The 72,089-nt window shown below is 43.4% G+C and overlaps 3 protein-coding genes across 3 annotated transcripts; 1 reads left to right on the top strand and 2 right to left on the bottom strand.

Annotated features, from left to right (window-relative positions):
- Positions 1 to 49,216: 49,216 nt before the first annotated feature.
- Positions 49,217 to 50,437, bottom strand: LOC110706084 (serine/threonine-protein phosphatase 7 long form homolog). Its single transcript, XM_021884001.1, has 3 exons — positions 49,542 to 50,437; positions 49,381 to 49,468; positions 49,217 to 49,291 (listed from the first exon to the last, which is right to left on the bottom strand). The coding sequence occupies exons 1-3, from the start codon at positions 50,435 to 50,437 to the stop codon at positions 49,217 to 49,219; spliced, it is 1,059 nt and encodes a 352-aa protein (XP_021739693.1).
- Positions 50,438 to 54,281: 3,844 nt separating this feature from the next.
- On the bottom strand, positions 54,282 to 66,357 carry LOC110706083. The gene is made up of 5 exons (XM_021884000.1): positions 66,234 to 66,357; positions 65,906 to 66,029; positions 65,515 to 65,803; positions 65,320 to 65,409; positions 54,282 to 54,725 (listed from the first exon to the last, which is right to left on the bottom strand). The coding sequence occupies exons 1-5, from the start codon at positions 66,355 to 66,357 to the stop codon at positions 54,282 to 54,284; spliced, it is 1,071 nt and encodes a 356-aa protein (XP_021739692.1).
- A 3,645-nt stretch (positions 66,358 to 70,002) lies between these two features.
- LOC110706082 lies at positions 70,003 to 71,661 on the top strand. Its single transcript, XM_021883999.1, has one exon. It carries the CDS (start codon positions 70,003 to 70,005, stop codon positions 71,659 to 71,661), a length of 1,659 nt encoding a protein of 552 aa, XP_021739691.1.
- Positions 71,662 to 72,089: the final 428 nt, after the last annotated feature.

The following is a 72,089-nucleotide window of genomic DNA, read 5'->3' as shown; positions in this document are numbered from 1 at the left end:
AAGAATTGCAAAAATTGAAGCAAATATATCAAAGGTAAGTATAGAAAAACCGACCCAGTCGATTAATTCATTAAGAGCACCCGACATAAATATCGGGAGCTGGAGATTGTCATACCGGACCCATGTTCGGGAAAATTAAAAATTGTTGAAGTACATAGGAATTCTCGGCACGCAGGCCGGAAATAAAAATAAGTTCACTACTGCTGAGGAGGGGGAGACGTCTGGCCCTGGCCGGATGGAGGAGCGTCTTCAGGTTTCCGCGGTTGAGCTTGATCAGCATCAACTAGCACTCGCGCTTCTGGCTCCTCCTGCTCTTCATTAGAGGCCTCAATGTCGGCCCATTCTTCAAAAGGAGCCAGCTTTTCAAGGCCGAGAGCCTGGGCATCGTAAACCTCTATGGCATACTTATACCTTAGGTTGAAGAACTCCCATTCATAGTCCGGGTAAACAAGAGACCAGGCCATCCTCATGTGAGCTTCGCAGTCTTGCTCGTTCTCGGCCATCAACCGCTCCTGGGCTAGCTCGTCCTTCAACCAAGAGACGTCTGCCCTCAGTTGGGGGATCTCTTTATCAGCATCCTCAAGTGCCTTAAGATTGGACTGGAGGTTTTTTACTTGCAGCTCAAAGTCAGACGCCTTCTTGTTTGTCGTCTCCGCAACCGTAGTGAGCTCCTTGACCAGCTCCTCCTGTTTCATCTCCCGGGCTTTAGTTTTTATTTCATACATAAGGGTATTGTATTAAGCAACATCAAGTGTGTCAGGCAATCTTAAAGAGGCATCTTCACCAATAGAGCGATTTTGTGAGAAACCAGCATAGGCGACACCTATGTTTTGCCGGTTGCTGGAGGAATCCCCTAATTGTGTAGCTTGGGACTTGACTCGCATAGGCCCAAGCGGCCAGAGGGGATCAACGCTGAAAGCATTACCTTAGTGTTCAGACTGTGGGGTCACCCTACCCCCAGCCGCATTGGAACCGGTTGCATCAGCAAGTGGCCGGCTCGAGGGCGTCTCAGGTATGCCCGTTTCAAGGTCCATCGTCTCGGTGTTCAAACCAAGATCCTTCAGGATTTTTCCTGTTGAGGTTAGCCGGTCAGCCACAAGCGGCCTTGTGGAAGTAGTTTGGGCAAGCGGAACCTTCCTTGCTTTAGAAAGGGCCTAGGAGGGTTCCTCAACCCTCCGTTTTAGCATCTTAGAGAGAGAGCGAGGAACATTCTTGTTTCCAGCATGAAAAAGAAACAAAATAACTACAACCGGGTAATAGCTGTATATTAACATCAAATCTTTGCAAAGATTTAGACACAGCCGGAGCTTACCCCATCATCCTTGGCCGCCAGCTGGGCCTCTTTCTTCTTCACCTGATCCTTCCGGATCTGGGCTGCAGACTTAGACGGCGTCTTCTCAGGCAGCACCATTTCTTAGCCTTTTTCTGCAATTAGAAAATTGACAAGTCAAATACAACTCAAAACCATAAAGACGGCATAAAAGTGCCGGTTAATTGTTCTACATACGTCTGCTAAAAAAGGGTGCTAAGGCCGCAAGCGGAGAGGAAAGCCTTATCCTTGAGCTAGTCCGGATGGGGTACCCAATTCTTGGGTACAATTATTTCTGACCCATCATCTAAGGGCATAGTGGTTCTTTTGAAGAAGCACGCCTCTAATATTTGCATCCAGGCCAACTCTGGGAAACGGGGAAGGGAGCACTTTTTCCTTAGGAGAGCCGGCTGTTTATTATAATGACGGAGCTGACGGTTCAGACGAAGGGAATGAGAGGAGACTAAGTAAAACTTGCTCTTCCAGTTGCTCCATTTTGACGGCTTGTCAAGCGTCATCCTATATTCCGGGTGCGTGGTAAACGTGTACCAAGCCTTCCAGTTTCCTGGGGCACGGCTGAGGTAATGCATATGTGCAAACGCCTCCCAGCTAGGCGTTATATCCTGCATCTCACAGGCGTCGACGTAACCTATTATGTTCACCTAAGAGTTGGGTGTTAATTGCCAGATGCCAAGGTCGTAACCTCTTAGAACGGCCTTTATTGCATTGTGGAGAGGGAACCGGAGGCCAACCTTAAACACCGCCTCATAATAGCCAAAATAGTTGTCGGCGTGATCAATGTCGTCATCCCAGATGACGGTTGCCTCTGCAGGCGGCATTAGAATCTCCCACCTATCCCCAACTAGGCATTTCTTTATGAAGGCTAAAAAGGTGGCGTTTAAGGTAACAATGTCTCTGGCGGACATGTGCGCTTCCGTAGGGTTGGTTATGGATGGACATTTGTACGCCTCCTTATCCACCTGGAAGGCATCCGCTTGTAACGAAGTTGACTCTGAGTCAGATTGTTGGACGGTCTCATCGCCGTCTACATCCTCAGACTCCTGCAATATGTTGTCACTGGGTGTGCTGGGTGCACCCGGAGGATCGTAATATTCTATGTCAGCCAGCGCTTCAGCTTCGTCTGATCTGTAGTCGGGGTCAACAGTCGTCCGCTTCGTCAGAGCCATCCGGTCCTGCACATGCACAGAGACGGTCGGATTCGTGGAAGAGAAAGGGTGGTCCAAAAACCTCTAGACGGCATCCCCAGTCCCAAACTCAGCCGTATCAGGAGACCGGTTGACAATTGTCCTAGGTCGTGCCGTGTGTGTGTTGGGTGAGCCCATTATTATGTACAAAGTATACAACTGGAAAAGCTCAAAAGAGTTGCAAAGGGTAAAGACGGTACCTTGAAGATGCTTTAAAAAATGAAGGAAGGCGTAGACCGGCTGAATCAGGAGGCAGAAACAGTCAAATTGCTTGCAAGATACCCAGACGGTTGCCCGGATGTACCCACTTTAAAAGCAAGAGAAATTGCTAAAGATGTTCCCAAGCGGTTCCCTGCAGCTTTGCTTGTTGATACCCCAGACGGTTGACCGGCTGTGGGTAGTCTGAAATCAAGGGAATGTGTTAAGTACGCTCAGACGATTTTGATGTGCCTTGAGTGATGATAGCACAGGAGGAATCCGGTTGACTCAGGCAGAAGTAACAAAGTTATGGAAGCAAAAGCAGCCGGTGTTAGAGCTCTTCTCTTTCTCTCTCTCAAAAATTTTCTCAAAAATGTAAAGTGAGGAAAGGGAGGGGGGGAATCTTACTTATAACAGGGAAATTCCCCGGGAACGCGAACCGTCGCCTCGAATTCAAATTCCAAAAAAAAATTAAAAAAAAAAATTCTTTGAACCGTCACTTAACCATCATGTGACGCCTGTCACAGGTGCCATGAGGCCTGCCACGTCACACCTATGAGGGGCAAATGTTCAGGGTAAAAATATCCCGGTCCACGTGGACCAATTGCATGGTGACACGTGTCATCCTCAGAGAGGTTCTGAAAGAACCAATCTTCTGTTGACACGTGGCAGCCCAAGTCATAAAAGGGGAAGATGGCCTTCTTGGCCCAATCCAAGACATCAGCCCACTTATCTTTGGCATTCCTAACCCAAGAAGGGGAGCTGATCCCTAGACCCTATAAATAGGGAGATATCCCCATTAAATGATTATTCATAAATACCCACCAATAAGAGCAATATTAATTGCAGATACTCTCTCTCGGAATCCGAGAAGACTCTTTACTTTCCGCACTCTTAACTTCATCCGTACACATACTAACTTGATCGTCGGAAGGGGAACTCCACCCAACCGAAGTCTCCGTTGTTTTGCAGGTACAGACGGTCGGCATCCAGTTTTGGAATTGTAACTCTCCCGAGGGACTTCAAAAACCCCAAAACGGAAATCGTTCCTTTTTTTTTTGAATAGTTCTACAATCCTTCCTTTTCCATCTCACACCTCTGTATAAAAAAGAAAAAAAAAAATGTTTTAATAATCCAACCTTTTCGCGGTCCAATTTTATTAATCCGACCTTTCGTTTATTCCACAATAATCCAAGCTTTAGGGAGTGTTCTATTTGAAAGGAATGGTGTTCTTCCAACAAGTGTATTATTCTGATAGAGGGTTCAGAATTATTACTGAGCTAATTCTTCAGTAAGGTCAAGTGATCGGAATGCCTAGGTGGAGGCCGCTTCCGATCAGTAATATTAAGGTATAATTAATATTACAGCTTAATCTTAACTGAACCCTTCGGGTCGAACCCAATCGAACTACCGATCCGAGACGACGAATTTATCCGAAGGATTTAATGAGTCGACGGAGTTATACGAATACATACTACGAATATCGAGCCTAGGGCGTCGAGACCGAGCGTCGCGAAATCACAAGCAACAAGCACGAGCATAGCCGTAGCTAGGCTAGGCTAGCTCATCGCAAGCCTAGGTGCACCATGGTGTGCTAGGCGCAAGCCTAGGCACTGTCGCAGCCCATCGCACCATCGCAGCACAAGCACAGCACCATCGCATGGCTAGGCCTGTGCGTGTGTGCGTGTGCTTGTGCCTTAGCCTATCGCACCATCACAGCAGCATGGTTGTGCACATGCGTGCCTTCGCATGGCACTGCATCGCAGCATGCGTGCCTGGGTGCTAGGCACCATCGCAGGCCCCTTGCACAAGCACAGCACCATGCTAGGCCTTGTGTGCGTGTGCGTATGCATGGAGGGCATCGCAGCAGCAGCAGCATGCGAGTGTATGCGAGGAAGAGCTAGCAAGCAGCACCAAGCCCAGCATGTGTGGCTCGCTAGCAGCACGCATGCTAGGCCTTGCGCGCGTGAGTGCGCTGGCTGGGCTATGCGTATGTTGGCCTGGCTGTGCTGGCTATGCGAGAGGGTGTGTGCGTGTGAGATGGCGAGAGAGGCAAGGGCCAGCACCAGCGCCTAGCACTGGCACGCAGCAGCGGCACAAGCATCGCCCAGCGCCAGCACGCATTGCCTGGCTGGGGATGCGAGGCTGCTAGCTGGGCTGGTGCTAGCTGGCTGGGCTAGCTGGCACTGCTAGCTGGCGTGCTAGCTGGTAGCAGCCGAACAACCCTTTGCTTAAGGCGGTTTGTGGTGAGTAGGGACCAAGGCTTGGACAAAGCCTTGGGGAGCAAGGCAATGGTCCCCCCCCCACCTCTCTTGGTCCTTACCTAACCCTCTCTCTCACCTTGACACTTGTTGCATTGTGATTGATTTAATTATTAATTTATTTTGGAAATAAATTAATTATCAAAATTATTCATTCTCCCACATTGGTTGGGAAATGAAGTTCAAGGGTGCATTTCCCTATAAATACCAAAGGCATGGGTATTGGGAAATACACAACCTTGAGTGGAATTAAAAGGCAACTCTTGATTTTAGTAAACCTTGATTCGTAAAACTCATAGTTTTATTTGTCCAGGTCTCGACTAACCTTCGAGACTTAAGACGCTCGGGTCGGGTTCGAGGGTACGATCCCGTTGGAGACCTCGTATTTTCGGGGTTCAAGTAAGAGCTCATAGTTGAGCGAAGCACGCGTCAAAGGTATAATCTTTTATCCTTTCTTGTGTTTTAATTATGTTTTGCTTGTTAATTGCATTTGTTATGGGGGCGGGTCTTGGCGGGTTTCTTTCCGCGTAGTGAAGGTCACTACGAAATCCAGCACTATTCTATTAGGTCAAAGTGACCTACTACCTGTTATTTAGGTAAATATTTTTTTTATTATTATTTTCAATTTATTTAACAAAAAAATAAGGTTAAAAATAAAAATTCTCGGCCAAACAGCTTCCCCCCTTCCATGGCCACCCTTCCTTTCTCTCCTACCATGGCCACTAAAGGTGGGCATGGGCCGTGCCGGGACGGCCCACGTGCCAAGCCCACGGACCTCATGCCTAGGCGGGCTATGCCTATACGGGCCAAGGGTAATGTCGTGCCGTGCTGGTCTTGTGCCAAGTTTCCAAAAATGAGGCCCGTGTCCAGCCCACGTGTTGTGTCGTGCTGGGCCGTGCCAGCTCACGTGCCTTACTTATAATTCTTTATATTTAATATATTTCTCTCTAAAAAAAGCCTGCCCACGTGCTCGTGTCGGACTCGTGCCAATTTTTAAAAATGTTGTCGGCGTGCCTCTCGTGTCATGCCGTGCCGACAGCGGGCTCGTGCTGGGCCGTTCTCAGCTTGTGCCGTGTCGTGCTGTCCCTCGTGCCGGCCCGGCCCGTGCCCAGCTCTAATGGCCACCCACGAGGGCCACGACCAAGCGCCGGACCTGCTGCCCCTCCCCCTCCCTTTTTCGATTATCGACCACCCTCTTGCCACCCCTCCTTTCATGCAACCACCCCCCGAAACCCACCTCGTAAAATTAAAGCTTTAGAAACCCAGAACCTTAATTCAGATCCTTTAGTTCAAAAATTGAAAGAAAATACTTTGAATTCAGTTTGGAGGGTGGGGTTTGGGAAGAAGAAGGGATTTGGGCTTTCTGGATTTGGGTTTTAAGGTGGAGGAAAGACGGTGGGGTGGGGTATTTGGGTAGAGGGGTGACGGTGGGGTGGAATTTCAGGAGGAGGAATGGCAGCGCGGTCAGGATTTCAGGCAGAGGGGTGGTGAACTGGGGATCAGCAACTTTGTAAGTGATTCTTCCTTGATTTTTATTTTAATTTTTTTTTAAATTCATGTTTATGTTAATTTTTAGGGGTTTGAAAATGGGTTCATCTTGAATTTGAGTTTTTTTTGCAAGGTTAATTCTATTTACTAGCATTGTTCATGTTTTGTAGAAAATTAGATGCAAAATGTTGAATGTTTTGAGGGATAATTTCAAGAACATTTCTTTTTTTTCTTGCAATTTTTTCTTTTCTGGGAAAATTGTACTTTTCACTTTTTTCCCATTAAATTATCCAATTGCTTTGTACTTTTGTCTAGCTTTTTTCCACTTTTAATGTACTTCTTCCACTTCTCCTTCTATTTCATAAATACTATGAAAAAAAACACAATAGGAATATGTTATGGGAAAGAGGGAGTATAAGAATTTGTCAGATCGCAAAGAAATGTGATTGACATGTATGTAGATCTCAAGAGAATTTTATCCATTTGAATTATTGGGGTCCCTTAGGGTGGCATACTGATTTTGGGTTGTCTCTGTCATTTCAACAACATTCAAAGACTTTTAATTGTATGTTAGAAAATACCTTGTACAACACGAAACATCATCACCAACTTCCCTCGTTCTATCAATAGTCCCATCGCATGTTTAAATGTATGTTGGTAAGCCTTATTTGCGATGTCCTCACTCGTTGTATTAGCTTAAAGGTAAATGTCATTAGTGACCTTAATTGGTATTTTGTAAGGGCTTCTTATGCCATTAGTAACTTATGTTACTTTACTGTCCTTTCGTTTGTTGTAAACTCAGTTTAATTAATGTAATTTCAGCTTTTTTTTAAAAAAAAAAAATCTAAAAAACTTACAAAGAATTGATACAAGCTTTGGTGTGTGAAAATATTTAAAAAATTTTAAAATAGGTGTACTTAAAACCCTTATAAAGCCCACCTGTCCCATAATTAGACGATTATATAAAGACTCGCCTATGGGTGTAAATGAGCTGATACGTTCGTGAACTACTCGCGAACAAGCTCGGTCAAAACTCGATCAAAACTCGTTTGTTAAGCTAACAAACAAGCTTGAACAAAAGTTTTAAGCTCGTCAATTAGATGAACAAAGCTCGAATAATATCAAGTTCGACTCGATAATGTTCATGAACAACTTGTTTAAGTTAATTTATAAGTTTTTTCACAACTAAATAAAACTCAGTCAATTTATACATCTTTTACTGATACATATTTGTAAAAAGTATTAATGATTTCATCATATATAGGCATGAAAACTTTGTCATTACCTTTTTCTATAGAAAGAAGAAAAACATCTTGTATAAAATTAAATGGATGCATTAAAACTTGAAAGAAATCAATTTTTTGATGATAAATTAGGCCTCGTTTATTAAATCAAGTGTGATTTAAACCCGTTTAAGTTCGAATTTATACTCGAAATGCAAATGAGTGTGTTCATGAACAAACCTTGAAATTGTTCGAACACGAATAATTCTTATCAGACCGAAACTCGGATCGTTTGCAGGCAATTGCAGCCCTAGACCCGCCCCATTTATTTATGAGACGGATCTAACCCATATTATAACTATGGCAGATCATGCTTTTAAAAGGCCTTCATTCCTCTCTGGGGCGTTTGGCAAATGGGAATGGGAATTTGGGGAATATAAGGTGGGAGTGGGAATGAGAATTAATAGGTGGGAATTCATGAAATAATCTCAATCCCTTGTTTGGCATATTTTGGAAATAAGTTTGAGAAATTTTAAATCCTATGTTTGGTATGTGGGAATAATAGAGAGATTAAAATCATAATTTACAAGATTACCCTTTACATATTAAAAAAGTGTAAATTTATGTCACAAAAGAGGGGGTAGTATTGTCTTTTTAACAATTCAGCGAATTCCCCCCAAAATATTACCTGCCCCCCAAGTAATAAAATGTAGGGAATACAAGCTAATTATTCCCAAGCTCATTCCCATTTTATATCATAATTCCCACCAACCAAACATGGGTTTATAAAGATTAGGGATTATTATTCCCATTCCCGAACCCATAATCCCACTTACCAGCCCGTCTCAGTTATTTCATTGAAGCGCACTCAACGTTCTCCATTGTTGTCGTTCTCCATTGTTGACGTTCTCCGACGAATCTAGTAACCCTCAATCCCCCATTGAAGCAGCTTCTAAGGTAAGTTGTTTGTTGTTGTTATCATGATATCAATTTCACAATCTAGGGTTTATATTAATTTAATTATCAGTGCTTTAAGTTTAGGGTTGGTAAATTCTTAGATAAAGAAAAGAAAATTATGAGATTATTGAATCAAATATCCCTAAAATTATGAGATAATTGAATATGAAATTAGATCTCTTTGATTCAATTAAATCTGCCTCAGGGACTGGTTTAGGTTTAGGGGCATGGAGCAGCAGGCACCGATAATGTACTTGCTGGTGAACCATGCGTTACCAGAGGTGGCGCATGCACTATACAAGATTGAGCTGCCACTTAATTTATCACACTACGACCAGATGATAGATTCTGATGGCTTCATGACTGATTCTAAAAACAATTCTCCTGTCGTAACCTTCAAAGAGCCAGACCTTATGCCTGCCTGCGCCTCGGTCACTCTTGGCTCCAAAATCTACTTTTTTGGGGGCGTCTATAACCACTTCTTTGGGGGCGTCCATAACCATGTTAAAGATACAAGACGGCAACGTAAGGTTCAGTTTTTCGATACTCAACACCCAAAACTAGGAATGCACACTGTGTCACCCTTGAATGTTCCCAAGTTTTGTCCTTGCGTCTTTGTTGCTGATGGCATGATCTATGCCCTTGGTGCTTATCTAGCTTCGATTTGGGCTGAGAGGACGCCCCTTCCCGGTTGTAAGGGTACTGGTTATTTCGAACGCTACGATCCTACTTTGGACCAGTGGCAAGTCATGTCTGACCCTTCGCTCCCAAATTTTGCGTGGACAAATGCTTTGTTTTCAGATCGTACCACCGTGGTGGGTCGTCGGGTTTTCATAGGTAGTCCATAGGTTTTCATAGGTAGTCAATTATTCATTATAACATTAAAACTCCACAATTGATCTTAGATCTAAATTATAACCTTCATTAGGTTGAAATTTTAGGCATAGTACCAAATTATAACCTTCATTATGTTGGGTTGTAAAATTACAACCTAGTGTACGCATGGGAATCTTTGATTTCTAACCCTAATTAAATCTCCTAACTTGGTTGAACTCTTTCAATAACTGCAACAAGATACCAATGCTATCATATTTGCTAATACTGACATGTGGTCCACTTCAAATGAAAAAGATAGACTAATGAAGAATTGAAGATACAAAAATCCTACTCATGGCTCCACGTAGAATTAAAGATACAAATTGTCCGGAAAACTATGCATCCAAATATATCATTCATATAAGAGGAGACACGTGGAAGGGCCTCCACGATTACTGGACGGGGGAGAAAAAGTTCCACTGAATTCTTCTCTAATGCCAACTTCTCGACACAATATTCAAACATTCCACATTACTTGCTAAAATTTCAACGAGAAAAAGGTTAAATTTGCAAAGCAAGCACTTAAAGGACAAATTCAAAGCTATTGACTTTTCTACAGTAGGGGAATCAGATCTTTCTCCAACAAATTGTTGGTTTAGTGAACAGAACTTTATTTCCGGCTAAGGGCGTCCACTTCAAACTAAGGATACCTCTTTCAGCTTACCTAGGCAACACTTAACACTTCCTGAAACTCTGAAATAGAAAAGAAAGTATGAGGCCCACTGCACACAAGCTTGATTTCATCATTTAACCCATACTTTCAGCAGAACTATGAAGTATACCTCATGTGTATCATCAATGTCTGGCAGCAAGACAGTCCACTCTTCAGACATCCTCTTATCATTTGAATGGGGTCCAATAATCTGTCAGAAAAATCACCTCCTCAATAATTGGTATAGGTTTTAAGTAACAAAAGGTTAAAGTAAGGACATGTTCAGAAAGACATCTCATCATTCCACATGCACCAAGATTTATTGTGGTAGCTAAGCAAAGCAATAGAAAAGGTTAAAGTGAGGGTGTGGTGGTTGAAGAGGGTGTGGGTGTGGAGGTTGAGGAGGGTGCGGCCGAAGTGGGTGAGGAGGGTCTAATTTGGGAAGGGGATAATTTCTTTACTTGTCGTGGTTATAACCCGTTTTCTGGCGTGTTTGATTCCGCTGTGATTGATAATCGTACTGTTTTGAATGACTATCCAAAGTTTATCAATGGTGATGAAATTGATTTTTACGAGGGAGTTTTTTCTTTAGCTTCTTGGTATGAAAATCACAAGTCAGTAGAACTGAAATATCTGCCGAATTATAGGTATTGAAATGCATACAAATTAACTAGAGAATTGTTAGCAATTATACAAGCACTTTTTAATTCTATTCTGGATCATATAATTGGTGGTGATCCTCATGGAGGGTTGAATGATTTAAAAAATTATAAAAATTCTCAGTTTGTAGAGAACCACGTCGGTTCCAAAAAAATAAAATTTCGGGTGGAATTGATAAATCCAAGGGAGAGTGCAGTTGGATTAAGCCAAGACATGGACCAATTTATTACTGTTTTGGACAAGTTATTTGAAGGAGGTACTCCTGATGTTGAGTTGCTAGTGTTGCCTAATATGTTACGATCTTCCCTAATCAATGCTAAAGTTTGGGTAGCGTTAGTTTTACGCAATTATCCGGCGTTTTGGGATGCGGAGGAAAGAGTTGCATTTTATGTCAACCTTTATAATCATTATGTTAATGATGCCTTGATGAAGGAAGAGTTGAATAGTTGTTTCAAAGTTGTTGCCGAAATCTGTTTAGGCTTTCCGTTATCTTGGCAAGCCAAGATATCCCGGGTTCTGTGTTTGATCACATTTTGAGATATCCAACTGACCAAGACGCTAGCGATTCCATCAAGTATAGCGATGCCGATGTGGTAGACATGCTGAGATTTATTCAAAATGTCTTTCATCACTTTCGTCATTCCCCGGGAGGATATTATCCGGAACTCCGACGTGTCGAACAGATGTTATCTAAGATATTTAGTGAAGTCCTACTGAACATATATTATGGGATGTGCATTTTCAACACGTTCTTAAACTCTTAGTTGACATGTACTTTCTAATTTATCCTAATATTTAGTGAAAGTGATACTTTTGGACCTGTTTGTTTGTTTTTCTGACAAATGTGTAGATATTTTATAGCTATTTCCGACAAATGTGTGGATATTTTATAGCTATCACAAGTCCCTCATTTAACCAAATCTCCAATTGCTTAGAAATACAATTTTTCTTAATAGCATGCTTAGAAATATCTCAATGCTTACTTCTGCACATTGTGCTCTTGCCCTATGTTTTGGCTTGTGTTTGCCCCGTCGGCCTCCTGCTTGTCTTTTGCTTGATTTATCAATCTACTCGACCATTTTGAACGTAAATTCAATCTACAATCATAATCTAAATCTTGTTCACTATGATCGACTGTGATGAAACTTTGTGATAGATAGTTAGATACCATGTTGTGAATAGAGTTTGCTTGTAAGGGAAATTTCTATATACTGATGTCCAAGTTTGCTTTGGGTTTGTTTTTCTTGCATTAACCTTTATGTTTGAATTTTACAATCTTCTGATTATATCAGAAGCAATCAAAACTCAATTTTAGTTGTAGTACTTTTTTTCTGTTTGTTATATGTAAACAGAAAACCTACCTATCTCTGTCACACAACATCAACACAACACTATCTGTGTTGATGCTTCATTCGGGGAAAATTCATTGTCCGCAGGTATTGCTTGCATCTGTAAGCATCCTAGTGGTACCCGGATAGAGGGAATTGCTAATCACTATGCAGCTAATAGCCCTTTAATTGCTAAATCTTTAGCTATCCTAGCTGCCTTGTATCTGATAAAGATTAGGGGCTGGTTGAATGTTTGCATTTAGTCTGATTGTGCAAGAGCTGTCTTGGGTGTTAATGATTCTAAGACCCCAACTGATGAAGATGTTCACTTGTATATAACATGTAGGGAGCTCCTTCAAGAGCTACAGGGATGCAAATTGATCAAGGTTGAAGGTGATGGATACTCAGGCCAATGCAGCAACAACGACTCTATCTAAGTCAGCTTCTACCAAGCACCCAAAGAATTTTAAAATACAATGAATATCAAAGTTTTGTAGCGGAAAGAAACTATCAACATCAAGTTGAGAGGGGGACTTTCTCTCTTACCCACCTATTCAACAAGGGCCGGTTCCGAGTTGGTCTAATGGCTAACCCACCTACCCTTTTTGGCAAGGCACGCGTAGCTTGATTGGGGAGCTTCGCTCCTATCCCCCTTATGACTACACACAACCCGGGGGTAGTGATTATAGGGGTGACCCTAGCTATTTCTACGTCCCCGAGTTTGGTAGTATTAGTTCATCTACGGAGGTACTTGATCCCCCCCCCTAAGGGGGCATTACGGGTTTCCACCCGGTTATGATGGTGGTTGGGGTGAGCAAGGTGTGCCGGATTTTGGCCACTACCGTACTTGTCCCAACTACGATCTACCTCCTTATGTAGATGCCTCGGCTGCCCCTAGTGATGTAGATATTAACTACAACTTTCATTATTCACCGGGGCGCCGGCAAGATTAGATGATCTAGACATGTTACTTACCGTTTCATTGCCCCTTTTGACCCTTGGGACACCGAGGACGGTGCCTATCCCAAGCTTGGGGGTGGTATTGTCATTGCCTATTTTCTTTCATTGAAACGGTAATTAAATGTCTAGCTTGGGGGGAACATTTAGGCCTTGTATAGAGTTGGGATTCGGTGTTAGTTTTGTGCTTAATTTGATTATGCTCCGCTTATCTTGTTGGGTTAATTAATGGTTGAATGTTTGCATTTTAATGAACTTGGCTTGGTTTACATGCTTCCCATTGATGATGATGTTTGTTGATGAGCCTCCTCTCTTTCCCAAAATTCCAAAACCCAAAAATCTAAAGCCCTTAATCCAAATTCTTTAGTTAGTTCCTCTTCTCCCCTCCTAATCCTCTAAAAAAAATGTGTTTTCTTTTAGAATAGACTTTGTATATATTGTTTTTCTTTGTAGTAATTTGGCTTGGTATATATTGTTTTTCTTTGTAGTCTTTGATGGTAAAATGAATTCAAGTGTGCATGTGATATGATTGTCTTAGTTTTGCAAGTGATAGTTTATCAATGAATTGTGGAATGACTTTTCGCCTCTTATATGTATGATCCACTCATGATATTCTTTATTTGCTTTGCTACTAATCACTGTTTTTTTTATCATCTTGTATATATGAAAGATACTAGTACATCAAGATCAATGGTAACTCCTCCTTCCCTTTTATTCTTGTAAAAAAAAAAAAAAAGACCCTTTTTGCTCTTAGAATAGTCCTCAATGATGATATTGGATTGCATGTGATGGATATTTGCTTTCTTTCGGTAATAAAATTTCGAGCATGGTTTAGATGCCCTTGGTTGAACATAGAATTGGCTAGTTTAGGCTAGTGTGAGAATAACCTTACCGAATGTACGAGACCTAAAGTCTAGGATTGTGGTAAGAAGGTGTCGCCCATATCAAAGGAATTTGAACCTCGAAAGGTAGTAATTGATCCCACATTGTTCCCAAAAGTGAGGTTTTAATATCTTTCAAGCCTACTACATTTTGAATGAGTGGCAAGGATCCTCTTTGATTTAGTACCTAGATCAAGAACTTGAATCCCAACTCCCAAGATCGCGGCTTAAACTACTCTTAGTGTTGATAAAGGTTGTTATGTATTGTTTATTCACAAAAAGTTAAGGCATCTCATCCTTGTTTCTTTAGTTCTTTCCTTTGTTTATCATGATTAGTAGTTGTAATGTAAATGTTCAAGTTTGAAAAAAAAAAAAAAAAAAAAAGTGATGAATAGCCACCACCCTAGCAATTAAACAAGCTTGGGGGTGCGGTTTTGTTTCGAATTTATTCATGATTTGTAATTTAGGTCAAAGTTAGAAACCTCTTTAGGTTTGCTCTTAATGTATACATCTTAGCTTGACTTTAATTTCAAAACACTTCTAGCTTCCTCTATGCCTTAACTTTGTGTCGTAATCTTCAAATTTTGTGTAATGTTAGTAAGAGTAGTTGAAGCCATTGTCGGTGGAGGGAGTTGGTTCACAAGCCTATGGAGAGGGTACTTATCATTGAGATGTCGAGTGTTCTAAAACCTTCTTTGATTTATTTTCCTTCCAGCTCCTTCGAGGAGTCATGAGACACTACCATTAGGGGGAATTTGAACTTTGTGTTGGGGACGCGGTAAGAATGGTTGAATGGACCAAAGTTGAGTACATTCGGGAAGGTTAGCTAGGCCTTTGCTAGTCATGACCGTGGTTGATCTTAGGCATATACCTCATGCTCGAGTTTTATTGCTTAAGGATTCTTTTATCTTTACATGTGCTTTTCTTTGAGTGACTAATCTATCGGTTTCTTTTGCGCCAAGTTAATTGCTTGGGGACAAGCAATTGACTAGCTTGGGGGAATTTGAAAAGTTTTTTATTTTTCCACTTATCATGGTATTTTTAACACGATTTTCTAGTCTTTTCCCCCTCTTTAACCGCTTCTCTAACCCCTTTATGCATACAATTGTAGTTCTTGGTGTTCCCGTACCTCTTTGTGTGTGTTCATGCTTGTAGGTGTAAGAGAAGACTTGACAAACTTACTAAAGCATTGAAGATTAATATTGGAAGCAAAGGACAAGAGGAGAGGGCGCTCCTACCCAAAGCTCCACAATCTGCCTTCTTCTATTCCCAGCCAGGAGCGGGCGTGCACTAGTCAAGGAGCGGGCGCTCCTAATCGAGCTCCAACAATTTGCCTTCTCTGATGTAGTGATGAGCGGGCGCGCACCTAAGAAGGGGCGGGCGCTCCTCACCGAGCTTCTAGAATCTGCCTTTTGCTGCAGCCATGAGAGGGCGTGCAAGAGAGCTAGGAGCGGGAGCTCCTACCTGAGTAGCGGGCGCTCTTATTTAAAGGAGCGGGCGCTCCTACATGCGGACCCGGTTTTCTTGCAAAATTTTCTATGTGACTTTGGGGAGTATAAAAGTGGTTTTCCATTTTGGCTTCTTCTTCCTTTTGTGTCTTCTTAAGCCCTTAGTTAACTCTCAAAACTCTCGTTAATTAGCTTAGTTTCTCTCAATTTCAATCATTGAAGTAGCTTAATTGAAGTTTGTATTCTCAATTTCAACACTTTCTACTCTTTGAAGCTTCATTAGTAATTTCTTCCTCTATCTCTTGATCTTTATTTTCAGTTTTTAATTGCTTTGAATTGTTAATTTCCTTTTTAATCTTGCTTAATTGTTGTTGCATGTTCAATCTACCTTGTTCTTACTACTTTTCTCAATTTGTAAGATTTATGTTGAACTTATATATTGTTGTTAGATTGTTTTTCACCATGAATTGTGAGTAGTCTACTTTCTAGGGGTTGGGTAAAACCCTCAATGTAGTCACAAAGATTTTGTTGCATGTGCTAATTTGGTAATTATTGGGTGTTAATTAGTTGAGCTTAAGTGGTTTAATTGCTTAGTTCTTGTATATGGCCATTGCTAGAACTATTTATCCAAGCTTTCTCAACGAAGGATCGAGAGATGAACTTGAGTTAGCTCCCTTATGCTTAATTGACTTGAAATGCCATGAGAATAGGAATTTTCGGTCAAGGGAATGTTTATGTCATCGTGATTATGCTTTAACATTTGTTTTATGCTTTGTAACCACGAGAATAGGTTGTATTCATGATTCAAGTAATCCCTCTAGCTTGAGAGAGTAGTTGGGTGCCTTAGATGACTTCCCCTAATTTATCCCCTTAATTTACCTTGATTGTTGCATGCTAATCGTGATTTGTGATGAAGTTGAGTGGTATAATTCGAGCCCTAGATTCCTCTAAATATTGTTAATCTCCTCTTAACTTTAGTTGAATTGAACTAGTAGAAGTTACTCAAGACCAAACCAATTTCGACTTAATTTAGCTTATTTAAACGGTAGTACTCGGTGGTTGATTCAACACCTCTCTTGGGTTCGACCCTTTCTTACCCTTGTTATTAGTAAGTGAGACCAAGATAGGATTTTATATTTTGGTAGGCTCGACGACGGCTTATCAAATGATGAGATGTCTTTCTGAACATGTCCTTACTTTAGCCTTTTGTTACTCAAAACCTATACCTATTATTGTGGAGGTGATTTTTCTGACAGATTATGGGACCCCATTCAAATCATAAGAGGATGTCTGAAGAGTGGACTGTCCCGTTGCCAGAAATTGATGATACACATGAGGTATACTTTATAGTTATGCTGAAAGTATGGGTTGAATGATGAAATCAAGCTTGTGTGTAGTGGACCTCATACTTTCTTTGCTATTTCAGAGTTTCAGGAAGTGTTGCCTAGGTAAGCTGAAAGAGGTGTCCTTAGTTTGAAGTGGACACCCTTAGCCGGAAACAAAGTTCACATTGACCACTGAACCAGCAATTTGTTGGAGAAAGATCTGATTCCCCTACTGTAGAAAAGTCAATAGCTTTGAATTTGTCCTTCAAGTGCTTGCTTTATAAATTTAACCTTATTCTCGTTGAAATTTTAACAAGTAATGTGGAACAAGTAATGTGGAATGTTTGAATATTGTGTCGAGAAGTTGGCATTAGAGAAGAATTCAGTGAAACTTTTTGTCCGCCGTCTGGTAATCGCGGAGGCCCTTCCACGTGTCTCCTCTGATATGAATGATATATTTGAATGCATAGTTTTCCGGATTGCAGTGGTTTTTGTTAGTTGTATAACTTTTTTATAATAAATTTGTTGTCTTGATTGTTATTTTGTAATTTTAATGTTCTTGTTAGTTAAGAAACTTATGTGTACTAGTTGAATTTGTGAATAGGATGTTTCTTTTGATGTATTTGGTTATGTAATTTAGGGTTATCCGCTGAATTTAGCGAATTAGGGTTTCGTTTGTAGTTCATGATGTTTAATTGGAAAGAGTTTGATTGCTGTACGTAAAACCCGTAAATTGGTAAAATGTATGGCGAAGGGTCGAGTTGTTGCATGTGTCTAGAACTCCTAATGTAAAAACCCCTTCCCCTGCTATATATCATGACATTTTGGTTGAGCATAGCCTTTCTGGTGTAATATGGGAGGTTTGTTGCTCTCCCACAGATTATGATCACTGCATTTCTTGGTGCAGAGGATGGGGGCAGAGAGAGTTCGATGAGGGAAGGAGAGGATGCATGCGATTGTATAGATCCGCTTGACTTTAAGATCAGAGAATTTCTCTGAGTATGATTGTTCAGATAGCATCTACTATTACAGAAATATCTATTAAATTGAACCCGATAACTGAATTGTTTCGAGTACCCGTCTTTAGCTTTAAGTGCCTCTTTGGTTTCTTCTGTATTAATATTTGAAGCGAATGCCACTTTTAGCTTTCAGTTAGATAGGGTCTTTCTTTACTTATACATAATGGTGCCTTCTTTTATGGGGCTTGCTACTGCTTCACCCTTTTGATTGATATCTGCCATTTACTAGGAATTTTGATTGTTGTAAAATGATAGAGGCGGCTTTATTTAATATCTGTGAGATTGTTTGATTTTTTTTTATGTGTGATCTTTAGTGTACTGATCATCAGGAGCGCGTTCCCAAAATATTGTCCAGAAAAACCGCAATTCCTAAATTACAGCCCCTGTTTATGTTTTTCCCAATCTACCGTCCACGTAAGCAGGGATTCAAAAACTGGTATTTTTTTTTTCCGGACCAGCAGAAACCGCTACTTGAAGTAGCAGTTTTCTTCTAAGAAACCGCCACTTCAAGTTGCGGTTTTTGCTGTGAATTTTTTTTTCAGACTTATTTAATCTATCTCCAAAAAAAACCTGCAAGTGTACCTGTAAAACATATATATACCATATCTTCAACACAACCACCACAAATAACCAGTTTATGAACACAAATAACCACAATAAAGTCGAATTTCTTTCAATTGATTAAATATAACAAAATCCAATTTTAAGCATTTACAAAAAAGCATATGAGTTCAGTTCCAAAATATACATCTATCTCGGGCGTTGCTTCTTCCCATGAAGTGACGAAGAAGCTGATGTAGCTGTCTCCTCCTCTAGAATGTAATCCAAGCCAACTCCAACCTGAGACCTAGTGTTGCTACGCCGTCGAACTATCTGATACTGGCGGTGCACTACTAGGGGAGATGTGACGATAGTATGCTGAGGAGTAGGAGAAGGGGGTGGGAGAGGGGGAACTGTAGTAGAGAGAGTCGGTGGACGGAAGGCACGTGATGAATGGCCTCCACGATGAGGTGGTGGTCTGATCGGCCTAGTGTGCACAGTAGAAGATGAAGAAGTGGACGCTCGAGGCTGCTGAATAAGGTGTGAATGCCCCACCCTAGACAAGGTTTGCCCACAGAATGATGTAAGACCCTGCATAGTCTGTATGGAAAATGGTAGAGCCGCCTCTGGTGGCAAATGAGAGATGGTCTCAGTAGCTCCCGATAGCTGCACGTGCAAATCAGCAAATGCATGTGCCTACATTGAAGTGTAGTTTTAATGTTAGTGATTAGGGGATTTTTATCCACCAATCACCGTCTGACAAGTGGACCAACCAGGTTCCGCCACGTGTTCTTCACGAAGGCCAACAGGAACCTGCCACGTGTCAATCACAGATACGTCCTCCACGGACCACTTAAGACACGCCACGTGTCCGCCCATGCCAAATGGGAAAACCGGCCATCAAGGCCCAGTCCAGTCTAGAGGCCCGGTCAGCCCTAGGTTTACCTTAAACCTAGAGAGTTGCACGATTCCCAAGGCTATAAATACTTGATTAATCCTCATTAATCAGGGCATCAAATAATTAAGAGATCAAGCAGAGAAGAACAGAGTTATTAACAACCGGCTAATCTCGCTAACAACGCAGATTACCAACACTAAGCACTCTCACCTAGAGAGATCTAATTACTTTAATTTCTGTATTGATTACTCCTTAATCAGGTACTAACTTGACCGTTGGAGGCGGAGCTCTCAGGAGTCTCCGTTATTTTGCAGGTACAGGCGTCCGGTTCCAGTCTCGGAATTGTAACTCTCCCGCATGACATCAGAAAACCCCGAAACATTTGGCGCCGTCTGTGGGGAGAGTACTTCAGAGATGGCATCCAAGTCTGTACCGACTCCAGAAGAGAGGCGTCCCCTAGACGACCCTCAAGTTCAGTCGGACCATGATACCGAAAGTGAATTTGAAGTTGAAACTCATACAGCTCCAGACGGGACCCTAAGGGCCCGACGTACCCGTCATACCGAAATGAGGGAACGGGAGTGTCCTCAAACAGGAAGCGAGCCAGCAGGCGCATCGCTTGCTCGGCAACAGCCGACTGATGGGTCTGCTCCCATCACAAGGAACGAACTCATGACCTTCATGAGGGACTTCAAGGGAGAGATCCAAGAGTTGATCAACAAAAAACCGCCTGCTTCAGTCAAAGAACAGTCGGCCAAGAAACCTTCCACTTCACTGAAGGGGAAGCCAGTTCAAGGGCGAGAGGCGACTCCCCATCCTAAATTCAAGAAGCGGGAGCCGTCTGCTCTTGATTTCACAAAACTCCGTTATCCTACGGGAAATAGGAAACCGGTTCGTCATATTCAGGCGGACGGGTCAAAGCAAACGTTCACAGATGCTCGGCACCTGCTAGAGCAGAAGAAGAGTGATCGATTATCAGAGTCGGCTTCTACTTCAAATTTTCAGGACAGTTTGCGAAATGCCTCGATGAGGCATACTCAGTCGTACCATGAGAGTCAGTCAGGCGGCACCTCCCGTCAGTCCGGCTTTCATAGTGCCCAGGCGGTACCGAACTTACCATTTGTGCCGCAACAACAGTATTTTATGCAGCCGCCTCCATTTGGTGGACCTGCAGCAAAAAACGTCCAACCTATGGACTGGCAGCTACGGCTGCTTAGACTTGGTGAACAGCCGTCGGCCTTCTCCAAGGAAATTACTGAAGCCGCTCAGCCGGCCAAAGTAAAAAATGTTCTAGTAGGCGCCTATGACGGCACTACTAACCCAGAAGACCATCTGATGGCATTCACCAATCTGATGTACCTTCAAGGGTTGGATGATCCCACTTGGTGCAAGTGTTTCCCAGCGACTCTCAAGGGAATTGCACAGCAATGGTTCGGCAACCTGCCGACTGGTTGTGTAAACAGCTTCAGGACGCTTGCTTACTTATTTGCCTCCAACTTCGCAATGAACATCCCTGCGAAGAAAACGACCCTTGATTTGGGAACAATTCAGCAGGGCGAGAAAGAGGGGCTTCGTTCCTACATCAGGCGGTTCAACCTGATGAGAATACAGATTCAGGGGTTACCGGATGAGGTAGCTTATACTGACTTTTTTAGAGGTCTCAAAGACGGGTCTACCTTCAAATTTGATTTAGTTCGAAAAAGGGTGGCGACTCTTCAAGAGGCCTTGATTGAAGCAGAAGCCTATATACAGGCGACTGATCTGTGTACGATGAAACAGTCGGACGGGAAGAGGTTCGACAAAAGAGAGGGACAACAGAAACAGTCGTCCAACAAAGCTGAAAAAAGAAAAGAGGTTTGGGCGGCTGATTCCTCTAAACAGCCGGCCCAGAAAAAGAAAAAAGAATTCAAACCATACTCCCCAAAGTATGTGTTTAACAAGGATAACCAGTTTATCCTAAAAGAAATAAAGGGACGGCTCTCCATTGAGAAGCCGCTCCCCATGAAGGGTTCTGCGAGCAACCGGAACCAAGACAAAATCTGTGCTTATCATGATGACATTGGTCATCACACCAATGACTGCATCAGTCTCATGCGGTACCTAGACCGCTTGGCTGATCAAGGTGATCTTGACACTTATGTCAAGAAATCTACGGGGAATACTTCCTCAAAAAGGCAGTCGGCCAAAAAGAATCAACAGGCCGACAGTTCCGATACAGATGATGCAGTCGTCTACACCATTGCAGGCGGCTTCTCAGGAGGCGGCCCCACTATTAGGGGCAACAAAGATAATATAAGGCGGTTAGATGTAAATTCCGTTCACCAAGAACGGCCGTCCAAATATACATTTCCTGGGATTGTCATCACTGAAGAGGATCTAGGAGGAATAAGGGGACCGCATGACGACCCTCTCGTTATTGAATGTAAAGTGGCCAACCAGAGAGTTGGCCGAATCCTCATAGATACCGGGAGCTCTTCAGATCTCATCAGCAGCAAATGTCTGTCAAAACTGAAATATCAGACGGACTGCATACATCCGGCCTCCCACCCTTTAATTGGTTTTGGAGGAGGAGTCGTCCACCCACTGGGACGAGTGGATCTACCCATTCGCCTGGGCGAAAAAGGGGAAGGACGCCACATGGTAGTCCGGTTCCTAGTGGTAGAGGAACTCTCGGCCTACAACATGATTCTGGGTCGACCAACCCTGAATAATTCCAAAGCTGTTATAATCCCGTCACTTATGCTGCTTAAGTTTGAAAGGGATAATGGAACAGTCGGCTCCCTAAGGGGAGATCAGAGGATGGCCCGAGAGTGCTATCTCTCGGATGTCAAGCCCACTGTTATGGCCACTGGGTCAAGTGGAGTAAAAACAGACCTTGACAATGTCAAGGAAAGTGCGCCTGTTCAAGAAACAGGCGACAGAAAAAGAAAGGCGTCCCAGACAGAGTCCGCAAGAAAGGCAAGAAAATAGCAATCATTGGCAGAGGACCGGCCGGATGAGTTCCGCCCTCAGCCGGCTGGTGAGCATGCGGACCTGATATTAGACAACTCCCATCCTGACCGAACAGTCAAAGTAGGGACGACTGCTCTGAGAAACCTTGGTGACGACTTTCACAACCTGTTGAAAGAATACAAGGACATCTTTGCATTTGAAGTCCATGAAATGCCAGGCATTAGTCCTGATCTGGCAGTACACAAACTCGCTGTGGATCCGAAAAAGAAGCCGGTACGACAAAAGAAGCGGAACCATGGTGAAGAAAGGGGTCAGGCGGCAGCCGCCGAAGTCAAAAAATTACTTGATGCAGGGTTCATTCGGCAATGTTACTTCCCAGATTGGGTTGCAAATGTGGTGCTTGTTAAAAAGCCGAATGGCACCTGGCGAATGTGTGTAGACTACACAGACTTGAACAAGGCGTGCCCCAAAGACAGTTACCCTCTGCCTAAAATTGATAACCTGGTCGACTCAACAGCCGGCCATGCCTTGATGAGTTTTATGGACGCCTATTCTGGTTTTCATCAAATTCCTTTATGGAAGAAAGATCAGGAGAAGACGGCCTTCGTCACTGATCAGGGATTATACTGTTACACGGTCATGCCGTTTGGTCTTAAGAATGCCCCGGCTACCTTCCAACGAATGATAAACACAGTGTTCTTTGATCAGATTGGGAGAAACGTCGAGGCATACATTGATGATATGATTGTCAAGACTAAACTTCAGGAAGATCATCTGACGGACCTCCGAGAAACTTTCGCCACACTCAGGCGGCACCATGTCATGCTCAATCCCAAGAAATGTGTATTTGGAGTTGAGTCTGGGAAATTTCTCGGATTCCTTATCAACCAGAGAGGAATAGAGGCGAACCCTGAGAAGGTACAGGCGGTCATTGACATGCAGTCGCCTCGTACCGTCCGAGAGGTTCAGAAGTTAACAGGTTGTCTGGCGGCCTTGGGAAGATTCCTAAGCCGATCAGGCGACAAATGCCTATACTTTTTCCAGGCAATTAAGAAAAAGGCAAGGTTTGAATGGGGGCCGGATGCTGAGGCCGCCTTCCAGAAATTAAAGGTTCACTTGCATTCCTTGCCGAGGCTGGTCAGCCCTTTGCCCAAAGAAAATCTCTACATGTACCTGGCCGTCTCTGATCATGCGTTAAGCGCGGTGCTCCTTGCTGAAAGGGACGGCTGTCAACTTCCGGTCTACTTTGTCAGTCACGTACTGAAAAATGCCGAGTTGAGGTATCCCCTAGTGGAGAAATTTGGTCTTGCACTCTTCATGGCTGTTAAAAAATTGAAGCCCTACTTTTTGGCACATGCAGTCGTCGTGTATACCGACCAACCGATCAAGCGGCCCCTTACCACCATGGAGTCCTCCGGACGAATGATCAAATGGGCCATAGAAATGCAGAGTCTCGAAGTTACTTTCGAGCCTAGAAAAGCAGTGAAGGGGCAAGCCTTTGCTGACTTTATTGTAGAGATGACTCGTCCTCCTGACTCTCAAGTTCCAGACCAAGTCTGGAAGGTATATGTGGACGGAAGCTCTACTTCAAACGGTTGTGGAGCAGGCGTCGTATGTCAATCTCCAGAGGGCGACAGATTCGAGTATGCTCTACGCTTCAGTTTCCAGGCTTCAAACAATGAGGCAGAATATGAAGCTTTACTAGCCGGGATCCGCATGTGTAAGGCGGCAGGGGCAAGGAAAATAGACGCCTGTTCTGATTCACAACTGATAGTGAGTCAGTACAATGGTGAATACGAAGCAACACATCCGGCCATGATCAAGTATTTACAGGCGGTCCGACAAGCAGTCGGCTCCCTTGAGGATTTCCATCTGATCCAAGTGCCGAGATCAGAAAACAACCAGGCAGATGCACTTTCAAAATTAGCATCATCCGCCTCCTCCGATACTCCTCGAACTGTGTTTTGGGAAGTAATGGAGAAGAGAAGCATCGAGGAAAATCCTATTGGAATTCTAGACAGAAGCTCAACCTGGATGGATTCAATCAGGGCATATCTGACAAACGGTACACTGCCGGATGATCCTCAACAGGCGGCAGCACTGAAAAAACGAGCCTCCTGTTTTGAAATGATACAGGGAGAACTTCACAAGAGGGGGCACCTTCAACCCTTCTTAAAGTGTGTTACTCCTGAAAAGGGACGAGAGATACTAGATGATCTTCACTCTGGTTACTGTGCTTCCCATATAGGTGGTAGGATGCTTGCTCAAAGGGCAAGGCGGCAGGGCTACTTTTGGCCTACTTTGGAAGCAGATGCAATGGAGATGGTGAAAAAATGTGACAAGTGCCAAAGGTTTGGCAAATTAATTCACCGTCCGGCTACTGACCTCACTACCATTCACAGCCCACTACCGTTTGCTAAGTGGGGCATGGACATTCTGGGTCCATATACGCCTGCTACAGGCGGCAGAAGGTATATACTTGTTGCCGTTGACTACTTCACTAAATGGGTAGAGGCGGAGGCTGTAAAGGGAATCAAGACGAAAGATGTAATTTCATTCATTTGGAAAAACGTCATCACTCGGTTCGGGGTTCCCATGTCTATGGTTTTTGATAATGGTCCCCAATTTGAGACGCCTGTTCTCAAAAGCTGGTTGGGAGACCAAGGAATTGCACATTACTTTGCATCTGTCGGCCGTCCACAAGCAAACGGCCAGGTAGAAGCCTTTAATAAAATCATCTCAGACGGTCTCAAGAAAAAGATTGAACGAGCAAGCGGCCTATGGGCAGATGAACTACCACATGTTCTTTGGGCCATTAGGACGACTGAAAAAGGGGCGACTGGAGAAACTCCCTTCCTCCTAACTTATGGTGCAGAAGCTGTTCTTCCAATAGAACACTACGAGCCGACTCTTCGAGTAATGCTATATGACGAAGGGGCAAACTGGGAAGCTATGCGCCTGGCATTAGACTCACTTCCTGAAAAGAGGGGCAATGCTGTTTTGCGCCATGAGATCTATCGCCTGAGAATGACTAGATCATACAATAAAAAAGTACACAGGCGTCCACTCAAAGTAGGGGACTTTGTACTTAGACAAATGGAAGCAGTTGGTAGGGCTAATGAGTCTGGCAAACTAACTCCCAACTGGGAAGGACCCTACCGAATCTATGCGGAAGTCAGGGACGGTACCTACCGTCTGGAAACACCAGATGGACAACCGTTGCCTCGAACCTGGAATGTAGATAACCTTAAAAAATATTTTTTCTGAATGATGTAATTTAAAGAGCTACTTAATAAAGTTTGCACTTACTATTCAATTTTGTATTACGAGGGGCATGCCGTCTGTACCTTTACAGTCGGCTACTCTCCATTGAGTTTTTCACTCTATCTTCAGAGGGGCATGCCGTCTGTACCTTTACAGTCGGCTACTCTCCATTGAGTATTTTACTCTATCTCCAGAGGGGCATGTCGTCTGTACCTTTACAGTCGGCTACTCTCCATTGAGTTTCACTCTTTATCTTTAGAGGGGCATGCCGTCTGTTCCTTTACAGTCGGCTACTCTCCATCGAGTATTTTACTCACAATACTTAGCTAAAAAGATTAGGGCCTGGCCGATCCTGTAACTAACAGGCGGCTACCCTTCTTTTACTTAGCACCTACGTTCACCAAGAACTTACCAAGGCCACCGGCCGAATGATCAGACCAGGCGCCAAGCCACCTGATCAAAACTACAAAACTAATTCGACCTGTCCCAACATCATAGCAGGCGTCCGACGGCATCCCTCCGGATGAAATTCGTCGCAGAGAGCAGCTCCCTTTTGGGTGGAACATTGTTCTATAAACTAATTACACGGCACCTATACGACTGTCCCCAAGGGCAACCACGTAGCCGTTTTTGAGACAAGGATAACTCTATCACTAACCAAACCAGTGGTAGCAGTTGACATCTGAGTCAGATGACCGCCTGTATTACTTGGGATAAATGCAGGGGGTACCTATTGAGTTAATAGCCAACAAACATTGGCGAATCAAGGGGTCTAGCCGGCCTACGCCGCCTGGTACCTCTACTTCTCAAACAAAAGTGATGGCGACTGAGTAACTCCAAAGTTAACTCATAGTCACTCCTTCAAATTTGGTATGGAATCTAAAAAGTTTGAGTCGTCCGCCTGTTTTAAACAAACAAGGGCACTTGAACCCCTATTCCTACTGGATAACCTATTGAGTTAATAGCCAACAAACATTGGTGAATCAAGGGGTCTAGCCGGCCTACGCCGCCTGATACCTCTACTACTCAATCAAGATTGTGACAAAGACTAAGTAACTCCTATGTTAACTTAATAGTCACTCAAACTTAGTATGGAGCCTAAAAGGTATGAGTCGTCCACTTGTTTTTAATAAACAAAGGCCCTCAACCAATACTCTTGCTAGGTTAACAAATAACGAATTAAAAGCCAACATTGGCAATAAAGGGAAACAACCGGTACCCACCGCTTGTTTTCCTACTTAATTCCTTGGCTACTAGGTAACTCTATTTACTTGGTCAAATTGAATAAAGAGTTCGAATACCGATTGATTAAATGGCCGACTGATCATCTATCCTGGAAACAGACAACCAGTCGTCCAGGGGCATAGGCGGCATACTTACTATTTGTACCTGTCTTAACGTTCGGCCATACACAACAGTCGGTCTAGTGAGCAAATTTCAAATACTTAGACAAATTTGAACCAAAACAAAAAATTTGATTAAAAATGAGCCGGCCACAAAAGACCAGCAGAATATTCAAAACCCCGGCCCCCTGGCCGGGTAATTACAAAGCAAACGGCACGCAGGCCGTGAAAAGAAAAAATACTTAAAGCTTAAGAAGGGGGCAGTTCAGTATCAGCAGCAGCCGCCTTGTCAGCACTCTTCTTGCTGGACTCGGCCTTAGCTGCACCATCTTTTGATGCCTTACCCCAAGTGGCACAAGCGCCACAACCGGCTCTTCCTCCTCCAACGCACCGTCCAACGCCTCTTCTTCAGCAGCCGCCAGGATCTGTTGATTATATATTTCCGAACACTGGCGGTACGTTCTTTCCCACGAGGCAAAGTCGGCACTAGGGAACAGTCGTTCCCAGGTCATGCGTTGGATTTGAGCGGAGTCTTCCACCATCTCCCGGACGAGCTCTTGTTTCTCTTGCTCGGCCTTATCCGAGAGTTCTTGGGTAAGACTCTTCTCCTGGTTCACCAGGTGTTCTTTTACGTTAGCCAAAGATTTCTCCATGGCTTCGTAAGAGTGCATTTTTTGGCGAAGGGGTTTTAGCTCGGCTTTAAGGTTGGTGACGGTCCCCTCCAGCTCGTCAACCTTCTTTTGGGCCGCCTCTAGCTGAGCCCGAACAGCGGCGGTCGCCTGCGCCTGATAATAAAGAAGATCAATGGTCAGTACTTCATTTTGGGCAATTTGAAACATTGCCTTATCACAGCTGGAGGCGGCCATAGCCTTTGCGGCCTTTACCTCTTTGTTTTTCCGATCAATCGGCTTGCGAAGGCTGTTGACTCGGAGCAGGGCCTAAGTACAAAGAAAAACAGGCGTCAGTTTCCAATCAAAAGAGTTAACAGGCGTCCTGGAACTCAAAAGCTCAAAAAGGTGCTAAGTATACCTCAGCTAGGACCCCTGAAATTCCATCAAGGTCAAGGGTGCCGGCACCCTTGACCGCCTCCCTGTCAGATGGAGGAACTACTTTAACCATAGACTTGGCTACCTCAACCAAGTCTAGTCCCTGGGGGTCGGCTGCATTAAGCGAAAGGAAAAAACAAGTTAGACCTAATCAAGAAGGAAGCAAGGGTGAGTTTTAACAAGCAAGTGTCCATACATCTAGGCGGCCCCACCTGGGTTTTTGAAGAAGTGGCCGGCTGCTTCTCAGCCGCCACTGTTTTCCTGGAAGATCCAGGAGAGCTTGCAACAGTCGTCCTCCGGGCCTTGGGGTCCGGCTGTTGCGAGGAAGAAGCCCTTGGAGTGCCAGACTGAAAACAAAAAGAGTTAGTATATGCATAAGACAACTAAAAGGAGAAGTGTTTTCAAAGCTTACCAAGGGTGCCTCCTTGTTGGGGGAGTCGGCATACGACTGCTTCATTAGCGAGACCCGCAGCATGGCCGCCGCAGTCTTAGATGCTGTTATTTTACTCATGGCGTCGGCTGAAAGAAATAAACAGCAAAGTTAGTAAAAATCCCAAGTAAACAAGGCGTGAAAAAACAGAGTATTCGTCAGGCCGGCTACCTCTAGAGCACCGACTGCTGAGGCCACAGGCGGCCAAGAAGTACTCGTCATAGAGCCACTTGAAGCTCGGGACGCAGTTTAGGGGTACTTGCTCTCGTACCCCTGAAGTAGAGTTCACCCTAGTCTCTACTTTGAAGAGTCCTTTGTCTAGGATCTCTTTTTTAGCCTTTGGGGGAACAGGCGGCATGCTGCGGCCGCCTGCGAGAAGAGGCGGATCCCTATTCCACTTGTTAAAGCGTTTGTTCAGCTCCGTGTCTGAACCCTCGATAATAAGAAAGGTGTTCCGCCAATCCTTCCATTTGTTTGCCTTACCTCTCGTCATGAGGTAACCCCTATGGCTTGTTAATTGATACCAGCCGGTACCTCCCGACTTAGGGGTCCGGCTGAGATAGTTCATGTGGGCGAAAGCCTCAAAACTTGGCTCCACCCCGTTCAGTTCGCACCCGGCCACATAGCCGAGTACGTTTACCCAAGAGTTGGGGGCTAACTGCCATAACCCCAGATCATACCCATCTAAAATCCGCTGAACAGCCGGATGTAATGGGAAGCGCAGTCCAGCTTTGATGGCCGCCACATAGCAGCCAAAGCAGCCGTCACCATAGCTGGTACCAGCCGGCCAGACGACAGTATCTTCTGGATCCGGCACAAACAGTAAAAACTCCGGGCCCATTTTGTGGTTAGCAATAAAGCTCGCCACGTTGTCTCGCATAGTTGCAATCCGGCCCCGGGGTACCCTGCAGTAGTAGGGGGCGTTTTCCTCTCTGTAAGAGGCGGACGGCTCTGCCCAATTATCCCCCTTCTCAACTGCATGAGAACGTCTCGCCTCTTGTAGGCGGCTATGTTTTTCTTCTGAGCCAGAAGAACTGTGGCCAGAAGAGCTGGATTCGGACTCGTCCCCTGACGAGTCCGAAGAGGACGACTCCTCCCCTCTCCTAGAGGGGCCCGCCTCCTCTCCCTTAGAAGGAGCAGAAGGAAAATTAGACATGTCCACGGTAAGATGGGAAGGGAACACCTTGGTCCCTCTCTCAGAACTGTCAGCTTGACAGTCGCCTCGTTCTACATCTGGCGCCTGGTCAGATGTTTCACTAAGGAGCACCCTTTGGGAGGAGCCGTCTGAGTTTGATATCATAGCAGTCTTTTTTGTTCTGGCCATCACGTTCTGCATAGACACAGATACAGTCGGACTTTGTATAAAGGGCAAAGATGGGTCCAGAAAAGGGCAGGCGGCACTCCTAGTCCTAGATTCAGCCGTCCCCGGTGACCGGCTGATCACTAACTTAGGGCGTGTCGTGTGCTTCCATGGTGCCATTTCAAAAAATAAAAAGAAAATTAAGAGTAAGAGAACTGAGTTACCTGAACGAGTGACGGTTGATGAAGTCCTGAAAGTTCGGATCAGTCGGCTTGTCAGAACAGGCGGTAGGCAGAAAAAGTCCGAAATGTCAGAGCAAGTTCAGGGGTCCGAATGTTCTCGCAAAAGTTCTCAAATGTGAAAATGACCGAAGTCAGCACTTCCTTTTATAGGCAAAGTGAGAAGGCGAAGGGTCGCTTCCAAATTCAAAATTTGGGCGGGAAAATCTCTCGGCCGTCTGCAAGGTGACACCTGTAACAGGCCGTCGCCTGTCACCGTGCGACACCTGTCACAGGCGACACGTGACCAGTCGCGTGCCACCTGTGAGGGGCAAATGATTAGGGGATTTTTATCCACCAATCACCGTCTGACAAGTGGACCAACCAGGTTCCGCCACGTGTTCTTCACGAAGGCCAACAGGAACCTGCCACGTGTCAATCACAGATACGTCCTCCACGGACCACTTAAGACACGCCACGTGTCCGCCCATGCCAAATGGGAAAACCGGCCATCAAGGCCCAGTCCAGTCTAGAGGCCCGGTCAGCCCTAGGTTTACCTTAAACCTAGAGTGTTGCACGCTTCCCAAGGCTATAAATACTTGATTAATCCTCATTAATCAGGGCATCAAATAATTAAGAGATCAAGCAGAGAAGAACAGAGTTATTAACAACCGGCTAATCTCGCTAACAACGCAGATTACCAACACTAAGCACTCTCACCTAGAGAGATCTAATTACTTTAATTTCTGTATTGATTACTCCTTAATCAGGTACTAACTTGACCGTTGGAGGCGGAGCTCTCAGGAGTCTCCGTTATTTTGCAGGTACAGGCGTCCGGTTCAAGTCTCGGAATTGTAACTCTCCCGCAGGACATCAGAAAACCCCGAAACAGTTAGTAAAATGAAATCAAAAACGAAAGAACTAGATTGAAATGAAATGAAGTTCATACAAGTAGTAGGCAGAGGTAGCTGGCTGGTAATGACTCGGGTGAAAGGAATGGTGTCCTTCCAACAAGTGTATTATTCCGATAGAGGGTTCAGAATTATTACAGAGGTAATTCTTCAGTAAGGTCAAGTGATCGGAATGCCTAGGTGGAGGCCGCTTCCGATCAGTAATATCAAGGTACAATTGATATTACAGCTTAATCTTAACTGAACCCTTCGGGTCGAACCCAATCGAATCTCCGATCCGAGACGTCGAATTAATCCGAAAGGATTTAATGAGTCGACAGAGTTTTACGAATACAGACGTCGGAAATCGAGCCTAGGGCATCGATACCGAGCGTCGCAAAATCACAAGCAACAAGTATGAGTGTAGCCTCGTAGCATGCCTAGGTGCACCATGTGTGTGCTAGGCGCACCATGGTGTGCTAGGCACCATCGAAGCCTAGGTGCACCTTAACAACCCATCGCAAGCTAGCATGGGTGCCTAGGTGCGCATGGCAGCCATCGCAAGCCACACAGGCACCAGGTAGCCCATAACAGCTAGCAAGCATGCTAGTGTGGTGCCTGGGTGCATGTGGTGCCCTATCGCAAGGCCTGACACCACGCACAAGCACCATCGCACTGCCAGGGGCATGCGTGTGTGTGTGCGTGTGTGCCTCGCAGCCTCGCACACTGGCCTCGCACAGCAGCCACGCAATGGCTGGTGCGTATGCGTGCAATGGCTGGCTAGGTGCTAGGCAGCAGCACCACACATGCATGTGCGTGTGCGTGTGCGCTTGCCTCGCACCAAGCACAAGCAGCGCTAGGCACTGGCTAGTGCGAGTGTGTGCATGTGCGTATGGGGTAGCAATGTGTGGGCTAGCAATGCGTGAGGTGCAACGATGGACGCGAGCATATGCGTGGTGCTTGGCGCATGGCTGGTGCGTGATGCATGTGCGACCAGCCAGTGCGTAGCATGCGAGGCCAGCACCAGCGATGCGTAGCTAGCACTGGCTGTGCTAGCGATGCGATGCGAGAGGGAGATGCGTGGTGCGATAGGCAGTGCTAGGCTGCCAGCATCAGCAACGCCTAGCACTGGCCAGGACCAGCGCCTAGCATGGCCTAGCACCAGGCATGCGAGGCAGCTGGGCAGCACCATGCTAGCTGGCTGGGCTGGCCAGCGCCATGCTAGCTGGCGTGCTAGCTCGCAGTAGCCCAGCATGCCCATTGTATGTGGCGGTTTAAGGGAGTGGGGACCAATTGCCTTAGAGCATTCCTTGGGGATCAAGGCAATGGTCCCCCCAAGGTTTACGGTCCTCACCTAACCTTCTCTCTCTATTTGACACTTGTTGCATTGTGATTAGTTTTGCTTAATAATTTATTTTAGAAATAAGTTAATTAGCAAAATGCATTCTCCCACATTGGTGGAGGATGAAAAATCAAGGGATCATTTCCCTATAAATACCAAGCTTGGTATTGGGATTTGAAACAACCTTGAGTGGAATTAAAAAGGCAACTCTAAGAAAAAAGTAAACCTTTGATTCGTAAAACTCATAGTTATTTTGTCCGGGTCTTGACTAACCTTCAAGACTTAGGACGCTCGGGTCGAGTCGAGGGTACGATCCGTCGGAGATCTCGTCTTTTCGGGATTTTGAAGTAAGAGCTCCTTGGGAGCGAAGCACGCGTCAAAGGTATAATTCTTGTTCTTAATCTTGTTTGATTAAGTTTATTATGCTTGTTTAATTGCTTTAATTAAGGGGCGGGTCTTGGTGGGTTTCCTTCCACGTAGTGTCGGGTAACTACGAAACCCTACAGCGGTATCGGAGCCACGCTCCTTTTAATTTTTGCAATTATTGTTTAATTGAGGTGTTTTAAAGAATTTATTTTTCTGGTTCATGTTCATCTAATTAGTTTAGATGCTCGTTTTAATTAATTTGTAAAACTCGGTTTTATTATCGATTTGGCTGTCGAACCCAGATTTTGGCTCAAAAATAGTGATTTTTGGGTGGAAACGACATTGTAGAATTGTTTCAGCTCTTTTAGGGTTGTCCTGAAGCCAAATTCGAACCAGAAACCCAATTTTTCTGGGGTTTTTCGTTTTTCAAACGAAAGTTTTAATTCTTTTTAAGCTTTGATTAATGCAAGCATTACAATGTTAGATTAAATGCACATTTGCATCACTAACCTACTGGCTTTAAAATATCCTTGAGCATAATAATGGAGTGTTTATTAGTGCTTAAGTTGATATACCAAGTAATCACATAAACTTGTTTTTCACAATTTTGCAAATAAATTGCAATAAGGTGTGAAAAACTTGTTGTGATTTTGTATTTTGAGTTCCCAAGTAATGTTAAAGTTCTAATCTTTAAGTGTTTAAATGATTGGAACCCTAACCCTAAATTCCATGTTGAACAAAGTTTGGATTTTTTCATATTTTGGTTGATTAAAATCCATTATGTTCAATTACTTGTGAGTAAAATTTGATTAATCTTCATATTGGAAGATGTAATCTTGGTATTTTACACAAGTATGCAAGTTGGGAAATTTTGTCATTGGATGATTAATTTATTTTTCCAACTCCCTTTTGTCAAATCCATGATTAATTTGCATATTGGCAAGATTAATTTTGGACATAGCTCATTTTATTTTAAGCATAATGTTTGACCTAATTTTGCTCAAAATTAAAATTTTGGATAATTTTAGGCTTGTGCGCCAATTAAAATAAAATTTGTTAAAGTTAGACTTAATGGTTGTTTTATTTTATTTTTCCCACAAATTAATTCTAAAATATAATTTGGAATTAATTCATGTCACACGCAAATCGGGATTAAAATCCCGAGTCATGGCACGCAAATCAAGGCAACACACCCAAGTGCCACCAAGGCTAGCCGGGCTGCCTAGCAGCCCACATGTGGCTGACTGTGGTGCGCACAAGGGTGAGGCTTGATGCTGCTATGCGATGTGTATGTGTGGCTGGGATGCATAGCAGGGGTGCGTGGGGTGGCTTGGCTGGCTTGCGAAGCAAGCAGCAGGGCAGCAAGCATCAGCCAGCGCACCACGAGCATCATGATGCGCCTGCCCAGCAGGCCAGATGCTCGCAGGCACCAGCGTGCTAGCAAGCGTGCGAAGCATGCTGCCTGGCAGCTGGGGCTTGAGGCGCTGCTTGCTAGGCACAGCAGGCCTCAACCACGCACCATGGCGCCATGCCATGGGCTGCCTAGCAGCCATGGTGCGCACCCACCAAGGGCTTTGTTGGGTGATTTTGCTTAACGTTGAGCTATGATTTTGCGATTTTTCCCGTGTTAATAATTTTAATTATTTATTTTAACGAGGCTAAAAACCTCGATTTTGATTTTGCAAAATTTTGACAAATTACGGGTTATGCCGACTTAATTAATCGGATTAATTAAGTACGGATGCGGAATTTAGTGGGAGCTTAATTGAATGCGTTGGCATTTTGCGTTTAAAAATAATGGATTAAACCACTTTGACTAGTTTTAATTAGGCGCGTTAATTGGATTAACGACCTAAGTTAGTTACTAGTTTTGCGTGTTTAATTGTGTATTTCGTAAAATTGCATGGGCCTTTCACAAATAGTGAACGGGTGAATGAAAATTGCTTTCAAAACAGGTTGTTTGAAAATGGCAACTAGTGGGGCCCGACTAGGATAGAAAATACGGACTGCGTTCCGTTATGTATTTTTGTAAATCTAAATACGGTCTGCGAACCGTTAAATATTTTTGTACTATTTAGATTAATCTTAGTCGTTCTAGCTAGCTTCTTTTATTTCATTTTGGCCAAGAAGTCTCAAGACGGTGTTCGAGGAAGACGAGCCAAGATGAAGACCCATGGAAATTGAAGATTTCAAGGGGTCATGCTAGTTGCCAAATGCATCTAATTTTATGCCTTATATATGGTTATTATATATATGTTTGCTAGATGCATGTCTAGGATTTCTATGATGTTGCGATGATTAGTTAAGTTCACTTAAATCAACCAACATAGAAACCCTAGGTCCCTTAATAATATTGAGCTAAAACTTGCCATTCCTAGAACAACACTTACCGAACTAATGCGCGTACGTGATGGATTACGCCAAAGCGAGGCATCACTACTTCCCTAGGAACGTAAGGTATACTAGGTATACAAGTTGTCTTGGTTAAGCTCAACGATATCAGTAAGGAGTCCTTAGATGTCGTGGCAAAAGAGATAAAATGTCAAGTATGCATTAGATGCGACATTTTATCAAACCGAGAGTAGCTTGGAGCTATTAGCAATTGGATTTCTTACCTTAAGATATTTAATGGTTAAGACAAGCCAAAGCATGCTTATCCATTTCTTGATCTTTGGGATCTCGGAATCATTTTATTCTCGCCCATAAGGGACAATCTTAAAATGCGTGGATAAAATGTTCAATAAGTGTGAATAAGTGCATGAACACTTTAAATTTCAACTTATTGATGAATGAATGGTATTTCACTTCAAATTCTTTCAATTGTAGAAATCATGTCTGCAAGTAACACAAACAACAACCAATTCTCCTTGCGCTCAATTCTCGATAAGGAAAAGTTGAGCGGGCCAAACTTTCTTGATTGGCAAAGAAATCTCCGCATTGTGCTAATGCAGGAGCAAAAGGAATACGTCCTTGATGAGGAAATGCCCGACGCTCCCAATGAGGAGGTCACTCAGGCAGCCCTTAACCGATGGCATAGTGCCAATCGGGATGTCAAATGCATCATGTTGGCCACAATGTCTCCGGACCTTCAAAAGACTTTCTTTGAAAAGGAGACATCCTTTGAGATCATTTCTGAGCTTCAGAATATGTTCCAAGAGCAGGCCCGAACTGAGAGGTTCGAAACCCACAGGCAGATCCTTGAGAGCAAGCTCAAGAAAGGAGAGCCAGTCAGCCCGCATGTTCACAAAATGATTGGATTATTTGAAAACATGGAAAGGCTCGATGCTAGGTATTCAACTGAAATGGCAATTGACATCATTCTCCACTCCCTTCATAAAGGCTATGATCAGTTCAAGATGAACTATAACATGCATAGTATGGAGAAAACCCTCACCGAGCTTCATGGTATGTTGAATCAAGCCGAGCAAACCCTCAAGGATGAGGGCAAGCATGACATGCTCATGGTGAGGAAGGGCAAGCCGTTCAAACGTGCGGGCAAAAAGAAGAGCTTTAAAGGGAAGAAGAAGAAATTCCCGCCTAAGTCAAAGTTTTCCAAGGGCAACAAGGACAAGAAGGCATCTTCTTCTAAGTCTGATTCCGAATGTTTCTACTGCAAGAAGAAGGGACATTGGAAAAAGGACTGCCTCAAATTCAAGGAAGATAAGAAGAACGGGAACGTTGTTTCTTCATTAGGTATTTTCGTTATAGACTTAAACTTCGCTAGCAAAACATCATGGGTATTAGATACCGGATGTGGCTCACACCTTTGTTCCAATGCTCAGGGACTAAGGATAAGTAGGAGGCTAGAGAAGGGAGAGGTCGAGCTTCGGTTCGGCAACGGAGCAAGGATGATGCCGTCTCCGTTGGAACTCTCAGTTTGTCTTTGCCCACTGGGCTTGTTCTGGAACTTGAAAATTGTTATCATGTTCCTAGAGCGAAGGATGCTTATTAGGCAAGATGATCAAACAGCCATTCTCCAAGTTGGGAGAAAGGGCAAGTGACTTATTAGGTCTAATACACACGGATGTATGTGGACCTATGAGCACACCCGTAAGGCAAGGTTACCGATATTTCATCACCTTCACCGACGATTATAGTAGATATGGCTATATCTACTTAATGTCGAATAAATCTGAATCCTTTGAAAAGCTCAAAGAATTTCAAAAAGAGGTTGAAAATCAACTTGGCAAGAAAATTAAACCACTTCGATCGGATCGAGGTGGAGAATATTTGAGCCATGAATTCGACGATCACTTGAAAGAATGTGGCATTCTTTCAGAGTTGACACCTCCTGGAACTCCTCAATGGAACGGAGTGTCCGGACGGAGGAATCGGACTTTGTTAGACATGGTTCGGTCAATGATGGGTCTTAGTGAACTCCCTATCTCGTTCTGGGGACATGCGCTACAAACAGCAGCACTAACACTAAATAGAGCTCCGTCAAAAGCTGTTGAAAAGACTCTATATGAATTATGGACTAAGAAACCTCCCAGGTTGTCTTTTCTCAAGATTTGGGGATGCGAAGCATATGTCAAGCGATTAATTTTGGACAAACTTCACCCCAAATCGGATAAGTGTTTCTTTGTGGGATATCCAAAAGAAACCAAAGGGTATTACTTCTACAATAAATCCGAGAACAAAGTGTTTGTTGCTCGTGATGGTGTCTTTTTGGAGAAGGATCACCTTCCCAAAATGACAAGTGGGAGGAAAATCGAACTCGATGAAGTTCGAGAGGACGAGCAACAATGTCAACCTGACAAAACTGACAATCTAGATACTTTGGAAGCATCTGAGAAGATTGGTCAGAGTCAAACAGACAATATAAATGCTCAACCGATTACCCTACGTAGGTCGCAACGGCAAAGATCTCAACCAGACAGATACCTCGGTATTGTCTTAACTGGTGATCATGACATCCTAGTTATGGATGGTGATGAGCCGGCGACATACAAGCAAGCTATGACGAGCCCCGACTCTGCAAAATGGCAAGAGGCCATGAAATCCGAGATGGACTCCATGTCTAAAAATCAAGTCTGGGACTTGGTGAATTTGCCTGAGGGTTATACACCCATTGGTTGCAAATGGATCTTTAAAGTGAAGACAGACAAAGATGGAAATGTATCGGTATACAAAGCTAGACTGGTGGCAAAAGGCTATAGACAAGTCCACGGGATTGACTATGACGAAACTTTTTCACCAGTTTCAATGCTAAAGTCTGTCCGGATTATCCTAGCGATTGCTGCATATTACGATTACGAAATATGGCAAACGGATGTCAAAACCGCCTTCCATAATGGGATTTTGGAAGAAACTTTGTATATGACACAACCAGAGGGTTTTGTCGATCCAGGCAACGCTGGAAAGGTTTGCAAGCTGAAGAAGTCCATTTATGGACTAAAGCAAGCCAGCAGAAGTTGGAATCTGCGATTTGATGAAGCCATCAGCAAGTGTGGTTTTATCAAGAATCCAGATGAGTCTTGTGTATAAAAGAAGGTCAGTGGGAGTGATATTGCATTCCTGGTCCTGTATGTCGATGACATACTACTCATTGGAAACAGCACAAAATTGTTAGAGTCCGTAAAGGGCTGGTTGGGAAAGTGCTTTTCAATGAAGGACTTAGGAGAGGCACAGTACATATTGGGTATCAAGATCTACAGGGATAGATCTACGAGGATGATAGGATTAAGCCAGAGTACTTACATTGATAAGGTACTGGCTCGATTCAACATGGAAAATGCCAAAAGAGGGCATTTACCCATGTTCCATGGCATAACTCTCAGCAAGAAACAGTGTCCACAGATACCTGTTGAGCGAGAAAGAATGAATCAGATCCCATATGCTTCGCTAATCGGATCGATCATGTATGCCATGATATGTACAAGGCCGGATGTATCGTATGCCCTGAGTGCAACGAGTCGATACCAATCGAACCCAGGAGAGGCGCATTGGACTGCGGCCAAGAATATCCTTAAGTACCTGAAAAGGAACAAGGATAAATTCCTGGTGTATGGAGGCCAAAAAGAACTGGTTGTTGAAGTTTACACCGACGCTAGCTTCCAGACTGACAGAGACGACTTCAAGTCACAGTCGGGATATGTATTCTGTCTGAATGGAGGAGCGTTCAGCTGGAAGAGTGCCAAGCAGAGCACCACTGCAGACTCTACAACTGAAGCCAAGTACTTGGCCGCTTCGGAAGCTGCTAAGGAAGCTGTTTTGATTCGCAAGTTCATAAGTGAACTTGGTGTTGTACCCTCAATCAAGGGACCGATAGACCTTTATTGTGATAATAATGGAGCTATCGCTCAGGCCAGGGAGCCAAGAGAACACCAGAAGGTCAAACACGTGCAATGGCGATTTCACATGATAAGGGAATGGAAATCCGAAGGTGAAATCAGAATTTGTAAGATCGACACGGATGATAATGTGGCCGATCCTTTGACTAAACCTCTGCCTCAAGTGAAACACAACAAACACGTTGAGGCAATGGGAATCAAGCATGTTGGAGACTGGCTTTGATATTCCCTGTACAAGTGTTTTAATTAAATAGGGTTGATTTAATGTAAGACATTGTACTAAAACCATTCATTAATGGAGTAATTAATTTTTGTGCAAAATTATTATTCACTCCATTACTATTTAATTGTGGTTTAGAATTAAATAATGAGTCGATTCGATTTACGGAAATATTCAAAACAGGGTATCAAGACCATGTCTTGGATAAAGAAACACCTGTTAAGTGAACATTGAATATTAAATCGAAAAGTATCCCTAATCGAGGTCATCTAACAGATGGACGATTGATGACCGCAATAGATTAGTGTGTAGTATGATTTACAGCACCGTTTCTTATGCTGCGAGGACGTGACAGTCATAAATCATTTGCACAGGTACAGTTTAGAACTGTACTGGATAAGACCTATGAAAGTACTTTAAGAAAATTAAATTTTGTCATAAGTACATTTCTCAATATGGCTATAGGAACTTATTTCCTCAGACCATGAGTACTGTGAAGTTTTCTTGTTTGAGTACTAGGCTCTTTGATGTTTCCTAACGTCTGCCGTAACTGGGGATCATAACGGGAACACTCGGAAGTCTATGTCCTCTTAGTAAGAAGAACTTACAATACAAGACAGGGATTGTCCCCCTACTAGTTATAGGGAAAATGTTTTGTTGTTTAAAAGGCCGCTTACTGAATTGTTTCGAGTACCCGTCTTTAGCTTTAAGTGCCTCTTTGGTTTCTTCTGTATTAGTATTTGAAGCGAATGCCACTTTTAGCTTTCAGTTAGATAGGGTCTTTCTTTACTTATACATAATGGTGCCTTCTTTTATGGGGCTTGCTACTGCTTCACCCTTTTGATTGATATCTGCCATTTACTAGGAATTTTGATTGTTGTAAAATGATAGAGGCGGCTTTATTTAATATCTGTGAGATTATTTGATTTTTTTTTTATGTGTGATCTTTAGTGTACTGATCATCAGGAGCGCGTTCCCAAAATATTGTCCAGAAAAACCGCAATTCCCAAATTACATCCCCTGTTTATGTTTTTCCCAATCTACCGTCCACGTAAGCAGGGATTCAAAAACTGGTATTTTTTTTTCCGGTCCAGCAGAAACCGCTACTTGAAGTAGCGGTTTTCTTCTAAGAAACCGCCACTTCAAGTTGCGGTTTTTGCTGTGAATTTTTTTTTTCAGACTTATTTAATCTATCTCCAAAAAAAACCTGCAAGTTTACCTGTAAAACATATATATACCATATCTTCAACACAACCACCACAAATAACCAGTTTATGAACACAAATAACCACCATAAAGTCGAATTTTTTTCAATTGATTAAATATAACAAAATCCAATTTTAAGCATTTACAAAAAAGCATATGAGTTCAGTTCCAAAATATACATCTATCTCGGGCGTTGCTTCTTCCCATGTAGTGACGATGAAGGTGATGTAGCTGTCTCCTCCTCTAGAATGTTATCCAGGCCAACTCCAACCTGAGACCTAGTGTTGCTACGTCGTCGAACTATCTGATACTGGCGGTGCACTACTAGGGGAGATGTGACGATAGTATGCTGAGGAGTAGGAGAAGGGGGTGGGAGAGGGGGAACTGTAGTAGAGGGAGTCGGTGGATGGAAGGCACGTGATGAATGGCCTCCACGATGAGGTGGTGGTCTGATCGGCCTAGTGTGCACAGTAGAAGATGAAGAAGTGGACGCTCGAGGCTGCTGAATAAGATGTGAATGCCCCACCCTAGACAAGGTTTGCCCACAAAATGATGTAAGACCCTGTATAGTCTGTATGGCAAATGGTAAAGCCGCCTCTGGTGGCGAATGAGAGATGGTCTCAGTAGCTCCCGATAGCTGCACGTGCAAATCAGCAAATGCATGTGCCTACATTGAAGTGTAGTTTTAATGTTAGTAAAATGAAATCAAAAACGAAAGAACTAGATTGAAATGAAATGAAGTTCATACAAGTAGTAGGCAGAGGTAGCTGGCTGGTAATGAATCGGGTGAAAGGAATGGTGTCCTTCCAACAAGTGTATTATTCCGATAGAGGGTTCAGAATTATTACAGAGGTAATTGATGTGATTTTTAGTCCGAAAACTAAGCCTCACAAAGATATGAATCTAACCTAATTCTATACAGAAAATTCACCAAGAATTAAGCAAGAAACTTAGATTAATTAATCAAGAATCCACCTAATTAATCAACCTAGGTGATTGTTTTAACTAAAACAAACAAAACAGCAAATTGGAATCCACCAATCAAGAATTTAAGTAATCCAACTTAAACAAAAGCAATAAGAAATATTATTATGAATGTATGATTAAACTTGTATATTATTCGAAGATTACAACCCTATATTTATAAACTCAATCAATTATCCTAATCCCACTTGAATTAGAATTCTAATCCCCTAACAAAAACCCACGGATTGCATAACTTAATCAAGTTTAGATAACTTTGATTTAGTTATTTAATCCTACTTAAACTCTAACTACTCTTAAGATAAAACTTGCCTATTTTATCCTAACTCAAACTTGCACTCCAAGCTATTATTGACGCCTACTAGACTAAAACAATTCCTAATGCAATTAGAAATCCTAAGTGCTTAAAACAAGAAAAACCCTTTCAAGTGAAAGGTAAAAACTTGTAAGCAAAAACCTAAGAAAGCTTTTAAAGAAACCTTAAAGAACTATCAAGAAGCTTCAAGAACTCCCAAGAACGCCACCATACAAAGCGTGGCTTTGTCTTGATGCCCCCGATAGTAAGTTTGACCTATTGAAGAAGCTTCCAAGTATAGATTCATGCTTTCTTGACTTTCTTGGAATAATTCTTCAACATGCTCATCGTTCACATTGATGCACGCATCATCCTCCCCTTCTTCAAAAGAATTTGCCCTCAAATCTTCAATAGCACCATCTGGCAAATACTTCACCAAATCCCCAATATTAAATGTTGCGCTTACACCATATTCTCCCGGCAATTCAAGCTTATATGCATTCTCATTGATCTTCTCAATAATCTTGAACGGCCCCTCACTTCTTGGCATCAATTTATTCTTTCGTTTGTTAGGAAATCTCTCTTTTCTCAAGTGTAGCCACACCAAGTCGCCAACTTCAAAACTTTGTGGCTTTTTGTTCTTGTTAGCTCGTGCTTTGTAGAGTTCATTGACACGTTCAATCCTAGCTCTAACTTGTGCGTGTAGCTTTATCATGTACTTGATTTTAGTCTCGGCATCCTTATGAATCACTTCCCCTTTTGGAATTTCAATTAAATCAATGGGCATTTTTGGATTGACACCATAAACAACTTCGAATGGTGTGTGTTTTGTGGCATAAGTAGGTGATCTATTGTAAGCAAACTCGGCATGAGCAAGCTTAATATCCCAATCTTTTTGTGTGTTGCTCACTAGTCCACGTAAAAGCACACCAAGAGTTCGATTTGTTACCTCCGTTTGTCCGTCCGTTTGCGGGTGATATGATGTACTAAATAACAGCTTCGTTCCCACCAACTTCCATAGTGATTTCCAAAAGAAACTCATGAACTTTGTATCACGATCACTCACAATACTGTTCGGCAACCCATGTAGTCTCACCACTTCCTTGAAATACAATTCCGCCACTTTCATAGCATCGTCCACTTTGTGACAAGGTATGAAATGAGCCATCTTGGAAAATCGATCCACTACAACCATGATTGAGTCCTTTCCTCTTTGAGTCCTTGGCAAACCAACTACAAAATCCATAGACACGTCTTCCCAAGGTGAATCTGGCACGGGCAAGGGCGTATATAAGCCTTGATGAAACGTAGCCTTGGCTTTTTGACATGTTGCACACCTAGAAACTATTGATTGTACATCCGCTAGCATTCTAGGCCAATAAAAATGCTCTTGCAGCATAGTTAATGTTTTCGTTATGCCAAAATGTCCCGCTATCCCTCCTCCATGCACTTCTCTTACTATTAATTCTCTAATAGAACACTTAGGCACGCACAAACGATTCCCCTTGAAAAGAAAACCGTCTTGTAAAACATAGGAACCTACGGCCCCCTTGGAACACTCCTCTAGGATTGTAGAGAAATCCACGTCCCCCTTATAGTACTCCTTGATTAACGCGAAACCAAGTAGTTTACAATTCAACACTCCAAGCAACGTGTGTCTTCTAGATAGTGCATCGGCCACTACATTTGCTTTCCCCTCCTTATACTTTGAAGAAAAATTGAAAGCTTGTAGAAACTCTACCCATTTAGCATGTCTAGGGTTCAATTTTTGTTGACCATGAATGTACTTCAAAGCTTCGTGATCACTATGCAACACAAAGTGATTTGGGCGCAAATAGTGACTCCAATGGTCCAATGCTCGCACAATAGCATAGAACTCCTTGTCATAGGTAGAATAGTTCAATCTAGCACCGTTTAATTTCTCACTAAAATAGGCAATAGGGCGCTTCTTTTGAACCAAAACGGCACCAATCCCTACACCACTAGCGTCGGTCTCTACCTCAAATGGTTGTGAAAAATCCGGCAATGCAAGTACGGGTGCTTCACATAGCTTCCTTTTGACCAAATCAAATGCACGTTGGGCTTCCTTGGTCCACTCGAATCTTCCCTTGTCTTTCTTCAAGCATTCAGTCATAGGTGCAACTATCGTGGAAAAATTCTTCACAAATCTTCTATAAAACGACGCTAGACCATGAAACGATCTAACTTCACTCACATTGGTAGGTACGGGCCAAGTCTTGATAGCTTCAACCTTGGATTGATCCACGGACACACCATCTTTGGATACTACATACCCTAGAAACGTCACGCTAGGAACAAGAAAATAACATTTTTCCAATTTTGCGTACAACTTCTTCTCCCTAAGAACCTCCAAAACGCTTCTCAAATGCATTAGATGATCATTGAAATTTTCAGAATAAATTAATATGTCATCCAAGTAAACAACTACGAACCTTCCAAGAAATGGTTTCAACACCTCGTTCATCAATCTCATAAATGTACTGGGCGCATTGGTTAGACCAAAAGGCATGACCAACCACTCATACAACCCCACTTTAGTCTTGAAAGCCGTCTTCCATTCATCTCCTTCCCTCATGCGTATTTGATGATAGCCACTCATAAGATCAATCTTGGAAAATAGCTTTGAACCATGCAATTCGTCTAACAAATCATCAAGTCTAGGTATAGGAAATCTATACTTGATGGTTATGTTGTTCACACTCCTACTATCAATGCACATACGCCAACTCCCATCTTTTTTTGGAACTAACAATGTAGGCACGGCACATGGGCTCATACTCTCTTTCACGTAGCCTCTTTGCATCAATTCCTCTATTTGACGTTGCATTTCCTTTGTTTCTTCCGGATTACTTCTATATGCTGCCTTGTTAGGTAGTGGAGCTCCCGGAATAAGATCAATTTGATGTTCAATACCACGAATTGGTGGTAATCCCGGTGGTAATTCACTAGGAAAAACATCACAATACTCTTGCAATACTACTTCTAATTCCACGGGCCTCTTTTCTTGTTTACTTTCATTCACTTGCACATTGTTAGCCACCATAATATATACTATATTGTTGTTGTTGATCTCTTTCTCCAACTCCTTTTCCCCAATTAAATATGCACCTTTTGAACTAGGGTTAATTCTATGATCAACAAGTGGTTTCAATGCATATGATTTTTCCCCCTTTCCTTTTCGAATTATATACACATTTGTCCTACCATTAAACTTGACAAATCTATCATATTGCCATGGTCTACCCAATAAGATATGACAAGCATCCATAGGGCATACATCACATAAAACTTTATCATGATATTTGCCAATTGAAAAGGTGATTAGGGCTCGTTTCGTTACCTTCACGTCACTAGCATCATTGAGCCAATGTAGCTTGTAAGGTTTTGGGTGATCGGTTGTAGGCCACTCTAATTTGTTGATCAAAGTTGTAGACACCACATTTGTGCAACTTCCCGAGTCTATTATTACGTCACACAATCGATCTTCCACCTTGCACCTTGTTAAAAAGATTTTCTCTCTTTGATTCTCTTCAACGGGCATAGGTTTAGAGTGAAGAGCTCTCCTTAGAACCAAGCTCTTTCCTTGCGTTTCACCATCAACCTCTTCGGCACTACCCTCCTCTTCTTCAAAATCACGTTCTTTCTCGACCACAACCTCCATGTCACTATTTCCCTCGCACCTAGCTTTCTCTTCTTCCCATTCTTGAGCCGTCATAGTGCGTTTTGAGTAGCAATTGCTTGCTATGTGGCCAACACTCCCACATTTGAAACATTTTCTATCTTCGGTCACCTTCTTGCTAGCTTCGTTTCTGGGTTTGTTATCTTTAGCATACGGATTAGGAGAAGTCCTATCAAAGGTAGGCTTGTCACTAGCCTTTGTGAACGTGCGTGTGAACGGTTTCACACTTGAGGTCTTCTTGGCCTTGAATTGTCTTTCAACCTTAATGGCCGCCTTGCATACTTCTTCAAACGAATAGTATTCGTGCAATTCAATCTTCTCTTGAACATTTTCGTTCAAACCTGCAATAAAACGTGCTATTTTGTGCTCTAGAATTTCTTCTAAATCACACAATAAACATAGTTTCTCAAACTCACACAAATAAGCCTCCACGGATTGATTTCCTTGCTTAAAAGTCTGCATCTTGAGATACACTTCTTGCACGTACTCATGGGGCACAAATTGACGCTTCATATATTTCTGCAATTGTGTCCAAGTAGTGATCTTGGATCGTCCCTCCTTGCGTCTCTTTTTCTTGAGATTATCATACCATAAACTCGCATAACCTGTGAGTTTTAATTCAGCAAGTTTGCACCTCTTTCGTTCATCATACTCCTTGTAATCAAAGAGTGTTTCGGCTCTTCTAACCCACTCAAAATATTTTTCGGGGTCTAGCATACTACCATTGAATTCCGGAAAATCTAACCTTATATTTCGGTCATCATCTTTGGCCTTGTTCTTCCGTCTATGCCTTCTAGGTTCATCACTCGAAGATGAATCTTTATGTCGTGATCTACTTGCTTTTCTCCTGTCATATTCGTCTTCACTTGAACTAGAAATTGCAACTGATTTGTTCTTCCTTGAAGATGAAGTTTTGTCACGTTCGTCAAGCCTAGCCAATACTTCTTGCAATTGTTGTGACAATCGCTCTATTTGACGATCCCTCCGCAAGTTATGCGCTTGATCAAGGTTCAAACCCCTTGGAATCCCTGGGATTTCTTCGTCACTCATTGCTCCTACACAAACCAGGTTGGTTATGCAAAAATCTTGATTAAAAGATCAAATCTTGAAGGAATCTTGAAGCAAACAAAAACCGGACTCCCAACCACAACCCAGTGCAACAACACCAAAAGTTTAAGGCTGTACAGAGTTCGTTACTCAACCAAAAGCTACGAAATTTTATATGGTGATAGCTAGACGTTTTTAGAGACTAATGCAAAAAGAATCACTCAAAAATTCCCAGCCAAACGTTACCAGTTTATTTTCTACCGAAACCGTGCTCTGATACCAAGATGATGTGATTTTTAGTCCGAAAACTAAGCCTCACAAAGATATGAATCTAACCTAATTCTATACAGAAAATTCACCAAGAATTAAGCAAGAAACTTAGATTAATTAATCAAGAATCCACCTAATTAATCAACCTAGGTGATTGTTTTAACTAAAACAAACAAAACAGCAAATTGGAATCCACCAATCAAGAATTTAAGTAATCCAACTTAAACAAAAGCAATAAGAAATATTATTATGAATGTATGATTAAACTTGTATATTATTCGAAGATTACAACCCTATATTTATAAACTCAATCAATTATCCTAATCCCACTTGAATTAGAATTCTAATCCCCTAACAAAAACCCACGGATTGCATAACTTAATCAAGTTTAGATAACTTTGATTTAGTTATTTAATCCTACTTAAACTCTAACTACTCTTAAGATAAAACTTGCCTATTTTATCCTAACTCAAACTTGCACTCCAAGCTATTATTGACGCCTACTAGACTAAAACAATTCCTAATGCAATTAGAAATCCTAAGTGCTTAAAACAAGAAAAACCCTTTCAAGTGAAAGGTAAAAACTTGTAAGCAAAAACCTAAGAAAGCTTTTAAAGAAACCTTAAAGAACTATCAAGAAGCTTCAAGAACTCCCAAGAACGCCACCATACAAAGCGTGGCTTTGTCTTGATGCCCCCGATAGTAAGTTTGACCTATTGAAGAAGCTTCCAAGTATAGATTCATGCTTTCTTGACTTTCTTGGAATAATTCTTCAACATGCTCATCGTTCACATTGATGCACGCATCAGTAATTCTTCAGTAAGGTCAAGTGATCGGAATGCCTAGGTGGAGGCCGCTTCCGATCAGTAATATCAAGGTACAATTGATATTACAACTTAATCTTAACTGAACCCTTCGGGTCGAACCCATTCGAATCTCTGATCCGAGACGTTGAATTAATCCGAAAGGATTTAATGAGTTGACAGAGTTTTACGAATACAAACGTCGGAAATCGAGCCTAGGGCGTCGATACCGAGCGTCGCAAAATCACAAGCAACAAGTATGAGCGTAGCCGTAGCTAGGCTAGGCTAGCTCGTAGCATGCCTAAGTGCACCATGTGTGTGCTAGGCACCATCGCAGCCTAGGCGCACCTTAACAGCCCATCGCAAGCTAACATGGGTGCCTAGGTGCGCATGGCAGCCATTGCAAGCCACACAGGCACCAGGCAGCCCATAACAGCTAGCAAGCATGCTAGCGTGGTGCCTGGGTGCATGTGGTGCCCTATCGCAGCGCACAGGCCTTGCTAGGCACCATCGCAAGGCCTGGCACCACGCACAAGCACCATCGCACTGCCAGGGGCATGCGTGTGTGTGTGCATGTGTGCCTCGCAGCCTCGCACAGCAGCCACGCAATGCGTGTGGGCTGGTGCGTGTGCGTGCAATGGATGGCTAGGTGCTAGGCAGCAGCACCACACATGCATGTGCGTGTGCGTGTACGCTTGCCTCGCACCAAGCACAAGCAGTGCTAGGCACTGGCTAGTGCGAGTGTGTGCATGTGCGTATGGGGTAGCAATTGTGTGGGCTGGCAATGGGTGAGGTGCAGCGATGGACGCGAGCATATGCGTGGTGCGTGGCGCGTGGCTGGTGCGTGATGCATGTGCGACCAGCCAGTGCGTAGCATGCGAGGCCAGCACCAGCGATGCGCAGCTAGCACTGGCTGTGCTAGCGATGCGATGCAAGAGGGAGATGCGTGGTGCGATAGGCAGTGCTGGGCTGCCAGCAGCAGCAGCGCCTAGCACTGGCCAGGACCAGCGCCTAGCATGGCCTAGCACCAGGTATGCGAGGCAGCTAGGTAGCACCATGCTAGCTGGCTGGGCTGGCCAGCGCCATGCTAGCTGGCAGCAGCCCAGCATGCCCATTGTATGTGGCGGTTTGAGGGAGTGGGGACCAATTGGCTTAGAGCATGCCTTGGGGGTCAAGGCAATGGTCCCCCAAGGTTTATGGTCCTCACCTAACCTTCTCTCTCTATTTGACACTTGTTGCATTGTGATTAGTTTTGCTTAATAATTTATTTTAGAAATAAATTAATTAGCAAAATGCATTCTCCCACATTAGTGGAGGATGAAAAATCAAGGGATCATTTCCCTATAAATACCAAGCCTTGTATTGGGATTTGAAACAACCTTGAGTGGAATTAAAAAGGCAACTCTAAGAAAAGAGTAAACCTTTGATTCGTAAAACTCATAGTTATTTTGTCTGGGTCTTGACTAACCTTCAAGACTTAGGACGCCTGGGTCGAGTCGAGGGTACGATCCGTCGGAGATCTCGTCTTTTCGAGATTTTGAAGTAAGAGCTCCTTGGGAGCGAAGCACGCGTCAAAGGTATAATTCTTGTTCTTAATCTTGTTTGATTAAGTTTATTATGCTTGTTTAATTGCTTTAATTAAGGGGCGGGTCTTGGTGGGTTTCCTTCCGCGTAGTGTCGGGTCACTACGAAACCCTACATTGGGGGGCACTCCTACGAAGGTGGAGTAATGACCAGTCTCGTGATGTGACGGTACCAAGCTATGTACTCTGTCATGCCCGGGGAAGAAGTCCCAGTGAACGGGTTTCCCTAAACGACTAATGCCTCTCGTCGACTCCACTTGTGTACATGGTCCGAATGCCGAATCTCCCAATTACGTTGTCCCCTTCGATCCTTCTTGTGTAGCGCAAGGTCCGTGTCTACTACCTGTGGGATCGGTTGCTCTAACCCGAACTGATGAAGGACTCGGTCTGGGAGGTGGAACTCAACGACGTCAAAGAAAATCAGAGGTGCTCGTGTACGTCAAATGTGCATGTCTAAACGACAAATCTCCAGAAGTCGGTCCATCACCGCCTCAGTATATGGCTGCCAAATCATCTAATTCCCAAAACAAGTATGTCAACATGTATATAACTAATATAATTGAAGAAAAACAATGCACAAAAAAAAATAAACACCGATTATACCTGGTCCTCACGCTGATGGTCAAACGCATCTCGGTAATATGATAGTCCAGAAGCAGTATGCGCACACGAGAGATGGACTCGTAACCACCTGTAAAAAATCGTTAATAATAATTCTCGACAGACAAAACTGTAAGAACATGAACTTAAAGCAAACATTTTACCTGCATGCCAAAGGGTCAACACCTCGCTGATGCTGAGTCCCCAAAATGACATCCTCATCCTCAAGGTCCTCCTGTGGCGGATCTCGAGGCCACCTAACGTATGGTCGAACAATAGTAGTGTGCTCCCACGACCACAGATGTAGTAGGATGAGTGGGCCTCCAATCTGTCTCGATCCTCTCTGACATGCTCGACATAGCTGCCGGTACAAAAAACCAAGAGTCGCACTCCCCCAACTGTAGGTCGAAGCTGTCTCCCAGTCTCGAAGGAACGGCAAGTAGTAGAGTGACACAGCATCGCCACTTTTGTCGGCGAAGAGAATAGATCCCATGAGAGTGAGAATGTAAGCACGGCTATATCGCTGAACGGTCAAGTCATCAGCTCCCTCTGACATCTGTGAGAAGTGACGTCTGAGCCACGTCAACTTCAAAGTAGATCCCTCTAAAAATGGCTTACCGTTATCATCAAAGCCAGGTCGAACTCCCAGCAACTCCTCAATTAGGTCATGCCATCCCTCAAACGGAGGTCCAATGACAGGTGGGTCGTGCACTCTCAGAACTAATAGCACGGCGACATCCTGTAAAGTAATGGTGCCCTCTCCTACCACAAGATGGAAAGTATGTGTCTCCTGCCTCCACCTCTCAACCAACGCCGTAAGAAGAGAACGGTCAAGCAAAAACCCTCCTCCCAAAATCCTATGCACACCGTAAAACCAAGCAAGCCTAACGTACTCTAGTACTCCACCCTCTACCCTCCACTCATGTCCCACGCTGACCACATGCTCCCTAACTGAGAGAACTCTATCAGCTACGCCAGACCAAACATCATGACTCCTATGGGAAGTCTGCAACCGTAGAACAGATGGATCTATTGGGCCTGGTGCAATCACCGGATCCATGGGACCTACATGATAACAGAAAATTGAATTAATGTTAAGCGTGCGAAAAAAAACATAAATATTAAACAAGATTAAATAATTAGTCATGTTAGCAATAATTAGTCGTTACCCAGATGATCCAACACCACCACTAAAAGTAGGACATGTATTTTTGTTATGCCCAGGTCGCCGACAAACACTGCATGCCTTCTTCACACGATAGCGACGCTCATCCATTTCATTTCGGATTCTAGTGGACCGTTGGCCTGGGCCTCTTTTCAAATCTGGGTTGGCCATGGTAGTAGGCCCATTGTAAGCTGACAAGTGGCAAGGATCAGAAACTGGTGCGAAACACTTCGAGTATGAACGTCTATATTCGGCGGTCCTGAAAAAAGAATCCACAAACTCTGCGTGTGATAGGCTTCGATGACGACAAACTGCTAGGACGTGAGAGCATGGCAATTTGTATATTTTCAATTTCTCACAAGTACATGTCTTGCTCATCAAATTCACAGTGTGGGAGTTACCACCTTTACCAGCTTTTCTCCTTCCACGACCAGTCCTAACCTGATACAACCCGATGGCATCATAGTCAAAAGCAACAACCTCATGGTGCGTGGCTTTCTCCATGTTGGCTTCTATTGTCTTCATAGCCTTTTCCGATAACTCATGGCCCTCTTCAAGTCTTCTTTTACTCCAACTTCGTCTAGTTGCAAAATAGGAGTTAACTCGGAAAAAGGTCATTTGCACTAAAGAGGTTATCGGGAGACATCGAGCCCCTTTTAAGACTCCGTTGAATACTTCCGACATGTTTGTAGTCTTCACACCAAACCTGAAACCACCATCATGATGAATTGACCACTTTCTGTACGGAATTTCCATCAAGTACCTACGGGCCTCTACATTCAAGTCACCAATTTTTTTCATGTAGTAATCAAACTTCTTCTTCTTCCTTGCAGTAGCTGCTTTGCCAAAGAGGTTCTTTATGAAGACACTTTTAAATTTTGAGTTCACATTAGAAGCCAAGTGTCGTGTGCAGTACTTGTGGTAGGCATTGGGCTCCTCCCAACCACTTCCAACCTCTTCCATTGCTGCTAAAATACCAGCATGTCTATCAGATATCACACATAGCCCTTTTCTATCTGTTACTCAAGCTCGAATACAAGCCATGAACCAAGACAAGCTATCATTGTTTTCTCCTTCAACAACCGCAAAAGCAAGGGGGAATAGTTGAAAATTAGCATCGATTCCCATAGCAATAAGTAGAGTCCCTTTGTATTTTCCATACAAATGAGTTCCATCAATGGTGATAAGGGGCCTGCAATGACGGAATCCATCAATACACGGCTTGAATGCCCAAAAAACTCGTTGAAAAATATGTGTACCAGGAACCGTACTCTCTAACAACCTCCACTCAACAACAGTTCCAGGATTTGATTCCTTGAGAGCTTGCATGTACTTAGGCAAATGTTCATATGAACCCTCCCAATCCCCATAGATGAGTTTTATTGCCTTCTGTTTCGCTAGCCATGCTCTCTTGTAGGTTATTTGGTACCTCCATGATGCATTCTAGAAAACACTATGATTAGTCAAAGATATTAGTGTTGAAAAAATTTATTTAGAGGACCATGAATAAACTACGCTATACTTAAGCAAAATATATTATGACATTCACTAGGCAATTGGTTTCACCAAACAACACCAACTTCACCAAATTATTTGACAATTGCAAAAAAAAAAAAAAAAAAAAAAAAAAAAAAAAAAAAAAAAAAATTATCACACAAAGACAGTAACATTCTGCCAACACCAACTTCATGGTGTTTTGCCTATGGCTAGATTTACTACCAACTTTTTTTACTTTCCTGGAACACTTGCAGTCAAGGAAATTTTCATCATCATACCAGATGTACCATACATCTAAGCCTTATTTTCAATTTATTCCATGTCAGGATAGAGATATAGTTTGCACTTTGCTTGCTTGCCTATTTTATTCTCCTAAAATCTGTCTTTACCTTTAAACCAAGGGAAAAGAAAAACTACAACACACAAATACAAGTAACATTCACAATTTCAATACTTCACCCCAATTTCAATGCAATTCACCAAATTCACGACCAACAACAACAACAAATTCACGAGCAACACCACTTCCACCAGAATTCACCATATTCACCACCAAATTCAAGTATTTTTCGGTAAAAAAAAAGAAATTAGGGCAAGATTCACTTACCAAATGACGGAACAGCAACGCGCAATATTCAGTTGGTGGTCTGAGATCGGCGTCGGCAACAACCTTCGTGCACAATGTGGCGTTTTCCAGCAACACCAGCGGCTTTCGGCGGTCTATGTGGAGTCGGCAACCAGCTAGGGGAGGATTGGCGCGTTCTTTGTTTTCTGGGAAGAGAGACGTTAGAAGTGGGGGAAGTGTGTGTGAAACTGATTCTGTAAACACGAAGAAGAGAACTTTTAAAAAAAATTCATTAAACAAAACCGCTACTTCAAGTAGCGGTTATATATAGCGGTTTCATTATATGAAACTGCTACTTGAAGTAGCGGTTTTTTACAGTACACCGTTACTTCAGTTTGTAAACAAACCCAGTTCAAATATCTTTCCTCCTGAATCGGTGACGTGGAAGGTAATACGGGAATAAAAATAAAAGTAGCTGTGTTTTGGGAATTGCATAGCTTGTCAACAATATTTAAAGAAAGAGCTCGATCATCAGATTGGGAAATTTATGGTTTATATTCTTATTGCTTGGTCAATGGGTGGAAGCCCTCTAATAGCTCTCATGTAGTGTTTTTAGTCTTACTATTACTTTGAGTTGTGTGATTGAGTGCCTTGAACAATCATGTCAGGACATCACTTACCTAAGAAACTGGTCGAAACTATAACGTTTTAACTGCCATATGATTTTGCATCCCTTGCGTGCCAATCATGCTGGAGGATTTGTTTTGCTCTATGTTGATGGGAAATAGATGAATCATACACATTCACAATGCTCCTTATTTTCATGCCTCCAAACTAGTCAATTCACTAGGGACTTTAGGAGCTTGAATTGAAGAGATGTTTGTATGAATATGCTTGATTGGTTATTGCAGTAGCAATTTGTAATTATCTTGTTTTTTCAACCTTCTGTTTTCAGAACTTGTTGGGACTTGATTTGCTTATCATTCTTTAGCACTACTAGAAAACACCTTATTTATGACGGAAAATATCAGTCGGAATACCTTCTAAATCCGTCGGAAAAGGAAGTTTCCGACGGAATTCCGTCGGAACAACTTATCGGAAACCACTTCGTAGGAATTTTGGCTAATACCGAGGGAATTTTCGTCGGAAATTACAATGCCGACGGAATTTCCGACGGATTATATATTGTCGGAGCCTATGTTTGACCAAAATTGGAAGTCCGTCGCAAGGTTCCGACGGAACATATTCCGTCGGAAAGTTACTCAGCTTCCGACGGTATATTCCGTCGGAACCGTCCAACCTTCCGACGGAATATTCCGTCGAAAGATAAGCTCCTTCTGACGGATAATTCCGTAGGAAGTAGGCAGCTTTCCTACAGAATTTTCCGTCGCAACCTACCGACGGAAAAGTCCGTTGGAAAATTATACCCATTGCGACGGATTTTAATTCCGTCGGAACCTTGCGACGGAAATGCCGACAGAATTATTTCGAGTTTGACTATTTTCCTACGGCACATTGCTACCCTTTGATACCTGTACTTCCTGCTTCTTATATTAACGACAGAATAAAATTAATGGTTTTTGTGCAAAAATAATTATATATATACACTAATTCCAATCTGTACAGCCAAGTAATGTAATCTAAAATTAGTACTAATAAACACTACGTTAATTAAAGCTAAGCAACTGTGGGAGTGCCCTGGCCTGCTCCACCACTACCCGGGTCGTCGTCCCTGGGATCTCGAGGAGGTCGCACGGTGGAACATGTGTCATTGGGGAAACGACTCATCATCCTCTCTTCCCACCTCCTCTCCATTTCTTCCATTTGGGCTTTTACCGAGGCTTGAACTCGGGCTTCCATCTCGAGTTCCATTTCTTCCCGAAGAGCCTGCACTTTGTTTTCCATCTGATCCTGCATCTGAGAAACAAGGGAGGGCGTGTACTGGAGGGAAGATGTGGAAAGTCGACCCATCTGGCTGCCATAGTAAAGGTCAGCACTTCCGCCAAGTCCCTTCACACGTCCTTTTTTGTTTCGACCACCCACGATCTCCCAGCACAGCTCATTCGGACTCTTCTGAGTCCTTTGAGTGCTAGCCTCCTCAACCCTCTTTCGGTAGGCCTCCTACAAGATAAACATATGAAAAGGAACAAACGAGTTAGTAAGTTATATAAATAAGCTTTGGGTACCATATTCATGAAAAAATAAACCAAGTAACATGACATAGGTGACTTCTACTTAGCCCAATTACTTCATTTCTTAGGAAATGAGCTCTTTTTTTCTCATTCCATATCAATTAAACATAGTTTTAGGTCTAAAGTGCTTGAATTGACAAAAAAAAAAAAGTAACAAAGTTTTACGTACAATATTAATGAAAAACGCACCAAGTATGGCCTCAGTGACTTCTATGGTGCCTGGGCGAGGCATGTGTGTGCATAGTGCGCAGTGCCAAGGCTGATGCGTGAGGGAGTGCGAGAGTGTGTGCGAGGGGCTGGCAAGCTAGCAAGCAACGTCAAGCCAAGCATGCGTGGCTCGCTAGCAGCACGCATGCTAGGCACTTTGTGCGAGAGAGATGCGTGGTGCGCATGGTGTGGGAGTGCGGTGCGTGGCAAGAGGCCAGCATGCGTGGCTCGCTAGCAGCACGCATGCTGGGCCATGCGAGTAGCGAGGATGCGAGAGATGCTGGCAGCAGCACCAGCACGCACCAACGCCAGCGCCAGCACGCACCAGCCAGCACCAGCGCCAGCACGCACCAGTGAGCATCAGCGATGTTGTTGGGCTTGTGCTAGCATGCTAGGCTAGCTGGCACAGCCAACTGGCACGCTAGCTGGCAGCTGGGCAGCATGGTAGGGTGAGGCGGTTTATGAGGAGAGTGGGGACCAAGGCTTTGGGAAAGCCTTGTGGAGCAAGGCATTGGTCCCCCCACCTCTCCATGGTCCTCACCTAACACAATCTCCTTCCTTGACACTTGTCGAATTGTGATTGCATTTGTTTATTGATTTAATTTTAGAAATAAATTAATTGACAAATAAAACATTCTCCCACATTGGTTGGGGAATGAGAATCAAGGGATCATTTCCCTATAAATACCAAGCTTGGTATTGGGATTTGATACAACCTTGAGTGGAATTAAAAAGGCAACTCTAGAAAAGAGTAAACCTTTGATTCGTAAAACTCATAGTTATTTTGTCCGGGTCTTGACTAACCTTCAAGACTTAGGACGCTCGGGTCGGGTCGAGGGTACGATCAGTCGGAGATCTCGTCTTTTCGGGATTTTGATGTAAAAGCTCTTTAGGAGCGAAGCACGCGTCAAAGGTATAATTCTTGTCCTTAATCTTGTTTGATTAAGTTAATTATGCTTGTTTAATTGCTTTAATTAAGGGGCGGGTCTTGGTGGGTTTCCTTCCGCGTAGTGTCGGGTTACTACGAAACCCTACAGTGGTATCAGAGCCACGCTCCTTTTAATTTTTGCAATTATTATTTAATTGAGGTGTTTTAAAGAATTTATTTTTCTAGTTCATGTTCATCTAATTAGATTAGATCCTCGTTTTAATTAATTTTTAAAACTCGATTTTATTATTGATTTGGCTGTCGAACCCAGATTTTGGCTCAAAAATAGTGATTTTTGGGTGGAATCGACATTCTGGAACCGTTTCATCACTTTTAGGATTGTCCAGAAGCCAAATTCGAACCAGAAACCAACTCTTTCTGGGGTTTTTCGTTTTTCAACGAAAGTTTTAATTCTTTTTAAGCCTTGATTAATGCAAGCATTACAAGGTTAGATTAAATGCACATTTGCATCACTAACCTACTGGCTTTAAAATATCCTTGAGCATAATAATGGAGTGTTTATTAGTGCTTAAGTTGATATACCAAGTAATCACATAAACTTGTTTTTCACAATTTTGCAAATAAATTGCAATAAGGTGTGAAAAACTTGTTGTGATTTTGTATTTTGAGTTCCCAAGTAATGTTAAAGTTCTAATCTTTAAGTGTTTAAATGATTGGAACCCTAACCCTAAATTCCATGTTGAACAAAGTTTGGATTTTTTCATATTTTGGTTGATTAAAATCCATTATGTTCAATTACTTGTGAGTAAAATTTGATTAATCTTCATATTGGAAGATGTAGTCGTGGTATTTTACACAAGTATGCAAGTTGGAAAATTTTATCATTGGATGATTAATTAATTTTTCCAACTCCCCTTTTGTCAAATCCATTATTAATTTGCATATTGGCAAGATTAATTTTGGACATAGCTCATTTTATTTTAAGCATAAAGGTTGACCTAATTTTGTTCAAAATTGAAATTTTGGATAAATTTGGGCTTGTGCACCAATTAAAATAAATTGTTTAAGTTAGACTTAACATTTGTTTTATTTTATTTTTCCCTCAAAATTAATTCTAAAATTTGATTTAGAATTGATTATTGTCGCACACAAATCGAAATTAAATTCCAAGTTAAATGCACGCAAATCACCGAGGCTAGCCAGGCTGCCTAGCAACCCACGTGTAGGCTGCTTGTGGTGCGCATATGGTTGTGCATCGCTTGGTGCGTAGCTGTGTGGCGTGGAGGGGCTGTTGTGTGGTGTATGTGCTGGCACGCAGGGGCCTTAGGCTGCTGGTATGGTTGTGCGGCTGCTGGGCAGCGAGGCAGCAAGCCCCAGCCAGCCAGCCGCCTGATGCTTGTGCCAGCAAGCTGCTAGCATGCGTAGCATGCTGCTGGTGCTAGCATGCTAGGCAGGCTGTGCTAGGCGCACCTGCTAGCTGCCAGCACCACGCACCATGGCACAGGGGCCATGGGCTGCCTAGCAGCCATGGTGCGCCAAGCATCATTGGATGATGCCCTTCTTGCTTAAGGTTGAGCTATGATTTTGCGATTTTTCCCGTATCAATAATTTTAATTAATTATTTTAACGAGGCTAAGAACCTCGATTTTCGATTTTGCAAAATTTTGACAAATTATGGGTTATGCCGACTTAATTAATCGGATTAATTAAGTACGGATGCGGAATTTAGTGGGAGCTTAATTGAATGTGTTGGCATTTTGCGTTTAGAAATAATGGATTAAACCACTTTGACTAGTTTTAATTAGGCGCGTTAATTGGAATAACGACCTAAGTTAGTTACTAGTTTTGCGTGTTTAATTGTGTATTTCGTAAAATTGCATGGGCCGTTCACAAATAGTGAACGGGTGAATGAAAAATTGCTTTCAAAACAGGTTGTTTGAAAAAGGCAACTAGTGGGGCCCGACTAGGATAGAAAATACGGACTGCGTTCCGTTATGTATTTTTGTAAATCTAAATACGGTCTGCGAACCGTTAAGTATTTTTGTACTATTTAGATTAATATTAGTCGTTCTAGCTAGCTTCTTTTATTCCATTTTGGCCAAGAAGTCTCAAGACGGAGTTTCGAGGAAGACGAGCCAAGATGAAGACCCATGGAAATTGAAGATTTCAAGGGGTCATGCTAGTTGCTAAATGCATCTATTTTATGCCTTATATATTGTTTTTATATATGTTTGCTAGATGCATGTCTAGGATTTCTATGATGTTGCGATGATTAGTTAAGTTCACTTAAATAAACCAACATAGAAACCCTAGGTCCCTTTATAATATTGAGCTAAAATTTGCCATTCCAAGGACAACACTTACCGAACTAATGCGCGTACGTGATGGATTACGCCAAAGCGAGGCATCACTACTTCCCTTGGAACGTAAGGTATACTAGGTATACAAGTTGTCTTGGTTAAGCTCAACAATATCAGTAAGGAGTCCTTAGATGTCGTGGCAAAAGAGATAAAATGTCAAGTATGCATTAGATGCGACATTTTATCAAACCGAGAGTAGCTTGGAGCTATTAGCAATTGGATTGCTTACCTTAAGATATTTAATGGTTAAGACAAGCCAAAGCATGCTTATCCATTTCTTGATATTTGGGATCTCGGAATCATTTTATTCTCGCCCATAAGGGACAATCTTAAAATGCGTGGATAAAATGTTCAATAAGTGTGAATAAATGCATGAACGCTTTAAATTTCAACTTATTGATGTATGAATGGTTTTTCACTTCAAATTCTTTCAATTGTAGAAATCATGTCTGCAAGTAACTCGAACAACAACCATATGTGCCCGGAACTCCCCGAAAAGTTGGCCTTTTCCTTAAACTTGGTCAACTTTAAGGAATGGGAAGAGGAACTCAGGAGAACTCTCCGGAATTGCTCCTTGGAGTATACTCTTGATACTCCCATTCCAAGCTTCTTTGCTAAAGGGATCATGACCGACGAGGCTCATGAAGAATGGTCTTCCAATTGCAAAAGGGTCTCACGACTCATGGCAAATTCCATCCCGGAAGACTGGAAGGAAACTCTTTCCTCCTACCTTCCGGACATGTTCCTCAAAGCACTTGAGGACGTTGTCAATGTAAGAGTCACCAAGATTGACAATGGCAACTTTGATGGACTCGTGTTTGACTTGACCAGGTCACTTTCAAACATGAGAATTAAGCCACCGAATGTTGGGTGTCTTGCTAAGGAAAGGCAACGGCTTTGGACGAAGGTCTACAATGCTAAATTGAGACCAGGCATGCCCCTCCGACCTCATGTGCTTGGTATGACTAGGCTCTTCAAACACATGCAGCTTCTCGGAATTCCATTGGAAGATGAGATGGCGGGGCATATCTTGCTTGCTTCACTCCACTCGGGCTATGATGCACTTAGAGTGCATATCGCTGCGGGAAAGGAGACACACTCCCTCAAGGAGGTGGTGCAACTACTCAGCCAAGCCACTGCCTATGGAATGACCAAAAGGCCCTTGAGAGCCAAGAAGAAGGAGTTCAAGAAAGTCAAGGCAAAGATTAGATGCTTCCATTGTGGCATGCAAGGCCATTACAAGAAGGAATGCATGCTCATCAAGGAAGAGGGGATCACTCCGACCACCTCAGGTATCTTCCTTAAAACTTGTGGATTAAGCTTATTATAAGGTATTGGATACCAAGTATGACTCACTTAATGTTGCCTTTTCAGGGACCAAGTGAGAAGCTTATCAAGTGTTGGTGCATGGACAAAAGACGACGAAGATGGTTTTTCGGTCGTGCTTGCATGCACTATTTTGTCTATGACATGTAATTAAACTATTTCTAGTTTTATCATGCTTTGAACATATTATGATCCATGGTGTTGGACACCTAGGAATCTCGAATGTAAGACTTTTGACAATTGTTGTTTCAAGTTTACAAATTTATGTTCAATTAAATTGCATGTTTTACATATGACAAAAGGATAATACCACTAAGCTAAGACCATCGAGTCGAATCAAACCTACTTGTGGCATTGTCGTCTTGGCCACATTAACATCAAACGCATCAAGAAACTTCTTCAAGAAGGTGTTCTTGACTCATTCGACTTAGATTCGTTTGAAAATTGCGAAGCATGCTTATTAGGCAAGATGATCAAACAACCATTCTCCAAGTTGGGAGAAAGGGCAAGTGACTTATTAGGTCTAATACACACGGATGTATGTGGACCTATGAGCACACCCGCAAGGCAAGGTTACCGATATTTCATCACCTTCATCGACGATTATAGTAGATATGGCTATATCTACTTAATGTCAAATAAATCTGAATCCTTTGAAAAGTTCAAAGAATTACAGAAAGAGGTTGAAAATCAACTTGGCAAGAAAATTAAAGCACTTCGATCGGATCAAGGTGGCGAATATTTGAGCCATGAATTCGACGATCACTTGAAAGAATGTGGCATTCTTTCAGAGTTGACACCTCCTGGAACTCCTCAATGGAACGGAGTATCCGAACGGAGGAATCGGACTTTGTTAGACATGGTTCGGTCAATGATGGGTCTTAGTGAACTCCCTATCTCGTTTTGGGGACATGCGCTACAAACAGCAGCACTAACACTGAATAGAGCTCCGTCAAAAGCTGTTGAAAAGACTCCATATGAATTATGGACTAAGAAACCTCCTAGGTTGTCTTTTCTCAATATTTGGGGATGCGAAGCATATGTCAAGCAATTAATTTCGGACAAACTTCACCCTAAATCGGATAAGTGTTTCTTTGTGGGATATCCAAAAGAAACCAAAGGGTATTACTTCTACAATAAATCCGAGAACAAAGTATTTGTTGCTCGTGATGGTGTCTTTTTGGAGAAGGATCACCTTTCCAAAATGACAAGTGGGAGGAAAATCAAACTCGATGAAGTTCGAGAGGACGAGCAACAATGTCAACCTGACAAAACTGACAATCTAGATACTTTGGAAGCATCTGAGAAGATTGGTCAGAGTCAAACAGACAATGTAAATGCTCAACCGATTACCCTACGTAGGTCGCAACGGCAAAGATCTCAACCAGACAGATACCTCGGTATTGTCTTAACTGGTGATCATGACATCCTAGTTATGGATGGTGATGAGCCGGCGACATACAAGCAAGCTATGACGAGCCCCGACTCTGTAAAATGGCAAGAGGCCATGAAATCCGAGATGGACTCCATGTCTGAAAATCAAGTCTTTGACTTGGTGAATTTGCCCGAGGGTTATACACCCATTGGATGCAAATGGATCTTCAAAGTGAAGACAGAAAAAGATGGAAATGTATCGGTATACAAAGCTAGACTGGTGAAAAAAGGTTATAGACAAGTCCACAGGATTGACTATGACGAAAAATTTTCACCAGTTGCAACGCTAAAGTCCGTCCGGATTATCCTAGCGATTGCTGCACATTACGATTACGAAATATGGCAAATGGATGTCAAAACCGCCTTCCTTAATGGGATTTTGGAAGAAACTGTGTATATGACACAGCCAGAGGGTTTTGTCGATCCAGGCAACGCTGGAAAGGTTTGCAAGCTGAAGAAGTCCATTTATGGACTAAAGCAAGCCAGCAGGAGTTGGAATCTGCGATTTGATGAAGCCATTAGCAAGTTTGGTTTTATCAAGAATCCAGATGAGTCTTGTGTATACAAGAAGGTCAGTGGGAGTGATATTGCATTCCTAGTCCTGTATGTCGATGACATACTGCTCATTAGAAACAGCACAAAATTATTAGAGTCCGTAAAGGGCTGGTTGGGAAAGTGCTTTTCAATGAAGGACGTAGGAGAGGCACAGTACATATTGGGCATCAAAATCTATAGGGATAGATCTAAGAGGATGATTAGATTAAGCCATAGTACTTACATTGATAAGGTACTGGCTCGATTCAACATGGAAAATGCCAAAAGAGGGCATTTACCCATGTCCCATGGCATAACTCTCAGCAAGAAACAGTGTCCACAGACACCTGTTGAACGAGAAAGAATGAATCAGATCCTATATGGTTCACTAATCGGATCGATCATGTATGCCATGATATGTACTAGGCCGGATGTATCGTATGCCTTGAGTGCAACGAGTCGATACCAATCGAACCCAGGAGAGGCGCATTGGACTGCGGCCAAGAATATCCTTAAGTACCTGAAAAGGAACAAGGATAAATTCCTGGTGTATGGAGGCCACAAAGAACTGGTTGTTGAAGGTTACACCGACGCTAGCTTCCAGACTGACAGAGACGACTTCAAGTCACAGTCGGGATATGTATTCTATCTGAATGGAGGAGCGTTCAGCTGGAAGAGTGCCAAGCAGAGCACCACTGCAGACTCTACAACTGAAGCCGAGTACTTGGCCGCTTAGGAAGCTGCCAAGGAAGCTGTTTGGATTCGCAAGTTCATAAGTGAACTTGGTGTTGTACCCTCAATCAAGGGACCGATAGACCTTTATTGTGATAATAATGGAGCTATCGCTCAGGCCAGAGAGCCGAGAGAACACCAAAAGGTCAAACACGTGCAACGGCGATTTCACATGATAAGGGAATGGAAATCCGAAGGTGAAATCAGAATTTGTAAGATCGGCACGGATGATAATGTGGCCGATCCTTTGACTAAACCTCTGCCTCAATTGAAACACAACAAACACGTTGAGGCAATGGGAATCAAGCATGTGGGAGACTGGCTTTGATATTCCCTGTACAAGTGTTTTAATTAAACAGGGTTGATTTAATGTAAGACACTGTACTAAAACCATTCATTAATGGAGTAATTAATTTTTGTGCAAAATTATCATTCACTCCATTACTATTTAATTGTGGTTTAGAATTAAATAATGAGTCCATTCGATTTACGGAAATCCATTACCATGTCTTGGATAAAGAAACACCTGTTAAGTGAACATTGAATATTGAATCGAAAAGTATCCCTAATCGAGGTCATCTAACAGGTGGACGATTGATGACCGCAATAGATTAGTGTGTAGTATGATTTACAGCAGCGTTTCTTGTGCTGCGAGGACGTGACAGTCATAAATCATTTGCACAGGTACAGTTTAGAACTGTACTGGATAAGACCTATGAGAGTACTTTATGAAAATTAAATTTTGTCATAAGTACATTTCTCATTATGGCTATAGGAACTTATTTCCTCAGACCATGAGTACTGTGAAGTTTTCTTGTTTGAGTACTAGGCTCTTTGATGTTTCCTAACGTCTGCCGTAACTGGGGATCATAACGGGAACACTCGGGAGTCTATGTCCTCTTAGTAAGAAGAACTTACAATACAAGACTGGGATTGTCCCCCTACTAACAATAGGGAAAATGTTTTGTTGTTGAAAAGGCCGCTCGAAGAGTGAGACTGTAAAATGCATGGCCATGCTCAAATGGATTTTAGAAATAATCTGCTTATTGACAGTCGAACTCGGAGATCGAGAAACACTTATTAACGTAATAAGGATGACAAAGAATCTTACCTTATAGTTCACGAAGAAACATTAAGTGACAAAGGAAATGAGCTATACACAATTGCACACTTGTCCGAAAGGACAAGTGGGAGATTGAAAGGAATGGTGTCCTTCCAACAAGTGTATTATTCCGGTAGAGGGTTCAGAATTATTACAGAGGTAATTCTTCAGTAAGGTCAAGTGATCGGAATGCCTAGGTGGAGGCCGCTTCCGATCAGTAATATCAAGGTACAATTGATATTACAGCTTAATCTTAACTAAACCCTTCGGGTCGAACCCAATCGAATCTCCGATACGAGACGTCGAATTAATCCGAAAGGATTTAATGGGTCGACAGAGTTTTACGAATACAGACGTCGGAAGTCGAGCCTAGGGCGTCGAGACCGAGCGTCGCAAAATCACAATCGACAAGTATGAGCGTAGCCATAGCTAGGCTAGGCTAGCTCATCATAGTCACTAGGCGCGCCATGGCAGCCCTAGCATGATGCTAGGCACCATGGCTGGCTATCGCTAGAACCAGGCGCGCCAGCACAGCCCTAGCATCATGCCTAGGCACTGTCGCAGCCCTAGCATGATGCTAGGCACCATCGCAAGCCAGCAGCCCATCGCAGGGCCTGTACGCATCACTAGGCGCACCATGCGTGGCCTAGGATGGCTGGGCGCCATCGCAACCCAGGCAGCATCTCTAGGCGCACCATGCGTGCCCTAGGATGGCCTGATGCCATAGCAGCCCTAGCATAGTGATGGGCGCATGGCAGGACCACACACACCAAGCATAGCTAGTGCTAGGCACTGGCGCATGCGCGGTGCGTGGTGCCTGGGCGAGGCATGTGCGTTCATAGTGCGCAGTGCCGAGGCTGATGCGTGAGGGAGTGCGAGAGTGTGTGCGAGGGGCTGGCAAGCTAGTAAGCAACATCAAGCCAAGCATGCGTGGCTCGCTAGCAGCACGCATGCTAGGCACTGTGTGCGAGAGAGATGTGTGGTGCGAATGGTGTGGGAGTGCGATGCGTGGCAAGAGGCCAGCATGCGTGGCTCGCTAGCAGCACGCATGCTGGGCCATGCGAGTAGCGAGGATGCGAGGGATGCTGGCAGCAGCGCCAGCACGCACCAGCCAAAACCAGCGCCAGCATGCACCAGCGAGCATCAGTGATGCTGCTGGGCTTGTGCTAGCATGCTAGGCTAGCTGGCACAGCCAGCTGGCACGCTAGTTGGCTAGCTGGCACAGCCAACTGGCACGCTAGCTGGCAGCTGGGCAGCATGGTAGGGTGAGGCGGTTTATGAGGAGAGTGGGGACCAAGGCTTTGGGAAAGCCTTGGGGAGCAAGGCATTGGTCCCCCCACCTCTTCATGGTCCTCACCTAACACTCTCTCCCTCCTTGACACTTGTCGAATTGTGATTGCATTTGTTTATTGATTTAATTTTAGAAATAAATTAATTGACAAATAAAACATTCTCCCACATTGGTTGGGGAATGAGAATCAAGGGATCATTTCCCTATAAATACCAAGCTTGGTATTGGGATTTGATACAACCTTGAGTGGAATTAAAAAGGCAACTCTAGAAAAGAGTAAACCTTTGATTCGTAAAACTCATAGTTATTTTGTCCGGGTCTTGACTAACCTTCAAGACTTAGGACGCTCGGGTCGGGTCGAGGGTACGATCCGTCGGAGATCTCGTCTTTTCGGGATTTTGAAGTAAGAGCACTTTAGGAGCGAAGCACGCGTCAAAGGTATAATTCTTGTCCTTAATCTTGTTTGATTAAGTTAATTATGCTTGTTTAATTGCTTTAATTAAGGGGCGGGTCTTGGTGGGTTTCCTTCCGCGTAGTGTCGGGTCACTACGAAACCCTACAGTTTTCAGTACCATATTCATGAATAATGAACCAATGAACTAAGTTTAGAGAATTTGTTACCGCAGTTTCCTAAGCTGTGGGGTTTACTGCCATTATGCCTTTCCTAGGTAGCTCCTTGAAGTGTGTCTTCAGAAACAGCTCAGGAGCTGTTGGCAGCTGGCCCTTGTTCTTCGCCACCTTTGATACAAAAGAATAGGAATAAACGTTAAACAAGTCACACCCTTGTTACATTGGAATACACAAAAATGCCTTCTAATATGAGATCTTTTTAAATAAACTTACCATCCTTTTTTCATGTTGGGTCGCTGACAACGAAACCTGAAAGTGGGTCCCTCGGACGGGATTTTCCATAGAACCGCCCCTTCTGTTCTTCTTGTTTTTGGCCGACCTCTCCTTGTAAGTTGGATCCGATGCAACAATGTTTATCATCTCCTTGTGGATCTCCTCACTCAGCCAACTTGGCTGGGCGCCATTCATCTTGTGCGTGATGGTGTAGAACATGTCACGCAGGCGTGTTGCTACCCTCCTCCGAAATGTGACCTTCACTAGCTCGTTCACCTGGGGTGCCCATCTGAATTGTGCATGTAAATGATAAAATACAGAAGTTATACACAAAACTAAATTAGTACAATATCTAAAAACATGTATTAACCAAGACCCAAAAATGTCATACGTTGAACAAGTTCCACCAGTGTTCCTTCGTAGCTGCAGGAACTTCTCCAAAGTTCCTCCAAGGGTCTCGGTAGTATCCAGTAATCGTACTGGATACCGCACTCCGAACCTTAGGATCATCAAACCTATAACAAACGGGAAACAACAATGTTAAACAAGTTCGAGAATAGTAATATAAGCCTTGTACCTCATCATCCATATCATGATATGTACGTACCACAGCGTAGTAGGGTCCAAAAACGGGAGCTGTGACTCATCCTGTGACTCGTCCTATGACTCATCCCGTGGCCCATCTTCTGGAGGAGTGGATGGGCACGTTTGATCCTTACCCAAATCGATGGCCTCCGCATCGAACATCTCCTCATCCTGGTCGTCGATGAAAAGGGCGCGGGCGGTCATTTTCTCTTTCCCCTTTAATTTCTTCGATGATTGCCCACTTTTTCCACCCGCCATGACTACGTGAATCAGATGTTAGTAAAATGACAAGATATTATAAATAACAAGTGCAGTGCAACGTAATATGGCTTTTATACAAACACTGAAAAGTTTTACATAAGCCTAATTAATAGTTTGATTTTACAATAAGAAGCATACTTTTATAGGAGATTAACATATTCTCCTACTCAGTACTCTCATCACTACTTTCACTACTAGAGTCATCACTACTATCATCTAATACTACATCGATGTCATCATCATCGTCACTATCACTATAGCCGATACTAGATTTATCGTCTTCATCGCTTGAGATCACAAAGCCATTGCCATCGTCTTTATCATCATCATCCTTGGCATAGTCTGGAATGTCATTCGGTGGGCAAAGCGTTGCATGTACTATTAGGGATGGTGATTGCAGAAACTCTAAGTCCACCGGAGCATCAACCACTGACCGTGCTTGTGTTTTAAACACAGACCACCATTGAACACGGTCCTGTTTCAGGCTAGGGTATGATGCGTAGTACACTTGAGCCACTTGGTAAGATAAGACAAATGGATCATATTTAGGGTATTTCTTAGTATGATTTACTTCGATTAGCGTATATTGTTCGTGTATGTTCATTCCCCTACCACAATCCATCCAATTGCACTTAAACAAAATTGTCTTGTACTGTCTCTTAGGTCCCGTGTAGACAAGTACAATTATGTCGTCTAAAATGCCGAAGTACTCTCTGCCATCCTCACTTGATACACACACACCATAATTCATGGTGGATTTGTGCTTGCCATGGGCATGTGTAAGGAAATTAAATCCACCTACAAAAATCTGGCCCCAAGTACGAACTCGCCTGAAGGGACGCATGCACAACGCTCGCAGGACATCCGACTTTGGCTTCTCTTCGACCACCTATAAAGTGGTTGAATATCAAAATCACGGTTCCTGAATTCAATGAATTGAAATGCAAGATGTAAAATACAGAATTATTTCACAGTCACACCGCGTATATCACCTTGTCATGAAACCAATTAGAAAATTCAGCTTCGAAGTTCTCCATGACTTCTTCTCTACGCAGGAAAGGTCGAGTACTAAGAATGTAGTCCTCAAACTTCCTACGAGGCCAAACACACAATTTAAATCTACAAAGTCATCATTGTAAATGATTGTAAATAAAAATACACTGAATACCTGGGCCTAATATACCTTTCGTATTCGCCAAGAATGCCGTTGTTTCGTAACACGAACAAATGTGCACACTCGAGTTCTTTGTCATCTAAGAACTGAGTTCTACCCTCATTTGACACACGACCATTGTCCTCTTTGAACAACTCTGGTATTTTAGCGTCGTCCAATGTGGACTCAACGTCGGCATTCACATTTCGACCAAGATCTCGAGTTTTAGTGTCAACTGTCGACTGAAAGTAATTAGAGCAGAAGTTTGCTATCTCTTCAGTGAGATAAGCATTACATATGGACCCTTCAACTCGAGCCTTGTTCCCAATTTTCCATTTCAAATGATTGAGGAACCTGAAATTACAGTTGTTATGTAACTGTATGAACAATTGATTAGGATGTAAAACAAAGGATGTGAAATAAGGGTATTTGATTTACCTTTCGAAGGGATACATCCATCTGTATTGTACAGGACCACATAACTTCCCCTCGTACGGCAAATGTATTGGCAAATGCTCCATGGAGTTAAAGAATGCAGGAGGGAAGATCTTCTCAAGCTTGCATAGGATCTCAGGTATGTTTTTCTCCAATCGCTCCATGTCACTAACTGATGTTGTATAGCAACACAAGTCGCAGAAGAATTGGCTGATCCCTGTAATTGCATTCTAAATATGGCCAGGGAGCAATTCCCTCAAAGTTGTGGGCAACATCCTCTCCATGAACACGTGACAGTCATGGCTTTTCATTCCATGGAGCTTACACGCTTGCAAATCTACGCATCTGCTCAAATTGGAGGCGTAACCATCAGGGAACCGCAGCTTCTTAACCCACTCACACAAAACTTTTCTCTGAGCCTTGTCAAGAGCGAATGGAGCCTTTGGCATGAACTCTTTTCCTCTATCATCCTCTTCAAGATGAAGCTGCGGACGTTTACAATATTTGGCAATGTCATTCCGAGCAGATGGCGTGTCACACGTATGCTTTTTCACATCCATTACAGTGTGAATTAACTGATCGAAGAAGTTCTTCTCAACGTGCATGACATCTAAGTTGTGACGAATAAGGAGATGCTTCCAATATGGGAGCTCCCACAAGGTGCTTTTCTTGAACCACCCCTTCTTTTCATGTTTCAGCCTTGATTAGGGGGATTTTCCCTTTATCCACCTCTCGCCATGTGGACCAATCAGGGCCTGACAAGTATCACCCAGTTGGGCTTATCAGGACCTGACACGTGGCGCGCTTCCATTGGTCCACCATGGACCTCCCATGGTATGCCATGTAGCCCTCTCAACCTTGCCTAAACAGGTAAGAGATTGGGCCCAATTCCCAAGGAAGCCCAATCAGTCCTAGGGTTGGCCAAAACCCTAGAACTGGCACACTTCCCAAGGCTATAAATACGGTCATAAATGCTCATTTATGACAGGAGAGACTGTTCACAAGAAACACTCGGATTTACACAAATCCCAAGACAATCACACATTACTCGGTACCGCCTACTAGACCCGTCCTAGCATCCGACACCTATTTACATCCTGCTTTACAAATCCTTCATCTACTAACTTGATCGTTGGAGGCGGAACTCCCTACCCAAGGAGTCTCCGTTATCTTGCAGGTACAAGCGCGTGGTTCCAGCCTCAAAGTTGTAACTCTCCCAAGGGACACGAAAAAACCCGGAACATTTTGGCGCCGTCTGTGGGGAGAGTACCTTTGAGATGGCATCGCAATCTGTACTGACTAATGGTGACAGGCATCTAGAGGACGACTACCAAGAAGACGAGCCTCATGTTGTTTCTGATCAGGACACTGAGCCTTAAGTCGAGACTCGCACGGCCCCAGACCGGTCCTTAAGGGCTCGACGCACTACTCCTCGTGAAAGGCAGGAAAGGCAAGACCAAGCTGGTCCAGGCCAATCAGTTGGGCCATCGGCCGACTCTCACCAAGCGGCCGACTGGACACCTCCTGTCTCGAGAAATGATCTTATGACCATCATGAGAAGTTTCAAGGGTGAGATCAAAGATCTCATCAACAAAAAGACGGCTGTCCCCCAAAAAGGGCAGTCGAGCAAGAAGCCTTCCTATTCAGGAAAGAAGAAGTCATTGAAGGACCGTGAGGCAACCCCCCACCCTCGCCAAGAGGAGAGGCGGGTACCTCTACTCAATTTATCCAAGCACCGTATCCCAGCCTCATTAGGAAGGAAACCAATCCGCCTGGTCCAACCAGACGGCTCAAAGAAGTCCTACTCAGATGCCCGGATGTTGATTCCGCAGAAAAGGAGCCAACAGCAGTCTGAGTCGGCCTCCACTTCTGATTTTCTTGACAGTGTACAAAACACCTCTATGAATCATTCAAGGTCAAACTATGAGATCCGGACAGGTAGTACACACTCCGGTTCTAGCTCTCGCCAACAACAGTCGGCACCATATGCCACTCAGCTGCCATTTGTGCCGCAAACTCACTATTTTCTGCCGCCTCATCCTTTTGGAGGTCAGATGGCTAAGAATGTCCAGCCTTTGGACTGGCAGTTGCGGTTGCTCCAATTGGCAGAACAACCAACCGCCTTCTCAAAGGAAATTTTACAAGCCGCCCAGCCGGCTAAAGTGAAAAATGTGTTAATAGGCGCCTACGATGGCACTGCTAACCCAGAGGATCACCTTATGGCCTTCACCAATCTAATGTACTTTCAAGGATTGGACGATGCCACATGGTGTAGATGCTTTCCTGCCACTCTGAAGGGAGTCGCCCAGCAGTGGTTCGGCAATCTGCCAGCCGGCTGTGTCAATAACTTCAGAACATTGGCTTATTTGTTTGCATCAAACTTTTCCATGAACATACCCGCCAGGAAGAAGACTCTTGATCTAGTAGCCGTCCAACAGGGAGAGAAGGAGGGATTACGCTCCTACATAAAGAGATTCAATCTGATGAGGATACAAATACCCAACTTGCCGGATGAAGTAGCCTATACCGACTTCTTCAAGGGATTGAAGGACGGGTCGAACTTCAAGTTCGACTTAGTCAGAAAAAGAGTAGCTACTCTTCAAGAGGCAATGATGGACGCCGAGACCTACATACAGGCAGTCGACCTCTGTCACATGGGAAAGCAAGGGGACCAGAAAAGGTCCGAGAAAAAGGAGAGTCGCTCACAGAAAGCGGCCCCAAAGGAAGATAAGAAGAGAAAAGATGTTTGGATGGCCGACTCCACTGGTCAGCCGTCCAGTAAGAAAAGAAAAGAGTTCACTCCATATTCCCCCAAGTATGAGTTCAACAAAGATAATCATGCTATTTTGAAAGAAGTTAAGGGTCGACTCTCACTTGAGAAGCCGGCACCCATGAAGGGTGATCCTAGCAAGCGCAACCAAGACAAACACTGCCATTTTCATGATGACGTTGGGCATGAGACCAACGAATGCATTAGCCTCAAGCGTCTGCTGGATCAGTTGGCTGAAAAGGATGATCTGAACTCTTATGTCAAGAAACCTAAAGGAAAACATCCCCCTAAACAAAATCAGTCGGCCAAGCAAAAAAGACAGAAGCCGGCCGACAGCTCTGACACTGATGAAGCCACCATCTATACAATAGCAGGCGGGTATGCAGGGGGAGGCCCGACTGTTCGGGGAAACAAGGATAGCATCAGGAAATTGGATGTCAACTCTGCTAATCGGGGTGAGACCGCTGGTACCTCGTTTCCTGAGGTTATTATTTCTGAGAAAGATTCTGGTGGTGTCCGACGGCCGCGTGACGACCTAATTATCATTGAGTGTAAAGTGGCCAACCAAAGAGTCGGCAGAATACTTATTGATACAGGGAGTTCGTCGGACCTCATCAGCCAAAAGTGCTTGACCAAGCTCAAGTACAGGCCTGAGAGCATACATCCTGTCTCCCATCCTCTAGTAGGATTTGGAGGGGGAGTCGTCCATCCGATTGGTCAGGTTAACTTGCCCGTCCGTCTGGGTGAAAGAGGTGAGGGTCGCCACATGGTCATTTGTTTCCTGGTTGTGGAAGAGCTTACTGCCTACAACATGATCCTTGGGCGCCCTACCCTTAATGACTCCAAAGCAGTTATCATTCCATCCCTTATGTTGCTCAAGTTCGAGAAGGACGACAAAACAGTCGGCTCCATAAGGGGGGACCAGAGAATGTTACCTCACTGACATCAAAACAACGGTAACTTCAGACGGCCCAACGGGCAAAGCCATAGAAGACGCGTCTGCCCAAGAGGTAGGCGGCAGGAAGAGAAAAGCCTCCGAGGCGGAGGTCCAGAAAAAGCATAAGCAATAGAAATCACTGGCTGAGGAGCGTCCGGATGAATTCCGCCCTCAGCCAGCTGGGGAGCATGTTGATGTCGCCCTCGATGACAGTCGGCCAGACCGAACTGTTAAGGTGGGGATGACTGCTCTGACTGAACTTGGCAATGACCTTCGCCAACTGTTGAAAGAATTCCAAGATATTTTTTCATTTGAGGTACATGAGGTGCCAGGTATTAGTCCAGACCTGGCGGTACATAAGCTAGCTGTCGACCAAAAAAAGAACACTGTGTTCTTGAACAAATTGGACGAAATGTTGAGGCGTATATTGATGA

The sequence above is a fragment of the Chenopodium quinoa genome, unplaced genomic scaffold (genome assembly GCF_001683475.1).
Source record: "Chenopodium quinoa cultivar QQ74 unplaced genomic scaffold, ASM168347v1, whole genome shotgun sequence".
Classification (NCBI taxonomy): domain Eukaryota; kingdom Viridiplantae; phylum Streptophyta; class Magnoliopsida; order Caryophyllales; family Amaranthaceae; genus Chenopodium; species Chenopodium quinoa.
This window is presented reverse-complemented; position numbering and strand designations above follow the sequence as displayed.

Coding starts and splice junctions, on each gene's coding strand:
- LOC110706084 (XM_021884001.1), bottom strand. CDS start 50,437: ATGGATCCGGTGATTGCACCAGGCCCAATAGATCCATCTGTTCTACGG. Junction 49,469..49,541: donor GTTGACCCTTTGGCATGCAG/GTAAAATGTTTG, acceptor GATTTTTTACAG/GTGGTTACGAGTCCATCTCT. Junction 49,292..49,380: donor ACCATCAGCGTGAGGACCAG/GTATAATCGGTG, acceptor TTTGGGAATTAG/ATGATTTGGCAGCCATATAC.
- LOC110706082 (XM_021883999.1), top strand. CDS start 70,003: ATGGCTAAGAATGTCCAGCCTTTGGACTGGCAGTTGCGGTTGCTCCAA.
- LOC110706083 (XM_021884000.1), bottom strand. CDS start 66,357: ATGGCGGGTGGAAAAAGTGGGCAATCATCGAAGAAATTAAAGGGGAAA. Junction 66,030..66,233: donor TGCGGAGGCCATCGATTTGG/GTAAGGATCAAA, acceptor CGTTTGTTATAG/GTTTGATGATCCTAAGGTTC. Junction 65,804..65,905: donor ACTGGTGGAACTTGTTCAAC/GTATGACATTTT, acceptor TGCACAATTCAG/ATGGGCACCCCAGGTGAACG.